The 72,089-nt window shown below is 29.4% G+C and overlaps 5 protein-coding genes and 2 pseudogenes across 5 annotated transcripts; 4 read left to right on the forward strand and 3 right to left on the reverse strand.

Moving 5' to 3' along the window:
- Positions 1-4,643: 4,643 nt before the first annotated feature.
- On the reverse strand, positions 4,644-6,839 carry LOC132946248 (E3 SUMO-protein ligase ZBED1-like). Its single transcript, XM_061016135.1, has 2 exons — positions 6,652-6,839; positions 4,644-6,357 (listed from the first exon to the last, which is right to left on the reverse strand). The coding sequence occupies exons 1-2, from the start codon at positions 6,837-6,839 to the stop codon at positions 4,644-4,646; spliced, it is 1,902 nt and encodes a 633-aa protein (XP_060872118.1).
- A 5,724-nt stretch (positions 6,840-12,563) lies between these two features.
- LOC132946254 (probable serine/threonine-protein kinase cdc7) lies at positions 12,564-13,829 on the forward strand. The gene has a single exon (XM_061016151.1). It carries the CDS (start codon positions 12,564-12,566, stop codon positions 13,827-13,829), a length of 1,266 nt encoding a protein of 421 aa, XP_060872134.1.
- A 140-nt stretch (positions 13,830-13,969) lies between these two features.
- On the forward strand, positions 13,970-15,199 carry LOC132946258 (zinc finger MYM-type protein 1-like). Its single transcript, XM_061016164.1, has one exon. The coding sequence runs from the start codon at positions 13,970-13,972 to the stop codon at positions 15,197-15,199; it is 1,230 nt and encodes a 409-aa protein (XP_060872147.1).
- A 22,781-nt stretch (positions 15,200-37,980) lies between these two features.
- LOC132946267 (uncharacterized) lies at positions 37,981-38,769 on the reverse strand. Its single transcript, XM_061016175.1, has one exon. The coding sequence runs from the start codon at positions 38,767-38,769 to the stop codon at positions 37,981-37,983; it is 789 nt and encodes a 262-aa protein (XP_060872158.1).
- Positions 38,770-41,435: 2,666 nt separating this feature from the next.
- LOC132934116 (uncharacterized) lies at positions 41,436-41,878 on the forward strand (annotated as a pseudogene).
- Positions 41,879-43,678: 1,800 nt separating this feature from the next.
- LOC132946277 (uncharacterized) lies at positions 43,679-44,870 on the forward strand (annotated as a pseudogene).
- A 128-nt stretch (positions 44,871-44,998) lies between these two features.
- LOC132946284 (uncharacterized) lies at positions 44,999-45,610 on the reverse strand. Its single transcript, XM_061016197.1, has one exon. The coding sequence runs from the start codon at positions 45,608-45,610 to the stop codon at positions 44,999-45,001; it is 612 nt and encodes a 203-aa protein (XP_060872180.1).
- Positions 45,611-72,089: the final 26,479 nt, after the last annotated feature.

Here is a 72,089-nt window from a genome sequence, read left to right on the forward strand (position 1 = left end):
GTATTCAATAGTAAAACTGCTCCAAAAATGTCTACCTCTGTTCCCCATGTACCTATAAAAAACATGTATATGAAATAGGTACGCATATAATTGTAAATTTTTATATACTATTCATATATAATATATTAGTATATAGATTATATGTACATTGCTTTATTTGGAATGGGATTGTAATATTTATCTATGATAATATATTTCCAATTATTAATAGTATAATAAGTAGTATTAAGTTAGGTACTGCTTAGTTCTAAGTTACTATTAAGTCATAACTAATATTTCTACTGCAAGTAATGTATTGTAATAAAATTTTACCATTGTCTTCAATAGGATTATTTTGGAGATGAATTAGAAGTTTTTCTTTTCCACCAACATATCGTTCAATTTTTTCATTATTTTTCACTACCTGTAATCAAAAAAAAAAAAAAATAATAAGTTAAATTAAATATGTATCACATATTAATTATTAAAAAAATATAAATATATACTTCAGATATCAATTTGCGTAAAGCTAAGTGATCATTTTCGCTTCCTGTTATCCAATAACACAACGCTCGATATAAACAATTACCATCTCCTTGGATCTCCTTTGTAGCAGTTGGTTCTCCAAGATCTTTATTTTTCCTACGATACAAAGACTTTTCACAAATTGCAATTTTAATTGCTTGCTTTTTATCGTTTGCCAGGATTTTGATACTTGATTAAATACTCTATCTTTATTTAATGTAATATGTTCGGTCAATATCACATCATCTTTTGAATTAGGAACATCAATTTCATTTATTTTTAAACCATTTGTTTTAATAATATTGTCATCTTCTATTTTATTGGTTTCTTTACTCAGCTTTCTATTTATTTCTTTGTTCAGTTCTTCATCTATGTTTTCTTCCTGATTTTCAACTTCAACGTGTTCTTTAAAAGGTTTTAAATTAGTTAAATGTTGTTTTTTTTTTTAAATCTTACCCCCAGATTTTAAAATGCAATTGCTTCCATCAAGCGATTCAATTATATATGGTCCTGTCCAAGGCATATTTTGCCAACCACCTTTTCTATCATCCCTTTTTAAATTTCTAACCAACACTTTGTCGTTTACTTTATAGATTACACCTGTTCTATGTCTCTTAGCATATGAATTGCGCTGTCGTTTTTGCGCTACTTCTATATTTATTTTTGCATTGTCTTCCATGACGTCCCGCATGTCAATCATTTGATGTAATATTTTTTTAAATGACTTGATCAAATACATTTAAATCGTTTTCAGTATCAAATTCTTCATCATTTTCCGAACTGGATGAACTATCGTTATAATTAATATCAACAGGAAGGATTGCTTCTCTTTGATATATTATTTTAAACGGAGAATATCCTGTTGAAAAATGTTTGACTATTCTATGAGCAAATAAAGACATTATTTTGTAACACTTTTAACATGCAGTTTTTTATTGTGCGATTTTGGCGTTCAACTAATCCATTTGCCTGAGGATGATAGGCAGAAGTTACCCTTTGTTGAGTACCTGTAAGGCGAGAGAGGTCATTGTTTAGTCTATTCATAAACTCACGTCCTTGGTCACTGATTTGTATTTTTGGACAACCGTGCCTATAAATCACATCATCATATAAAAATCTGGCTACAGAAACAGCAGTTTTATCTTTTAATGGCTTTGCTTCTGACCATTTCGAAAAATAGTCTATGGCAACCACAACATATTTGCATCCATTGACTTCAGGTAATGTCATTAAATCAACTCCTATTTGTTTAAACACCTAAACATAAAGTTTATATGATATGATATTTTTTTTACATTTAGTTTTATGACTCACTAGGTAATAGATATACATTTTTCTTTATATTATATAATTAATAATTTTTAATCTCTATACATATATGTCATTAAAAATTATATATATATATATATATTATGATGTGTTATGACCGTTTTTATTTTTTATATTAATGATTTATATTTAGTTCTGTGGTTTCAAGTTTATATTATATAATATTATTTTTATATTTAGTTTTATAACTCACTAAAATAGACGAGATATACATTTTTCTTTATACTATATAATTGTTAATTTTTAATCCCTATAAATATATGTTATTAATAATTATACTCTTGTATTTTTTAAAAATTTTTTTAGGTATCAAGCACAATCTGTACTATTTAGCACAAAAAGTATACCTAATATGTGGTGACAGAACAAAAATACATTGAAAATTGTCAGTGAGACTTGAAAATTATATATTAGAATTTGTTTTACAGGTATATTTTTATATTTTATAATATTGTTTGACATAATACCTGTTTCGGAACTTCAACAGATTTTAACTCTGGTATAACTTTTAATGTGGCTGTATTCACTTTTTGACAAGCTTCACATTCTTGTATATAATCTATAACATCGTCTGCCATTCGTGGCCAAAAATACCTAAGTACATTTTTTAAATAATTAAAATTTTAAATTAAGTTATTAGGATTTTATAGGGTTATCTACCTTTTTTTTAATAAGTGTTGTGTTACATCTCTTCCTCGATGAGCTGATAATGCTTATGCCTCATCAGAAATAACTGACCCTCTGTGTATCATCTTCATGATTTGAACTTTCTCTATTTGGTCCAGTATAACGCGTGTATTATTTTTTTTGTAAAATAATACTTCATTTTGGATCAAAAATGGCTTACATTGTTTCCGAAAGTTTGATTTTTCATTCCGATTCTTTAAGTATGATGGATAATTACCGTATTTTAGGTATGTTGTAACATCATTTAAATCCACATGTTTATATGAGCCTAAATCTGTATATTTTTTTTTACCAGTATCTTCAGTACAAACATTTTCTTCACGATACATGAAAATATTATGATATATTGTTTATTCTATTTTACCATTTATAAAATAAAAATTATATTTTTAGTACTTACTAATTGTTTCATATGAAAGTTCTTCGTTATTTTCATCCACTTCCATATCAACTTTAAAATTTAAAGACTCAAATTGATTGTTGTCAGCTTTTGAAATGTTATCTTTCCATGGTCGATACATTTTCACGCAATAATGTGTGAATATTTTAATACTGTATTCGATTATATGTACTATATCGCACCTACTTAAACAGTTAACAGTATATTATTAATAATAAGGTTTTTTACTTGATTCGTCCAAATCACATCTATTATTTTGAGTTTGAAATTAAAAAAAAAATATTCGATCCTACCAAAACTTAATTAAAACAAGCAGTTTTTAATAACATATAGTCCTTGTCATTTTAAAATGTTTATATATTATCTGGATCATAAAAATGTAATATTAATGAAGACATACAATCAGAAACTTCATATTTAATGTCATAATAATATATTATTATTATTTTGTGGTTGCTTATAAAATTATTGTTTATGCATCTATAATGTACGGCTAATGGTCTGATCGATATTATATTAATATATTAATTTATTCATATTTATGAAATAATTGATAAATACAGCAGATGAAAATAAAATAATAGCAATACAGTTAATAAATAGTAAATTTTTGTTCAATAAAAAAAAAAATTAATGTATAAAAAAGTTATTAATAATTTTAATTGTATAATTTATTATGGTTATATTGTATTGAAAAACAGTAAACACATAAAAGAACGTGAGTTTTTTAAAGTTGTATAGTCACCAATGCACAAAACTGTGCGCAACCACATTATCTTAGCGAACGGTACCTATTATAGTACCTAGCGGTATGCAATTTTATTATAATAATACAGTTAAAATTTTAAATAATATTTTATTTACTTACCCATTACTGAGTTGTTGATTGATGTTGAATACGATGTCGTTGAAACAAACTCAAAAACTTAAAAATCATTCACAAATACACAGCACATACGTTTAGAAAAAATTCAAAACTGCGTAGCACTGTTCATTACGAAGTCTAACGCGGGAGTGAAAATAGTAATACTACAATGTTCTAAAATATTCTAAATGCTATAATGTGTTACCCTTATTATCTCCAAAACAACATCAACAATCCACTATTTTTTTTTACCAAGAATTGATCAGTTTAGTATGTGTTTAAGTTTATTAGCATTTTTGGTAGGTAAACCTATGTATAACAATGCATATAGCATTATAGCCGCATAGTTACCTTCAAGATGACATCACGGACCACCGTCAGGTCACCTTTGGTCAGTCTATACTAGTGGTAACGATTTTAGACGTGTTTTTAAAATACACGTGTACACGAAGTTCGTGTATTTTAAATACACGTATAATTGATTCGTGTATTTTAAATACACGTGTAATTGATTCGTGTATTTTAAATACACGTGTAATTGATACGTGTATTTTAAATACACGTGTAATTGGTTTGTGTAATTAATATTCCATGAATAAAAATTATATTTATTAAAAAATATTACGCTTCATAATTTATTAGTATTTATAACTATTTATACAGTACTAACAGTAATAATAACATTTGAAACAATATTAATACTAATAATAATAATTTAACAAAAAATGAAGACAGGAAAACAACAAAAAGTACCTACCTATTTAGTACCAAAAAAAAATTTAATTATAATCCAGTTAATATTAAATAATAATAAATAAATAATTTTAATATATCATACTTTAATAGATAGTTTTAATTTTAAATCATCAGCTGTTTATTCTGATGCAAAAATACAAGTAAATTTACATTTTCTGGTGATAAGGAAGCTCTTTTTCGGGTGACTATATTACCAGCAGTTGAAAAACAACGTTCAGCACTCACTGATGTTGCAGTAATTGCCATATACTTTTTAGCAAGTTTACCTATTGTCGGATATTTTGAATATCGTGTTTTCCACCACTCTAAGGGATCTAATGTAAATCTCAACTGCGGTTCTGCTAAATAGTTTTGAAATTCTTTTGTTAGATCATTTTCTTCATTGTTTATTCCAAATATATATTCAAGATAACTTATATGTTTATTTTGTTGTTCTTGAGAAGCTGTAGTTATTTCATTGGGCTCGAGATAATTATTTTGGTTGATTATTTGTTTTATTTTAGAGCGGATTGCCTCATGATTAGATAATACTTCGTGGTCTAAGTCTTTAAATCTAGGATCCAAGAATGAAGCAATTTGTTCTAATAATACAGATTCAGTTGAATCCCATTCAAGCGAAAAGCGGCGTTTAATTTCTGAAGCTAATGTTTGTTTCAATGTTTGTACAATGGTATATTCATTTTCACGACATTGCATTAAATGTTTTTCAATAATTTGTTTTAATAATGGTCTAATCATTGATATTGACGAATTATTTTCCGTACAAAAAATGTTTGTAGTGACATATATCGGTTTAAGAAATTGTATAAGTGACTCGATAAATAACCATTTATATTCTTTAATTTCGAGTTTTTGAGCCATAGATTGAGATGTTATAGTTCGATCTGCTAAAACATTGAATATTGCACATCTATTCAAAACGAGACGTTCCATCATAAGGTATATAGAATTCCACCTTGTCTTACAACTCTGAAGTAAAGTTGTTTTTGTTAAGCCAAGTAATTCTTGTTTTTCTTCAAGTGATGTTTTAGCTAATGTTGAATATTTAAAGTGCCCTACAATTTTATTGCATTGTTTTATTATATTAACTATATTTTCATTTTTTAAGACACAATTAACGGCAAGTTGTAGAGTATGTGCTGCACATTTAACACTATAAATTTCGGGACTTATCAAAGGAATGGCATTAGTTATATTTTTCGCATTATCAGTTACTATTGCTAATATTTTGTTAGTAATATTCCATTTGCCAAAAGTATTTATAAGTTGTTCTGATAAATTTTCTGCAGTATGACGCTTATCCATTTCGTGTGTAGTCAATATATATGATTTAGCACACCACTTAGAATCAATTACGTGAGCGGTCACTGTAATATACGATTCCTGTGAAATCGAGGTCCAACAGTCGGTTGTGCAACATATACTAGAAGCATCTTGCAAGTAGTTTTTAATAAGTTCTTCAATATTTGAAGATAATATTTTTAATCTAGTTTTAATTGCTTCTTCTTTGCATGGCTTGTAGTTTAGTTCTACTACAGACATGAAATCATGAAAACCATTACTTGAGCAAAATGACAATGGCAACTGATTTACAGCTATCATTTTAGCTAATGCTTTGTTAATTAATTCACACCTGTCTTTCGAACAAGAACGTGCATTATTGCCATTGTTTGTGTTTTGATAATGTATATTTGTTCGTCTCTTTCTCATTCTTGATCTTCCATTTTTTTCAAGGTTTATTTCTTTATTTGTCTCATCAATATCCATAACTTCGTCACTGTCGTTTTCCGGTTGCTGTTCATCGTGTGTCCTTGGTCTAATAATAAATATTTAAAAAAAATTCGGTTTATAGTTTATTTAATTTATTTATTATACATTATACTTGTATTTACTACTAAGAAAAGTTTTGCACTGATTTTTTATATTTTAGATTCTAAGTGAATGAAATGTATTAAGTTAAATTTAAGTTTTTCGTATGTAGGGACACAATTATTAATAACAGAAAAGATTTGAGTATACAAAATTGAAACGTTACTACCAAAGTTATGTATAATCTGCTTTAAATTTAAACATTTTAAACCAATTATAGTATATTATGTATATTACTTACTGTTCTTTATTAATCACAGCATTAACCATTAAGCCGTGAATAGTAGTTAAATGTCTTCCCAATGAGCCAGTGGTACCTCCGGGACAAGAAAACTCGTTGTTATCATCTTCATCGCATAAATTGCAGTACGCTTTATTTTCAATACGTTTAGCATACTGCCAAACCCAACTTTTTCCACGCATTGACATTTTAGTATTTTACCAATGTACAATATAACAGACATGTATCCGTGGATCGTGCAAACGAACAACAAGTAGAGTAAATTTGTATAATCCGAAAAAGCAATACAATTTAATTTAATTTGAACGCGGCACGTGGTACCGATTTAACTTTATCTTATCGAAAACTCGATAAGCGTGTAGTCAATAATGAAATATAATATACGAGTATATGTAGTAGTAAGTTACTGCTACTATTTATTTTGTAAATACACATACTGGTAACACTGTATTTTCTTTAAGATAGACAGTTGTAATGATCACGGTCTTAGATTATAAGAGTGATAAATGGACAACTTATGGACTAAAATAATTCTGTATTTCCGTATGTTACTCTATGGTGTGTTGTAGTCGGCATAGAATAGAGATTAAATCGTGATCAAATCTACAAACAGAAGCAGTCCAATAATTATTAGCTAGGTATACGTATACCCAATAATATGATCGTCTGTTATTGTATGTAGGTATTATCAGCTATCAGGTAGAAAGATAATCACCGCTATATCTTGGGTCGAACGATATCGAATTTATTACTTATAACTTCTGGTCTTTATAATTGATAATAATTATTACGACCAATGACCAGTGCCGCAATCACCTTCGTGGAGGAAAACTGTGTGACTCCCTGAAAAATCGGCATAATAAAATACATTTAGGGGCTCTAAGTACTTTATGAACTGATTTGAAAAGTGTAATATCTTTTAACCCTGGGACATAAAAATCCTAGTAGAGATAATATCTACTGACGAGGTATAACACATTTACACACAATAACTACCTCCCAAAACCACCCAACTTTGAGGAACAATATCTCATCAACGGATTAACGAAAAATGAAAATTTGAACGTAATAATTAATGAAAAAAATAGTTTTATTCAATTATGAAATTTTAAGTATAGGTTACCATTTGAAAATCAAAAGTTGATAGTGGTTTACCTAATAAATATAAGGGTGAAAAATATAAAAAAAATATTCAATTCTAGAACAGCATAAATCTACAATTTTGAAAAAAAAAATTTTTGAAAAAAGTCAATACTTTTTCAAATAATGAGTGTTGTTTGATAAAAGAATCACCCTGTATATGAGTTTACAAAAATTATATCTATAAGACCAAAAAAAATACGGTGCCACCATTTACGTGATTTCCTTTCCACATTATATAATGCCCTTAATCGATCTGCCAAATCTACTCCACCCATGAAACGATTATAATCAGCAACCGCTGTGTAGGACATGGAACTGGATGTGATGTGCCATTTCTTTCTTTCCTTGTAACAGTTGTCGTTTCAGATCCATGGAAGTTTGAAATGATATGTACCGGCTTACTGTCCTTCCACTTGAAAAATGCAGTTCCATCTGACAAATATTTTGAATCGTGGTCACCTCGATTTAGTGTTTTATCAGATGTCATATTTAGTGGTAACCCTTTTCGATTTATACGAATTTTTCCACAGCCCAGTGTTTTTTCAATTTTCAGCTTTTGAATTAACAATGTAGATGAAAAATAATTATCAAAATAAACCTCTCGGTTTTGATTCCACAAATGTTCTGTGAGTTCTAGTACAACACGTTCCTCAAGTCCATATTTTTCAAAACTAGAATTCACTAATTCTTCTTTGCTTGATAAACTTTAAAATTCATTAAATAACCTTTTTGGTCAGCTAGGCACCACAGTTTATATCCTCTTTTAATTGGTTTCATTGGGTTATACTGTTTTAGTGACGATCTACCTTTAAATTTGATCATACTTTCGTATACACTCACTTCCTTTGTTCCAAAATAATGCTGTTTGAAAACGGAATTCATTTTGTCTATCATTGGCCTTAATTTAAATAGTTTATCTTTATTGTTATCTGGCAGAGCAGTGTTGTCATTACAATGTAAATTTACTAGAATCTTATCAAATAAAGCACGGGGCATTGATTCAGCAATAAGTTTTACCCCCAAATCAGGGGAAGTAGACCAATAGTCTTTCCACGAAGGTAAGCGATTGTATCCCATAATAAAATTTATACCAATAAATGCTAGCATATTTTCATTTTTATATTCAAGTTTTTACCATTTTGTGTTCCATAAAGATTTGTCTGATATACTATGTCCTCTAAAATACAATCCATGAACACTAAAAATACATCAGTAGGAGTGTTACAGTTCAAAAATGAATTTTCATTAGCTCCTGTTGGTAGATTGTACTCAGGCCTGGACGTAGGAATGTTAAATTTTCTTTTCCACACAGGATTGAATGCATGGTCCTCATCAGCTGAATCAGAATTTACTTCCCTGAGTGTTGTAGCAGTTGAACTAACTTTTTTTTTTTTAATTTGTTTAGCCTTTTGATTTTTTTTAATTTGTGTACTCACATTTCCCAAGTCAACATCCAATATGTCTAAAAACAAATATATAATTAAATATAATGAATTTGTTTTATAATTAATTACAACATACCAATATTATTGACATTTTTTTCAGAATCTTCATTACATGTTGTTGGTATCAAAAAATCAGTTGAGCTTTCGCAGATTTCTTTATTTGTATCCAAATCTCCAAATTCATCAACACATACAATTTCTAAAAAATATATATAATATTATAATAAATCAAACTAATTTTATACTTGAAAGCATACCCATATTTTCAATATCAAAATCAACAAATGAAGTAGCATTATGTAATGGATCAAATTCATCATCATCTGAACAATCTTCAATGTCAGAATTGAATGCAGCATCATCGGGAATTTCTTCTAGCATGCATTCTATTTCTTCTATAGTAGTCGGTTTCATATTCTTTGCATGTTAGAAACAAAACAGTTTCGAAAATTAATATATTTTATTTCGACAGATCTTTTATGCAAAAATCTAAATGACCGACGGGACTTTCAAGTCCCACCAACAAAATACAATCTAATATGTATAAAAAGTTAAAATTACAAGTATAAAATGTTTTTATACATTCCTTATATATTATTACACAATAATAAGTAAAAAAAAGTGCATCATTACCTTCAAAATTAATTTATAGTTGTGATTTTCGTCAGCACTTTACCATAAACACGTGAACGCGTAATTGACATTTTCGACACTGATAAAAACACTGATAACGTATGATTGTGATGATGTTATTATTTTTTTTTGATTATATATGGGACTAATAAGTCCCGACAGGCGTTACCAACGTTATAAAATAAATGTACTATTTTATATAATTTTTTTTTTCGCCGGGACTTTAAAGTCCCGCCAGTCTACAAAGGGCTAGACTATACTCTACACCCAAGTTCAAAATGTATAAGGGTGCACACGTGCAAAAGACATGAAGTGGCTGTTATCAGTTACCTTTGACAGGTGACATCCGACAGGTCACAAATCACAATCGTACCTTTTGCGACTTTGCTGCTAGGTAGGTGTAGTAAATAATTTAGTATTATTTAACTTAATAGGTATCGTAGAGTGGAACTACTGATGAACCATTTTTTTTTAAGGTTACCATTTAATAATATAATATTATTTATTATTGAATATGAAATTGTTAATTTTACCTACTATCTAATATTGTCTAAATACAGAATAAATTTCCAAATATATTCATAAATATAATAAATTATAATTTATAGATGCATATTTTTGATCAACTGAACTACTTGAAACAATAAAAATTGCTAATTTGAAATAAATATTATAAGTAGCTAAAAGATTGTCTGATTAAAATATAATTAATAATTAATAAAAACGGCTAAAGATTCCGACATAAAAATGATACATTTTTATACACTTTAAATTAAAGTGAATCTAGTTGGTACTTTGGGGGGTAAAAAAATAAAAATAACCTATAGCTTTCAAAAGCACTGTGAAAAACAAAAGATAAATTAAGGAAAAATGGAAATTTTTACGCAAAATCTGTTTTTCAGAAAATCGATTTTGGTTTTTGGTTTAACTCTTAAACAAATGACCGTAGGTACATGCAAATTTGACTGAAATGTTTATATTAGCATTTTATATACACCATAACATTTTCCAAATATTTTGACTTATATTGAGCTGTTTACGGACATTTTCAGTTTCCATTTTTTTTTCTATACATGTCAATAAAACATTATCTGTTGTGTAAGAATGCTTGAAAATTTAATACAAGGCTCCTACCATATTGTTACAATGAAATTTTAAAAATATTAAAATCCATTAACAAAATTTTTTTTAAGCATTTAAAGTTCAAATATTGACAAAATACGTAAAAATGACGAAAATTTGAAAATTATTTTGAGTTAGAAATTCATAAAAAATTTTCTTTTTAAAACCAAAGATTTGAACATGTAATACAAGATTCATCATAAGCTTGTCTACCTTTATCAACAAAAAAATGTCTACAAGAAAGTCAAATTAAATTTGCGTTTGAAAATCATATTTTTACAACATTTGAAATTCATTCGATTTCTCATGTAACGATTATCTTATTTTATTGTAATTAAAAAACAAATGACTGTTGATACTTGAAAATTGCACTGAATGTTTATATTAGCATTTTCTATACACCATAAAATTTTCAAAAAGTTTAATTCTTTTTGAGCGGTTTGTAGACAACAGATATTTTAAATTTTTATAAGATTTTTAAAAAAAATTTTCGCTAATTCAAAAAACTTGAAAATTAAGTGCAAGGTTGGTTCCTCATAAGTTGTTTGTGGAAATTAAAAAAAAGATTTGAGCGTAAATCCACGATACTTTTTTATGAACGTCTGAAGTAAGAATTTTCAAAAAATCATGAAAATTTGCAAATTATTTTAGTTAGAAATCCATACGAAAATTTATTTATTTCAATAAAATTTGAGAATGTAATACGAAATTCCTCGATTAGATTTCTCCAAGTTTTCCTACATTAAACAAAAATAAATTACCGAAAAGTCAAATTAATTAATCGCCTGTTACGCTAGGTGAATTTTACCTCAGGCGAATATTACCCACTCCCACGGTATAAATTACAGGGGGGTAAAAATCGCCTGTTACTCTAAGCGAATTTTACCTCAGGCGATTTTTACCCCCATGGTATAAATTACAGTGGGGTAAAAATCGCCTGTTACGCTAGGTGAATTTTACCTCAGGCGATTTGGTTTCATCAGGAGGAATCGCACTCGAAGTGTAGTCTCCGTTTATTCAAGTAGGTATACCAAATGTCCATTCACCAATTTCAATTATGTGCTGTTAGTTTTGATATTAGAGCGAATTTACTTATTATCAAATTTTTAGGTAACAACATTATTATAATATTATGTGTGTTCTTTCGTTTGTTTTTTACGATATTTTTAAAAAAATTAATTAATTTTTAAGTGAGTTATGAGTATGTAAGGTATTGATATTTTAAAATGCTCATAAATCATAACTCACTAACATATATAATGTTCTTACCTAAAAGTTTTATAGGCCAATTCACTCTAATTCATACTAACAGCTCACTATTAAAACTAATGAACGAAAATTGTCTATGTCGTACGTGTGTAAGATGGTTACAACGCATGCGAGCGTTCTATTAACATACAGTTATTTCTCCGTAATTTCGAATATAATCATCATAGTCTTGTTGAACAAGAACATATTTTTAATTTTTGAAGTATAAAACTACAAAACAAATTCAAACTTTTAAATGTATTGATACAAATTATTTATAATTAAAAAACATAGGTTATTATAGCTGGTCGAGAACGAGATATGTTTAGAAAGTATGAATCGGGTAGTGCTAAAAGACAGAAAAAACGAAAGAATGAAGAGTTAATTAATAAACAACGCGGCTCCATTAATAGATTTATTTCATTGAGGAGAGATAATTCAGATGAAGATAAGTCGCTTAAAAGTGATAATAATGATGAAGAAAATAACTTAAAAAGTAACATAGAAGGCGAGTCGTCCAAAAATGAAAAAGATAATTTTGACGAAGATAAGTCGCTTAAAAGTGATAATAATAATGAAGAAAATAACTTAAAAAGTGACAAACAAGGCGAGTCGTCGAAAAATGAAAACGATAATTCAGATCTAGATGAAGATAAGTTGTTTAAAAGTGATTATAATACTGAAAAAAATAACTTAAAAAGTGACGAAGAAGGTCAGTTGACTATTTACATTTTGGATGAGTGGAAAGATCCAGGAAATTGGCCAAATAATATAAGACAAGAAGTTAAATACAAAATTGTTAAGTTAGGACCAATACATTTAAAGAATTTCGACTTTCCAACTACAATTAAAAGCGATGGATCTCAGAGAAAATTTTCTCCAAAATTATTTTACCGAATATTAGCAAATAATGAAAAAGTAGATCGTGTCTGGCTTGTATACTCTCCAATCAAAGATTGCGTATTCTGTTTTTGCTGTAAAATTTTTATAAATGAAAAATGTCACAGTGATTTGGCAACAGTAGGTATAAGTGACTGGAGACATGTGTCAGACAAGTTAATATCTCATGAAAGATCGCAATACCACGTTCAGTCTGTCAAGTCTTGGTTTGAATTAAAAACTAGAATAGAAATGGATGAAACAATCGATAAAAAACATCAAGCGTTGATCGAAAAAGAACAAAATCATTGGAGAAATGTACTTATTCGAATTTTATCAATAATTCAATTTTTAGCTTCAAATAATGATTCTTTTAGAGGTTCTTCGGACGTTCTGTATACTAAAAGTAATGGAAAATTTCTCGGTATGATAGAAATGTTGGCCAAGTTCGATCCTGTTATACTGGAACATGTAAATCGAATTAAAAATAGAGAAACCCATGTTCATTATTTAGGGCATGAAATACAAGATGAACTCATAAAAATGATGGCAGCTGAAGTAAAGAAAAAAATAATCGCTTCAATAAAGACAGCTAAATATTTTTCAATCATAATGGATACAACTCCAGATATTAGTCACAACGAACAACTTACAATTCTTATTAGGATTGTAAATATGGATGAAAAAATACGAAAAGCGTTCCAGTGATAAAAGAATATTTTTTAGATTTCATTAATGTAAAATCAACAACGGGATTGCATTTATCAGAAATACTTATTTCACAACTAAATATATATAAAATAGATCTTAAAGACTGTCGAGGTCAAGCCTATGACAACGGCTCTAACATGGTCGGACAATATAAAGGAGTACAGTCTCGAATTTTAAACATAAATTCTAGGGATTTTTTCACACCATGTACTGCTCATAGTCTTAATCTAGTTCTCTGTGATGCAGCGAAAAACTCATTAAGGGCCATCAATTTTTTTGGTATATTACGTCGCGTATATACTTTATTTTCAGCTTCTGTTGGTCGCTGGGATATATTAAAAAGTAACTGTAAACAATTTACAGTAAAACAGTGGTCCGAAACTCGATGGGAGAGTCGTTTAAATAGCGTTAAAGCATTGCGTTTTCAGCTGCCATTTATAATGAATGCTCTAGAAGAAGTTTCTAATGACACTAATGATTTGGTAGCAAGAAGTGAAGCTCTATACTTATTAAAAGAAATTTCTAGTTATGAATTTATTTTAAGTCTGATAATTTGGTACGATATTTTAATGGAAACGAATATCGTAAGTAAAAGTCTACAGAACCATAATATGGACATATGTGTTTCAACTAAATTGGTGTTTGGTGTTCTTGAATATTTGAAAAATTACAGAGAAAATGGTTATGAATCAGCCAAAATCAAATCAAATGAATTAGCAGATTTAGTTGGCACAGAATCAGTCTTCAAAAAATGTAGACTAAGAAAAAAAAAGAAATTATTTGATTATGAAGCTAATGATGAAGTTATTGAAAATCAAGAAGAACATTTTAAAATAACATATTTCTTCGTCATATTGGATCAGGCTATTAAATCATTGGATAAACGTTTTAAACAACTGGAATCATATTCAAATAATTTTGGTTTTCTATACCACATTGGTAAATTAAAAGATATGCAAGACGATGAACTAATGAAGTGCTGCAAAGACCTACACTTAGTTCTTTCGGACGAATCTTCCAAAGATATAGATGGCCAGGATTTATTTGCGGAAATCGTAATTTTTCGATCTTTAGTTGACGAAGAAGTTACACCTCTTCAAGCTTTGGCAGAGTTAAAAAAAAATGGTGGGTCATTTCCAAATATTACAATCGCAATACGAATAATGTTACCAGTAGCATCGGCTTGTGCAGAAAGAAGTTTTTCAAAACTCAAAATAATTAAGTCATATTTAAGAAATTCAATTGGACAAGACAAATTATCGGACCTTGCATTGCTCTCAATTGAACAAAAGATGTCAAAATCGATAAATTATGAAGAAGTCATCAATGCCTTTGCTCAGAGTAAATCGAGAAAAAAAATATTTTAATATAAAATTAATATGTTCTTACTTCAATTAAATTTTTATATATTGTTGTTGTATGTACCTAATTAGTTATTATTTTATTATTTGTAAATCATTTTGTGTTAACACATTATAATAAAAAAAAGAACAATAATAACCTAATATTATTATAGTGTTTAAAATTCGAAGAAAAACAGTATTTTTTTTTTAAATCCGTTTATACAAGCAAGCAATATACAATACACTATTATTATTTTAATCTGCAACTAAATTTTTTATTATTTAGTTAATTTTTTTCGCCACTGTTGTATTTTTTGACATCCAAATTTTCTACTTTTACAGTGGATTTTTCTGAAATTGTATTTTAATTATAATAATTAATATAAATAATTATAATTCTAGCGCAGAACGCAGATGCTCAAAGTTAAAACTTATATAGAAACTTATTTGAGAAGTATCACGTACCAAGAGCGTCTTTCTGGCTTGGCTTTATAAGAGCCCGCGAACATTTAAATTATGAAAAAATCATTGAAGATTTCGCGGCTTATAGGTCTAGAAAAATTAAGCTCGCAAGTAAATTTTTATGTATTTATGACTATAAAGCACTACTAAGCACTTTTACTAATACCATCTACAGTGTAGATTCTACACCGTGTCAAGATAAATGTGACGAATTTCGGTTACTGGGTCACTCTGATTAGGTAAAATATAAATATATATTATAATATATAATATTTATACTAAAAGCGCAGCACCACTGTCAGTAATCAATGTACTTATTTGGCATAGGATGGGCTGGTCTATAACAGTAAAAACGGTCTGTGACCTAAAAATGAAATATTATGTATTTCATTTTATTTTGTTGAAGTACCTACCTATTAATTAACAACTATTTTTAACAAGACGTACACTTACTTATTATTTTTGTCTTTTAGTGAATCTAATTTTGTATGATTAAAATATGTTTCCTTTTTACCCAAATAATTATTAAGTACAAATAATGTAGAACTCGATTTTATTTTAACAACAAATACTTTTATTAATACAGTGTTGACTTTGTAAATGGGTAACAATAAATTATAAATTATATTAAGTAATATTATTATCAAGGTATAAACAATGTATTAACTGTACTTTCAGGATTACATGCATTTAGGTGAATAATTATAAGATTGCAATGATAGATGATAGATGTAAGATGTAAGTTGATTTATCAATACGATGCTGGGTGGACTTGAGGACTTTCCATGTTCAGCGACCGGCGTCGACCCGTTTTGTGGCGCAGCGGAAACTTCTTACAGCTGACTCTTCGACAAAGACACTGTAATATTATTTGAAAATATTATTTCTACTTAATCGTAATATTATATTATACTAGCTGAACCGACAGACGTTGTCCTGTCTTAATTATGAATAATGAATTCGAATTGGTATAATTAATAAAAAAAATATTTAAAAAAAAAAGTGTTTATTATTCTAATCCTTTATGATATACAACAGCGGTTCTTAACCTTTGTGTAGTGGCGACCCAAGATATATACCAAATTTTTCATGCGACCTTTTTATAAATAATGTTCAATGGCGGAATAAAAAAAACCACCGGGTACTCTTAATTTAATAATTTTTCTTACTCTTATTACTTGTACTAGTAACAGGTCATAATATTATTATAGTTTATTATTATAGTTTATTTTTAATAATTGTATTGTAGATAATTTTTTAAATAATGAAGAATTTAAATATTTTTTTTAAATAATGAAGAATTTAATGACTTCCTTGGTCTTGATGTTGCTTCACCAATGAATCAATTTGAGCTTCTATGGAGTTAGTAAGTGAAATACGCATCATGGGTTCGACATCAAGCTTATTTCTTGCTTTGGTTTTGATCGTAGTTAATGTCGAAAATACGGATTCACATAAATATGTTGTTGCAAAAGGAACTAATTTCTTTAATGCTTCTTCGTAAAGATTAGGATACTCATTTCTTAAAGATATCCAAAATTGGTTTAAATTTTTAGTGTTAAAAGATTGTTCTAATAATTTATCCGACGATAATTCTAATAGTTGGATTTCATTTAATAAAGATAATTCATGATTTTCACAGGGTAAAAACGGGTTAAGAATCCACATATTGTTCGATCGAATATCAAAAGTTTATTTGGCTTTAAAGAAGCATTTGCTAGTACATTACCGCAAATAACACATTGTGGCAAATCTACTCCGTTTTCATTTATATAAATAAACTCATAACAAATATATTTATCAATGTATTTATAAGTGTAGTTCATTGATATTTTTACCTTTTGTCTAGGCATTTCGTCCTTCTCTATTTCTTGTTCATTTGCATTTGATTCCGTCTTTTCATTTTCATTATTTTTAACTACCACAGGTTTTATAAAAAAAGATGAAAGTAATGTCTGTTTACTCATTATAAATGTTTAATACACATTACAAAATTATACAAAATTATTAGTCTATTTACAAATAATATTATATTAATGCTAATGACTATTCCGCACTGGGTACAGGTAGGTTGACGTTTTGACGGGTTTGACGGGTTAGACAAACCTAACCTAACCTTTTTTTTGTACACGAATAACATACGACATACGAGTACCATACGACGTTCACAACATTGATAGTTGATTCTAAGAAAAATGCTGGTGAAAAACTTATCAAATACTATAACTTATAGCTATAATTATACTTAATCGGTTGACATTAACGGAAACGAATGTAATTTGATAAGCTTCTTTGTACCAATTATCAATACTGGGAATTTATGAAAACGGTTTCATTTATTATTTATATTATAAGGCTTAAAAATAAAAATATTATACCAACGTTTTAAATTTTAGCCGACCTATTTCAAATTATTGGCGACCCAAAATTGGGTCACGACCCTATGGTTAAGAACCGCTGATATACAACATTCTTAGTTTTTTTTTCTTGCGCGTATATAAATATTTTTGTTGGTATTCCGACACGAGAACAGGTGACATATAACTAGCCATGTGAAAAACATGGGTTTTCTAAATTGATGCCATAAACACTTAGCGACTGCCTTTGAGATTTATTTATCGACATTGCAAATGCTAGCTGATCCCGTGCTCTTCGTTGCCCGTTAAATGTACCAACTCTTTATGACTCAAACTTAGTTCAATTCGGTGTATTCAAGACTTATCTTAATTTGCCATTGCCCAGAGTAAAAATTACGATTCTTCAACTACATTAGGGGTGTACACACTGTGGAAGCAATGCAATTTTAAATGATATTACATTTTAATGTATAGCCATCTCGACCGGCGTTGTCCGTGAGATTCACAGACAGTGGCAAGGCGAGCTATTTTAACACAAGGAGCAAAGATTTTAGTCTAGGTACCCACCCAATATTTTATCAAACATACAAAAAATATGTGTACAAATCATATAAAATAAAAACAACATTTAACACTTTAACGTACACTATGTTTATTATTTACACAACATTCATTTAAATAACAATATTTTTTTCAAAACATTTGAAGTGAATGCATATTTATTTATAGCCTCTTCCAGATCTATATCAATGTCCCTCTCGCATGAAAGTAAAAGTAAGCTTTCCAAACGATTTTGCTGCATAGTGGAGCGTAAACGAGTTTTGATGAGCTTAAGCTTTGAGAATGATCGTTCACTTGAAACAGATGTGGCCGGAATAGTACATAAATACTTGTAAGCAACAAACAAATTAGGGAATGCTGCACATAACCCATATGAGCTAATTAGTTTTAAAATTTGTATTGATGTAAGATTTTTTTCAGCAATTTTTGTTAATGTATTACTAGTAGTACTACTATCAGAATCACATGCATCAGTATTTTCTTCAGTAATACTTATTTCATTTTCAGAATTAGATAATGATGTAAGATTCAAATTGGATTGCAGACTTTTAAAACTTGAAGCAAATATTAAATATTCATTTTTCAATTCTTCAAGTTGTAAATTTGGAATCCATTGGACCAGTCTTTCAAATAAAACATTGGGAATAGGTTCTCCATTACTTGTAACCATAAGACGGTCATAGGACAGAATCGAAAAGTCTTTTAATATATTTCGAGCTCCGTCAAATCTCATTAAGATAGAATTTGTAATTTGATCTAAAATAACAAAATAAACTTTTGTTCTGAATTTATCTAATGGATTTACAATTAAATGTTCTGTTGGTGCTTCACCGGCCATTATTTTTCTACGTCGGACATGTACTTCTGGCAAACAGCTTTCAGTAAGACAATTGTCACTTGCAAATGTTTTGGCTTCATCCAATAAATTTTCTGCCTCATGATTTGTCCTCAACTTTTAAATTTGCTTACTTACATTATCTACCATAGTTAAAGCCTGGATAAAATCAATTGCTGGCGATTGTGGGTAGACTGATAATGGAGTGGTATAACAAAATATTTTTTTCATTAACTTTAAATTTAGGACAAACGTGAATGAAGATATGATGATATGTAAGTTTTTAGCTGTTGAAGAGCAATCTCGATCTGGTGAATTGGTTAATTCTTCTAAAGTCATCAATAGTGCTTCATACTTATTATGAATAATTGAAATTGCTCGATCGTGGGAAGTCCATCGAGTTGTAGAAAAATGTTTAATCAGACTCTTTGATCAGGATAAACTTTTATTTGTTGTTCTTTAAATATAGCAGTACGTTTCCTTGCTCTCATAAAACTTATTACTGATTGCAATTCACCAAAGAAGTTTCTCATACTTGTGCTTTTATCACATGTATCAACAATTACAAGATTTAGTATGTGAGAAAAGCACCAAATATATATGGCTTAAGGATTTTTGTCCTGTATGTATGAACGCACTCCAGAATATTGACCTTGCATACAGGCAGCTCCATCATATGACTGAGCACATAAATTATTTTCCCAATCCAATTCGTAAAAATTACAAATCTCGCAAAATAAATCAAACAAACCTTTTCCAGATGCATCACTTGCTACTTTAACTGCGATAAGGCGTTCTTCAGGCTGATGATCATCATTAACAAAACGCAATACAAGTGAAAACTGTTCCAGGTTAGCCACATCGGTAGTTGTGTCTATAATAATAGAAAACATCCGAGCTTTTTTTACTTTTTTTAAAATTTCTAATCGAACTATTTCACCAAGTACATTTAACATTGTATTTTGACTGTCGCTGGAGAGAAATGTTATACGATTTTTTTTTGAAGCATTTATAATTTTACTTAAATGAGATTTAAGTAAAGCATTATGTTTTGACATTAATTTTAACAATTCTAAGAAATTTCCTTGGTTTTTAGAGCTCCAGCTTTCATTGTGTCCTCGAAATGCAGAGTTTTGTCAAGCTAAGTAAATTAAAACATCAAAAATTATTTTTACTATTTCTCTATTTTCTGCAACAATAGAGTTGGGGAGTCCTAATGTGGTAATATTCACTCTCTGATTACTGATATACATGGCTCTTTTAATTTCAGACTGCAAGTGATCTGTTGAACATTCGTGCACTTTAAGTTTGTAGGCAATATGTCTCCAATCATTCGATCCACATTTTGCAAGTTGGTTACACTTGGAATGAGTTGTTCCAAAAAGTTTACAAACAATACAATATACTTTGTCTTCAGAAGGAGAATAAGAAACCCAATTTCTTACTACAAAATCTCCAGAAGCAATTTTTTTATTATAATGCTGTTCGTTAGGGTGGTCCTTATTTTTTAAATTAAAAAATGTTGATGCAGGACCCTCCCATTTTTTTAAGTGTTATGAGAAAATAATTTGTGGTGAATTGGGTTATGATGACTTATATCCTTCCCGTGCCGCAAGAGGGGTGAAAAATGATCAAAGAGGGTAGTTTTACAGTTTTTCTGATTTAACTTAAAAACCATTGACTTTTTCGTAAAAATTTATAGAACATTTTTTATAGCCTTAATTACTTTCTATAAAAAAGTATACATTAAAATTTCTTGTAAACCTAGTATTTCTGCACGAAAATAGCAAAATGTAATTTATTTGAATCATTAGGTAAAATTGATTTTATTACCTTTATTTTGTTATATTTTTTAATTATTCAAGTATACAATTCAATGTCTTACATAAATATATACAATATATATAAAATATACATTAAAGTTATGGAAATTGAACCTTCATGGACTTTTTCGAACATTCTGGATACGTTTTTCTGTATTTTTGTATAACCTAAAAAAAAAATTTAAAATTGTTTATATTTTTTAAAAGTTTTGTTTATTATACTAACTTGTAGTAAACATTGTTTTTGTTTTTCATTTTTAGTGAATTTTTCGTTAAACTCTTCCGTGAGCTTCACGCCCCTTTCAGCAGTGTCGTTCACTATATGCAATCCATCAACCACTTTCTTTCCAAATTGATAATATATATTGTTCTTCCAGTCAATTGGATCAATTTCCAAAAACGATGTGTTTATTCCAAGTCTTTTAAATAATTTTGGAGACTGGTGATTTAATAAATATTCCGGGAACTTTTTTGTTAAAAAGTCCCTAACATTTTCTATTTTTAAAACTAATTTATATTGAACATTTTCTTCTTCCACTAGTTCTTCACATAGTTGATTCATGTTTTCATACTCTCTGAGTTTTATTGCAATCAGTCTTCTGTTTTCAGTGGATATTCGTTCATCAAAAATAGAAAATGCCATACACTCGTTACTGAGATACCATAAATGGTTTAAAAACTTTTTTAAGCATGATGTAGCTATATGCTCATCATCAATCGAATATTCAAATAATCTACCTATTAAATCAATATCGTTTAAAGGGGCCTCACTTACATTCGTTGCCGTAAACCATGACTTGATATAAATTTTTATAATGAACGCAGAGACTCGGCAGATTGCATTTTCTTCGGTTTTTGTCAACTTAAATTCTAATCTTAGCAAAAAGATCTTCAAACAATAAATTGCTTTAGCCATCTACCTTGCTTGATGACATGCACCAGGCTTACGAATTATTATTCCACCTGGTGGTGTTTCACCAAGTGTAATAATTACAAGTTTTAAAAATTCTTCATAGTCATCTCTTGGTTGTTTTTCTTCTAGCATTTTCAAACAAAAAGACAAAATATTTTGACGCACTGGTGACAAAATATTTTTTAATTTTTCATCTGAGCTCCATACAAAAATATTTTTGGTGTTTATTCCATTCCATGCATTATTAAAACGCTTAAAAACTGCAATATCCGGTCCGGATGATATATGTAACTTTGATTCAACTATAGCTGCTTGAAGAATCAACTCAAAAATATGATGACGACATGCTAAGTGAAGAACATCTCTTCCCAGTCGTTGTTCTAGCAGAGCACAAGCTCCATTGAGTCTCCCTGTATTTGAAGACGTCGTGTCAAATACAAATCCCTGAACTTTATCAAGTAATGACCATTTTTCAAGAGTATCGAATATAGCAGATGACATTTCTAATCCTGTACCAGATGGGATTTGGGGAACGCCAAGAAGTTGCTCAAAATTAGGACCTGTTACAATTATAGGCAAACGATCGACTTTTCCGTATCCTCCAAAAACGGGAAGTATTTTACCATCCCAGTGAACAATGGCAAAATCTACATTCAAATTTAAAAAATCTGACCGCACATTTTCCGCGTTTTCTTCTCTAACACTTTGTCGTGCATTTTTTATAGATGTTCGGTTGATTACAAAAAGAGCCGGGTCCAAAGAAACACTTTCAATAAATGCTGACAATAAATGTACAGCATCCCGATCACTAACCTTGAAAATATAAAAAAATATAAATTCAATACGTTTATCTAGAAAAATTGTTTTAAACTAATATTGAATTTGTATGTTTAACACATATGTCCCAAATACTATTTTACGGCTGACCTAACCTGACCTAATCTCAATAATATTGAATCAAAATCTTAAAATACAGTTGTTAATGTGTTGCATAATAACGTTTTTTTTAAGGTCGCGTAACCAAAACCATAAATATATAATATTAATTTACCTACATCAATATTTACTTACCTTGCACTTATCTAATGCTGCACAAAGCCGTGGTGTCATTATTGATTTATTGGCCCTTTTGGATCCAGATGGGCCAGGACAACGGTTATCTGAATGAACATCACTTTCCTCGCTAACATTTTCGGATTCATCTGAACTTGAATAATATGTTGGTATCTCAACTAAAATATTTATACTTAAATAATTTTATAAGTCATTTTTAAGGAATTTTAATTAATAATTACCTGTGGCGGATTCTGAAATTTGAGAATTGTATTTCTTTTTTTTGCAATTTCCGTTTCTATTCTTACATTTTTTCTTTTTTCTTTATTTGTTTGATTCATATCTACTCCTAACATGCAACCTGGACGACCGGGATTTCGCTGAGCAATTAAAAATGCTTTGTCGACCTCAATTTTCATTAATTTTAAAGCATTAGAATGAGCTATGTCGAATAGTTTATCCAAATCTTCTTCAAACTCTTGAACTTTTGATTTGTAACTTTCATTTTCGCGATGTTTACTCTTTTCAAGATTGCGCCATAATTCGTATTTTTTTTTTAAATTCTTCACACAATCAGCTTTATCTTTTGTTGGGATACGGGCCTTTTTCCAGAAAATTATACATTCATCGATTACCAAATTGGAACTTTCTGATAGAGTCATATTTATGAATCTCATATTATAAAATAATACTTTCAAGCAGTCCCTTAATGAAGGAAGTTTGCTACCTAATATTTGATTTTTTGTTGAACCGATTAAATGAATATTTTGTCGCCGCATTTTATGTTATTTGACACAATATCGTCCACCAAAAACTTATTGACAACTAACACACTAATAGTGATCGTCTACAAATTACATCAAATAAAACTAAGATAACAATTTATGGCATAAGCTGTGCGGCGTGCGCAGTCGATTGCCGATTGTAAACGAATTATATAGCTAATAATCGCTAGTGATTATTCGATAACAATATTCTGATTCACTGATTATTTTATATTATTAGATTATTCTTTACTATTTAGAGATAAAAATGTCTATTGGGTAATAATAATAATAACTGTAGATTGGCAATATCAAATACACGAGATCGTGACAGCGGTAATTGTTTGTTTCGTTTTAGCTTAAAATTACATACATTCAAGTATAACATTGAACTAGCTGATTCAATAAAAACTTATAAATAACATTTTTTTTAGAAAATTAAATGTTACATACATTTCTTTAAGATATTTAATGGTATACTTAAATAATTAAAAAATATAATAAAATAACCGTAATAAAATCAATTGTACCTAATGATTCAAATAAATTACATTTTGCTATTTTCGTGCAGAAATACTAGATTTACAAGAAATTTTAATTTATACTTTTTTATAGAAAGTAAATAAGGCTATAAAAAAAGCTCTATACATTTTTACGAAAAAGTCAATAGTTTTTGAGTTAAATCGGAAAAACCATAAAACTACCCTCTTTGATCATTTTTCACCCCTCTTGCGGCATGGGAAGGACATAAGTCATCATAACCCAATTCACCACAAATTATTTTCTCGTAACAATTTAAAAAATGGTAGGGTCCTGCATAAAAAAAAACAATTTTCTTCTCTTATAAGTAAGGACCACCCTACTGTTCGTGAAATGATATAATCCATTCACCCTGTTTTCGTTTTGGAAACTCTTGATTTTTTAGTTCTGCTGGTAACGGCTGGCATGGATGTAAACTGGCTAAATAAGCAAAATATTCGTTTGAATTTGTTGGCAATATTAATGCTGGATCATTAGGAAAACTTTGGAAACTACTCGAAACTGAATCAATAATTATTGCTGTTTCTGTATTAATAACTTTATCATATTGAGCTGTAATAGAATCATGATCAAGTTCAATATTAGAATCTGTATTAGCATCAGCTCCTAAAACAATTTGTTACTATAAAATATTATTAATTATTAGTTAAAAATTATACTTTAATTGCGCATGCTAGTTCTCGTAATTAATAATACAAGAGAATATGATAAATTTAACGTTAGGTAGTAAAATTTTTAAAACTTACCAGTACTCTATGATTGAAGAAACTTCAGACTCTCTTATAATTGTGTTTGAACTTGTTGGCAATATTAATGCTGGATCATTGGGAAAACGTTGGAAACTACTTGAATCTGAATCAATAATTGCTGTTTCTGAATTAATAACTTTATCATATTGAGCTGCAGTAGAATTATCATCAAGTTCAATAATACAAGAAAACATTATAAATATAACACAGGTACCTACTAAAATTTAAAAATTGTCCCCTTTAAAAAAATTGTATTATTTGTGATTAGATTAATTAGTTAACTATTAAATCTAACCCAAACTCGTACATAATTTATCATTTCATTAAAATATTAAATTATGCATGCACGTATAATAATTATAATACAAAATATATACAATATACACAATATACCTACATAATAACTAATAAATGCTATTCATATTTTGTATTTCAAATTTCAATCATTATTTTATTACAATCATCTTCGTTGAAGTATAAAAATAAGATTTTGTATGGCTTTGAAATTGGAAAACACAAAAAAATTATAAACTATTTAGTCTTGTATTATTATTACAATATTAGTTTTAGTTATTACACATTTAAACCAATACCTATATGGCTATATATTATTATATTGAACTAATAATCTATTCTATTGAGAAAAATATTTACTTACCAGAATTAGAACAATGAGGTACTAAATTAATTTTCTGCCGCTGAGTGTTCTACATTATTTACACGTTTTTTAGAAAAAAAACTAGAGACATCGTTGACTAGGTTAGATTTTTTCAATTTTGCAATATTACATGCAGTTAAATGTCTCTTCCAATTGGTGTCATTTAGTCTTAATTTGTTTTTACCACATAAACAGATATTGGTGGACATAATTTTAATTTAATATTTATTAAAAACAACACACAGTTTAACACAATGACATAAATCACATTTGTAAATACTAAATAGTAAGAAACTAAGAACACATTTACCGGTTTGCAAAAAGTATACGATAGCAGCGAGTCGCTGACGCGTTGTGGCGATTAAATAATATTGGTATTTGGTAGGTAGTTGGTGGGGTCAGTGGAAAAACAATTTCATGATTTTATTTCTATTTATAAAAATAGATTATTATCATTAATCGTTAAGGATTATAATATATAGGTATCATATATTATGTATATATAGTATAATATATATAAATATATATATTTTGTCATATTGGATATTATAAACATGGCTCTGTATCTTATTCAGTAATCAGTATTCTTAATTTAGACGCAATAATTTTATATAGGAACATTATTTTACGCCGTACGCGGTACGCCTTTAAGCGTCCCATACACGAAACGATCGGTTTGTCGATTTGTCGACAAAAAAGTTGTTGGATATATCGACAATCCACGCTACTCCACAGACAGTACAATTTGTCTGTCGATATGTTAGTTGGAGGCTGGTAGTCTAACCGTAGAATAGTCTGTATTCGACAGTATTCGGTGTTGTGTTGTATTGAGTTTGCGTTTCGTTGTGTTACAATTTTTATGATTTAAACTTTAAAGTTAAGTTAAGTTTTTAAATATGTCAATGTTGGAAAAAAAACGAAAAGCTTTAATTGCTGTGGCACTTGTTTGGTGCGTAGATGATGAAGAAAAAAGAAAGAAAAGAAAATGGTCAAAACAGTGGTTATTGGAAAGGAGGAAATATTCGCATATAAACTTACTACGGCATTTAGAAACAAATGAACCATCTGACTTCAAAAATTACTTGAGAATGGAAAATCATTTATTCCATCAACAATTAAATTTAGTTAGGCCATATATTGAAAAACAAAATACCGTCATGCGAGAATCAATTTCTGCCGAAGAACGACTTGTTGCTACTCTGCGTTTCTTAGCTACTGGACGGAGCTATGAAGATTTGAAATTTTCGTCAGCTATTTCAGCTCAAGCTTTAGGAAAGATTATTCCAGAAACTTGTTGGGCCATATACAAAGTTCTACGAAATGAGTATTTACAGGTAAGTCAACATTTTTTAATATTAAATTTTTATGCAAATATACACCAATATGTAAATAAAAAAATTTAGTGCGGAAAAAAATCCCCAGACTAAAGTATTGGCTGAACAAATATTTTTTAAACGTTAATTAGTATCTATAATTACTATCTCATTATTAATATTTAATTACAAATACGTATATTACATTATATTATATATTTATATATTATATCATTCAAAAAATGAATAACAAAATATTATTTATGATACAATTATTTACATTATCATTAATATTCTATTATCATTTATCACTATATTATATTAATTTTTTAAATGATAATATAATATACCTACGTATTTGTAATTAAATGCTCAGATTTTCTACTTTAGTAGCTTTCCCAGTAGTTTTCAAAAGCACCGGTAAAAACAAAACAAAAAAATGGTTGGTAAGTAGGTGTCGTTCTGCTGTACAGTACGTTAAACCATACAGTTATTGGCAGGGGTATAGTTATCGGCATACCAAACTTATTTTATTGATAAATAGTGCTGTGTTGGGTTTTAAAAAGATTTTTTATTTTTAAACAATTAGTCACACTGTTATATTTATATTTGCGCCAAAATTAATCATTATCTTGTGACTGATAAGATATAACATTTTGTTCAAGAAGCGACGCTGAACAGCATGTCAAAAAAGGTAAGATTTTTCTTTAAATCGTAACAAGTACTGCTATGAAATTAAGCTTTTACTCATACACAAATTGTCGCAAACAGTTATATTCGGTTGATTCTGAATCTTAAGAACATTTACAGTTTAAAAATATAATTTAAAATGCACTCAAATTATTCATTTAAATAATAAAATAGGTGCCAATAACTATATTGAATATTTCAGATATTTTAGTTATTGGTATGAGGTGCCAATAATAGAATTTGTGTACATTTTTATGTAATATAATTATTGGCATGTATATATTTTTTAAGTATTTAAATACATTTTCATTAATTAAGCGGTTATTCACAATGTTGGTAATTATTTTAAATGATTTATAGACAAAATGCCAAAAAAATCGAGCAATTTTGACAACATTGATGCAGCTATAAAGGCTATTCAGGATGATGGCATTTCACAAAAATCAGCTGCCAAAAAATTTGGTGTTGCTCGTTCTACCCTACAGTTCAGATTAAAAAACCCAGATAAACAAAACATTTCATGTGGACCTTCAACAGTCTTAACTACCAATGAAGAAGAGACACTAGTAAAATGGTTACTCGAATGTTCAAAGAAAGGATTTCCTAGGAGGCGTGAAGACTTACAAGACAGTGTCAAAAAATTTTTAGATGAACAAGAGAGGCCAAGTCCATTTAAAAATAACTTACCTGGTAATATGTATTAATTTAATACTTAGAATTGTAATATTGTTAAATAAAAACTTTTTTAATTTAGGGATTGGTTGGTATAAAGCTTTTTTAAGAAGACATCCAATATTATCAATAAGGACTAGCGAACATGTTACCAATGCAAGTGCCAATGTAAGTGAACATGATATCAAAAAATGGTTCAATGATATTCATAGTTATCTGACAGAGGAAAATTTAGTTGACATTTTGAATGACGGCCGTAGAGTATTCAATGGGGATGAAACCGGGTTTTCACTTTGTCCCAAAACTAAATGTGTATTGGGTCCAAAAGGGTCCAAAGACATTTATGAAGTAGCAAAAGGAAACGATAAAGAAAATATCACTGTAATGTTTTCATTTAATGCTGTTGGAGAGATGTGTCACCCTATGGTAATATTTAAATATAAAAGAGTTCCACAAAATATCTTGGATTCAATTCCTCCCAATTGGGGAGTTGGCCGGTCCGACACAGGATGGATGAAGTCTGAAATATTTTATGAGTATATATCAAACATCTTTTATCCATTTGTTGTTGAAAGTGGTATTCAATTGCCTGTAATCCTTTTTGCTGATGGGCATAAAAGTAATTTAACCTATCATTTAAGTAAATTATGTTTGCAATTAAACATAATATTAATTGCTTTATATCCTAATGCAACGAGAATTTTGCAGCCAGCAGATGTTGCAGCATTTAGACCAATTAAAGCTAGCTGGAAAAAAGGTGTTTTTGAATGGCGCAATGAACATCCAGGTAACGCAGTAACTAAGAATGATTTTTCTCCAATTTTGGATAAAGTTTTGAAAAATTCAGTAAGATCTGAAGTTTTAATAAACGGTTTTAGAGCTTGTGGACTTTTCCCTTGGAACGTAAACAATATTGACTTTAAAAAGTGTTTGGGAAAAAATCCAAATACTGAAATAACTGCAGTAGTTAATAATGAAACTGATACTGGTATGCTAGATTACAAGCAATTTTCAGATATTGTTGGCACCGAAACAATTGACAAATTTAAGGATATAAAAAATGTAATTACAAATGAAAGTTTACCTGAAGAGTTTTTTGTTTTGTATAGATTACATGAAAAGTTAAAAATAACGAGGGCACTATACATCAAGTTAGTAATAATGCTGAGCAATTATTTTCTGATAATAGCATGCCACCATCTAATGAAATCATTAGTACTACTTCCGACCAGATTCAACCACAAGAAAAATCTAAGAGTGACCCTACGCCAATCAATAATTTAGAACTTAGAAAAATTACAGAAAATCTAGTTGAAGTAAAAAAGTTAAGTATATCACCAATTGAATCTGTTCTTGTATGGCCACTAACACCAAAGCGTAAGGGTACAAAAATTACTGAAAGAGTGCCTTTTGTAATATCATCGCATAAATGGCAAACATTATATGAAGAAAAAGATAAAAAAAAAAGAACAGCCGAAGAGGAGAAGAACGATAGAAAAAAGAAAAGACTTGAAAATATACAAGCAAAAAAATCAAAAGTGCCTAAAAACAACCTTAAAAAGTCAAATATTGTGAGAGATATTTTCCAAGCCTCTACATCAAAAAATATACAGCCTGAAAGACATTTAAGTGAAATGTTAGCCCAGCCGTTAACTATAATTGAATCTTCAGACCAAGAGGATGGTACTGTTAATGAAATCAACGAGTCAAGTTTGAGACCAGATGTTTTGTATAAAACTACGGGTCTTTGCTTTGCATGTGCTAATAATTGTAATGACATAGACAATGGTCTGGAATGTATGTTTTGCAACAAATTATATCATCTAAAATGTTTAGATCCAAAAGAGTACTGCTGCTTGGGATCTGATGATGTTCTATACATTTGTTTTAAGTGCCAAACAAATTTTAATAAATGATCTATAAATTTTAAGACTGATTTCTAATTAAAATTACCAAGGATAGGAACCTTTTAAGTTTTTAAATTGTAAATAAAGTTTTTAAATTGTTATTAAAGTTTTTTAAGTATAACTTTGTGTTGTATCACTAAAGCAATACAAATTTAAATTTTAGTCTTGATGTTTTATTTTTATTTTGTGAAGTAGGCTTATTTCATGTGTATTGGGTACTATTATTTTTTTATTTGTAGTACCTGTTGTTAATTTTTTTTAAAAAAGTGTTTATTCCTATTTATAATAATTTTAATATTCTAATGTTTATAAATGTTGTTTTTTCTTTTATAAGGGAATGTTACTTATTTTTATTTAATAGAAGTTATGAAAATTTATTTTACTACTGTGAATTAAAAAGATAAACTAATAAAGTTTTTAAAGTATAACTTTGTATTGTATCACTAAAGCTATACAATTTTAAATTTAAGTCTTGATGTTTTGTTTTTATTTTGTGAAGTAGGCTTATTTCATGTGTATTGGGTACTAATATATTTTTATTTGTAGTACCTGTTGTTGATTTTTTTTAAAAAAGTGTTTATTCCTATTTATAATAATTTTAATATTCTAATGTTTATAAATGTTGTTTTTTCTTTTATAAGTTTTATTTAATATTACTTATTTTTATTTAATAGAAGTTATGAAAATTTATTTTACTACTGTGAATTAAAAAGATAAATGTTATAATAAATTGTTTCAAGTTAGGAACATGAAATGGTAATTTTGTATACCTATTTATTAAAATTTTTCCTACAATTATGTGTAAATTAGTAGTACTTTTGCAATTTAGGTTACATTAATATATTAAAAAAATGATTATTTAGGTACCTACCTACTTAGGGAAGTATGAGGTCACTAATTTTGTAAGCGAAAAAAAAAGGTGCCAATAACTGTATTTTTACACAATTTTTAAAAAGAACAATAATTTAAAAATAAGTATTAAACCTACACAAATTGTGATAGCAAAATTGGAAAGATAACAACATTTTCTATTGGTAGCAACTGATGAAAGATGTTCAACCATGGTACCAGATTAAATACACTGATTAAAACCTGTATTTTTTCTTAAGGTGCCAATAACTGTACCCTTTACCCTATGTTACAAGTGAGTCACTGTAAAGGATTGTGTTAAATTTGAATCCAATGATATAACATTATTGTATAAGAAAAACGATTCTGTGCGAAGTATATTTGAAGATATTATTGTGAATAAAGTTATTTTCCGTTTTTTTTTAATATTTTATTCTATAAAATATGTCAATAAAATCTTATTCACTGGGTCAAAAAACTAAACAATTTAATACAAAGCTCCTAATATATTGCCACAATAGTAGTTAAAACATATTAAAAATACATGGTCACAATTTTTTTAATAAGCATCAAAAGTTCGTATTTTGACAAAATACGTAAAAATCACGAAAATTTGCAATTTATTTTGAGTTAGAAATTCATAAAAATTTATCTTTTTATGTATAAGATTTGAAAATTCAATGCTTGATTCTTCATGAGTTAGTCTATTTTAATAAAAAAAAAAAATGTCTACCGAAAAGTCAAATTAAGTTTTTATGAGCATTTGAATTACACTATTATTGGATATTCACTCAATGTATTATTTATATGATTATGGGGAATAATGAATAAAACATATAGTAAATAAAAATCACCCAATAATGAATAACGAATAATAATAATAATTAAAATAATGAATAAAAGTAAAAATCAATAAAGAATAATTTTTTATTCGAATAATCCCCTATACTATTTTGGCACCGAGTGCCTTAAATTTGAAATAGTCATTTTTGATTAATTACAATTAATAATATAAAATAAAGTAATATAGTATATTAAGTATTAGTGATGGACAACGATATAATTTATATTATATATTTAAATATCAACTTATTAGTACTTATTAGTTGTTACTTATAATAATTAACAATTAAAGGTAGGTAGGTATAAATATTGAAATAATAATTATTATTTATTATAATTCAAAAATAGGTAGGTACTTACTAAAATCGAATCATCATCATTTAAACTGGACACACCAACCCTGCCACTTTCATGTTCACTGGTAAATAACAATAAGTTATAATACCATAAGCTTGGTTCATAAATATTGTCCGGAGAAGTTCCTGTATGTTTGGATTTTTTTACTTTGGACAATTCTCTCCGAAAAGTTGTTCTTAAATTGTTTATTTTTTTTCGAACAAATTCTCGGTCGGCTTCAGGATATTTTTCTTTGCATTTCTCAACTAATTCATCTAGTCCGGCATTTCTCAAATGTTTGTTTTTATTTATGTCACTTTTGATTTTCCATAATGCTGGATGCTTTTGATAAAGTTCAATGAATTCAGAAATGAACTTTTTGTCTGATTCAAAAGACATTACAAGATTTTATAAATTCAAAAAAATAATAATAGTTTTCAAAGTTTACAACGGTGTATACTATAATCACGCTGCGACTGCGTGGAAATCGCTGCAAATCGTTTGCCAACCGTCGACAACCCCATACATGAATCGACATGTTCGTCGATTGTACAGCCGATCGACGAGTTGACACTCACGGAGCGTCAACTTGGAAATCTTCGATCGATTGATAAACATCTCCATTCACGTATCAATTTATCTGTCAACCAGAAGTTTGTCGACAAATCGACAAACCGATCGTTTCGTGTATGGGACGCTTTAGAGTGTATACCATAATCCATGATTACCACGAATATAGAACATACAATAATAATTGAGGGGTGACAATCCAAAACGTACTATTAGCATTTTTGACGTAATTGAGTTATACACGAAATCATATTGTATAAATAGCGGGAAATCGATTGGTGGGATAAAAAAAAAGAAAAATTGATTATTTTCGGTATAAATCACTACGTGAAAAATAGCAATTAGATAAAAACGTATTATTTACAGCGATTAAATCTTACAATTTATACATTCTCCAAAACGTACTATTGACTATGTTAAACCATAGATATCATTATAAAAGTTAGAGCAAAATTAACTATTTGCCATATTTTTTCTAAAAATTACTATTTCCACTGTACATCAAAACGCATTATTTCCCATGTTAATATTATACTGCCAACAATGTTTCATTAAGCCAAAACGTACTATTTCCTAATTTCATACTTGGCAATATTTAATATTTAATTTACGTAAGTAGTGTTAATTAAATAATATTCAAAAGTTAGTGGAAAATTCTCAACAATTGAAATGACATAATTTTTGTTATTATCAATATAAAATTATTTATTCTATGTATTTATTGATGGTAGCAAATCGTTTTTGAACTTGGTTATTACTACCTACTATAGTATATAAATAACTTATAAATAACTATTATTACAATGTAATCATGATAATCCAGTGTCAAATTATTCTGCAATGGCAATCCACTAGAGAATACAGTGTAGAAGACTAACCAATTTTCATTAGTTCTAAATTTGAATTTTTTTAACTCCATCTTATTTACATTTGCAATGATAAATAAAAGAAAGTGATGCGAAAAGATGTTGGAAAAAGCAACTGGAAAACAGGTAATTATATTTATTTTTAAGTTATAAAATTTAGGTAGGTACTGTTTTTAAATCTTAACACAAAACTCAGCTAAGAATCATTTAAAACCAAAAACAAAATTTTTTTATATTATAAATATAATTAATGTGTGAACATTATAATATATCATCTATATGATTGAATTATACTTAAATAGGTGATAAAAATATGTAATCGTCCAAAGATCGCCAATGTCACGAATGTGTTCCAGACAAATGCTGCATTCAATTAAGTTAAACGTTGGCTAAAAGTATGTAGGTACCTACTACTTACTTTGAATAATATATATATTTATATAAATACCTATTAAATATTCCCATGAATGTAGGTATATTTTATTGTTTTTGATATGGTAAAAATCTAATAAAATCAAAAATACTCTAACTAAATTTATTATTTTCATTAAATAGGTAAATTTGATTTAGATTATTGTGTATTTGTGTACAAACATATTATTAAAACTAACTAATAATTAGTGGTTATTAGACTAATCAAAAATATTATTTTAGTTTACTATGTATGCAATGGCTAATATTTAAAAAGGTGATGATAGACACAAAAATAAAAAAAAAACACAAATCATTGTAAAATCAATACATTCATCGCTTCGCTCAGAATCTAAAAGACAGTGCTATAATTTATATTTTATTATTTTTCCTAAGAAAATGTGTGTTCATACATCATAATATATTTATAATAAAAGTACTCTTTTGTGTAATTATAATGTAACATAAAATGTAACCTATTACCTAAATAAATATTTATAATAACCTTATACTTATAAAATTAATACTATAATAAGTAAAATTTTGATCAAATTAAATGAGTTTTCATAAACTAAAAAATGATTTTTGGTAATAGTACGTTTTAGAAAATAAATTACCATTATTTTTCCAAAACGAACTATGTTAACTAATTTATTCAAAGTGTACTATTGGTAGGAAATAGTGCATTTTGACGTAAGTTTATCTTTAATATAGTTGATTTATTGGCTTTATAAGAATTTTAAAAATTGATTTACTCCATAGGCAACCATAAAATATTTTATTGAATTTATTGATGGTTCATTATTAAATATATGACATTCTAGAGCTTCAAAACACAAAATTGGCCATACTGAAAAATATGAGAAATGCCAATAGTACGTTTTGGATTGTCACCCCTCAATTTGAATAGTTCGAGATACAGGGCCCGTATAACAATAGTTAAATCAAGATCAAACCGCCGAATTCGGCTGGTAAATAATCTTAGAGTAAAATCACCCATTACAAAAAAAGATAGAGAATAATATATTAATATACTTCTTCAACGATATATTTTTGAATATCGATATCGTTATGTTTTGTGCGATATCGAAAAAGAAATTTAGGTATCGATACTTCGATATATTTTTAAATTTTTCTATTTTTCTATTTTTTTTTATCTTTTTTGTAATGGGTGATTTTACACTAAGGGCCAGTTGTATCGTCTATGATTAAAGTTAATCAGAGTTTAACCGGCCGAATTGGCACGAGTAGTATAAAAAAGAGAGTACTGATGGCTGATCCTTATGATCCTTATGATCCTTATGATCCTTCTGATCACCGGCGGCACCTCGCTCACGTGTGCGACATGAATTTTCCCCCCACCACCTTCCCCCCTCTTCCGCCGTCGTGTACATATAAAATGCCATTAGGATTATTCGATATGTTAATTTCCAAATGATCCTTATGATCCTTATGATCCTTCTGATCACCGGTGGCACCTCGCTCACGTGTGCGACATGAATTTTCCCCCCACCACCTTCCCCCCTCTTCCGCCGACGTGTACATATAAAATGCCATTAGGATTATTCGATATGTTAATTTCCAAATGATCCTTATGATCCTTATGATCCTTCTGATCACCGGCGGCACCTCGCTCACGTGTGCGACATGAATTTTCCCCCCACCACCTTCCCCCCTCTTCCGCCGTCGTGTACGTACGCGACTTTACGTACTACACGAAACCTAACCACTGCGCCACCCCGTTACATATACTTATCATTAATAACTAGCCTTATTTAACTTGTAATAAAATATGTCGCCAACGTGCATGACTTATATCTGCGTTATCATATCTGCGTTATCATATCTGCGTTATCATATCTACGTTATCACATATACCCTTATTTTGTAATAAAATATACCGCGAACGAGTGTATAACAGTTATCATATCTGTGTTATCATATCTACGTCATAGCATTACTTTAATGTATATGTAATATTGTTCTTCCCCATTAAATACAAGACAGCCCCTTTTATTTTCCCTTTAAAAAAAAAAAAATATATATAAAATATTCTGATGTACCTACATTTGTATCATACATACACATACATACACACAACACACACATACATACATACATACACACACATATATTCATTTACATACGTACATACATACATATTTAAAAATATTATACAATTTTCAGATTATAATCCCATTCGAATAAACATCCCGCTAAAGCATGCGTTATACATCGGAATATATCTCAAACAAACCCACATTCAAATATATTATAATATAGTTTACATGTATACATACTTACATATTATATCCATTATGATCCTTATGATCCTTATGATCCTTCTGATCACCGGCGGCACCTCGCTCACGTGTGCGACATGAATTTTCCCCCACCACCTTCCCCCCTCTTCCGCCGTCATGTACGTACGCGACTTTACGTACTACTTTACGTACGACTCTACGGAACTTTATTATTGTTATTTTCACCTATTTAACTTTATAAATAAATTTAAAAATATTTAAACCGCAGTATACTGGTCATATTATAATATCATTAGGATACTTATAACTTGCAGCTGCGTACACAAATAATATCGATGAATACACCATATAGGAGACATTAAGTAGGCATTAGTGAATAACCGTTATTAAGTCTAATAATTGTCGCAGGTATTGACACGTCAATCAAATAAATACAACAATATATTGCCATTAGATAAAATGCCATTAGGATTATTCGATATGTTAATTTCGAAATTCGCACGACTCGTGTCGCCAGGATGTGATATACTTATTGATATTAAAATAAACATTTATTACACTAAAGGTTTTATTTAATGAATGTTAAGATATTAATATATATTATTCACCGGCTCCGTTCTTAATAGCCGCCTCTCACCATTGTCACCACTAAGCGGTAGACATTAGTGTCAACTATATAGCCACCATATGATGTCTATACAATATACATCCGTTCACTAACAAGTATCTTAATAATCGTATACTCTTAATATACCCATTAGATGATATCCGTAATTAAAGAAGAATACATTAGTGAATAACTGATATTAAGTCTAATAATTATCGCAGGTATTGACACGTCAATCAAATAAATACAACAATATATTGCCATTAGAATTATATATTTCCTTATTCAAATAACAAATATCTGAATAGTCATCACAGGAGACATTAAGTAGGTATTAGTGAATAACCGATATACTTTTTGTATATAAAATGCCATTAGGATTATTCGATATGTTAATTTCCAAATTCAAATACCTAGGTATATGATTGTGATAAAATTATATGGATAACTACTATAAAAATGATTATAATGTAGTCTATTGATGAGTTAAGAAGTATACTAGTAGAGAATTATTTACTAAACTAGTTCTGGTATTTTAAGTAAGCTATTGAGTAGTTAAAAATATTAAGTATTTAATAGAATTAGAAATATAATAATATATTCAAACAAATAATAAAAAACAAATTTAAATATTTAATTATAATGATAATTTTTATTGACAGATTGTAGGTATCCCAAAATATATTTGCTTAATGCTTATAGATTATACTAAATACAAAATTAATTTTAAATTAACATAATAGTTAAGTGAAAGTGTAAAACTTATATGACATCATCTTGCCATGAAACTGATCCAGCAGTAGAATTAAAAAATTCTTTGAAAAGTTCTCTCACCTGAAAGGCTGGTTGACTTGCATTTCCACCCTGTATTGGAATATTTTGTAATGTCAAATCTACTGCTGGATTGATATTTTCTTCTCTATTGTATGTTATCCTTCCTTCATTTATTTTAATGAAATTATGCAAAACACAAGTTGCTAAAATTATATTGTCAGCATTTTCAGGTTTTGCTTGGATTCTTCGGTTGAATATTCTAAATTTTTGTGTCAAAATACCAAACGTATTTTCAACAACTCTCCTTCCTCTGCAATGACGATAATTATATACTCTTTTTGAACTATCGTCGAGCTGTTTTCCAGGGTAGGGTCTCATAAGATATGTTTTTAAAGGGAATGCCTCGTCTCCTAAAATCACAAATGGTGCCAAATTTCCAGTTCCGGGAAGTTCAGTATCTGAAGGTACATTCAGTTGTTTACTATCTAAGCTTTTTCCTAGTTTCGAATTCATTAGAATACCTCCATCACTATTCCTACCATACGCGCCTACATCTACCACAATAAAATTATAATGAGCATCGACGAGAGCCATAAGTACCACTGAAAAGGTCTTTTTGTAGTTAAAATATAGTGACCCACTATTTGGCGGTGCTTGGATTACTACATGCTTGCCGTCCAATGATCCAATACAGTTTGGAAAGTTCCAACATTTCCAAAACTCATCTGCGATTTCTCTCCATTTTTGGCTAGTGGGTATTGGCATTACTTCAGGCATTAAAGTTTTGACTAAGGCTTCGCAAGTATTTGTCACTATTTCATATACTGTCGAATGCCCCAAACGATAACTATATGAGATCGTTTTAAACGAATCACCCGTTGCTAAAAATCTGAAATATTAGTGGATATTAATATATATAATAATTAGACCTCATATTTTAAAGCATAGGTACCTACTCTTCTTTTTTTTATAATATATGAGATATAAATCTAATTTTTATACATAATTAAGTTTCATGTCATTATCTGGTTCAATTATTTTTTTGTTTTTTTATTGTTTTCTCTGCAATTATTCTAGCTGTGACTGAATGTTTATATGAGCAGTTTCTACACACCATAACGTTTTCAAAATATTTTGACTTATTTTGCTTTACTTTACTTACGGACATTTTCAGTTTCCAATCTTTTTAGTATTTTTTTTTTTCTATAAATATCAATAAAATTGTATTTAAAATTATTTAATTTTATTATAAGAATTTTAAAAATTCTTGAAAATTTAATAAAAGGCTCCTAATATATTGTTAGTTGTTACAAAGGTAGATGAAAAATATTAAAAATCTGTAGTCACAATTTTTTTTCTAAGCGTTTAAAGTTGAAATTTAGACAAAATACGTAATTGACAAAAATTTGCAAATTATTTTGAGATAGAAATTCATAAAAATTTTTCTTTTTAAATCTAAGATTTTAAAATGTTATACAAGATTTAACATAAGTTTTTCTACATTTACCAAAAATAAAATATCTAAAAACAAGTCAAAATAATTTTTTATGAGCGTTTGAAGTTCATAATTTTAGAACATCTGATATTCACTTGATTTCTCATGTAGCGATTTTCTTTTTTGTTTGTAATTCAAAAACGAATAGTTTTAAATTTCACTGAATGTTTATATTCTTATTTTATATACACCATAAAATTTTGAAAATATTTTGATTTGTTTTGAGCTGTTTACATTTTCAGTTTTCTATTTTTTAAGTTTTTTTTTTTTATAATTATTGTCAATACAATTTTATTTTGTGGGCCAAAAAGTCTGAAAAATTAAGGTTCCTGATACATTGATAGAATAGCAGTTGAAAAATATTGAAAATACATAGGCATGATTTTTTTCATAAGCATTTAAAGTTCAAATTTTGACAAAATTACATATTTAAACCAAGAATAACAATTTTAATTATTTTGTTATAATTTAAAAATATTACTTGTTGGTATATGAAACTTTTAGAATACACTGTTATATTTTACATAAACGCAATGGCATTTTAAATATAATTTTTTTGGGAAAAATGAAAGTAACCTACTCTACAGCAGAGCGATATCCAATTTTTTTGTAAGTTTATTATGGTATATTAATGAAAAAAAATGTAATTCAATTACTAAGAAATGTAAAATAACGGAATACTTCTATAGATAACGGACTACTAGATAAGTTGATTTTTGGTCATTCTTTTTTCAAAAATTAAATATGTTTTTTTTTTGATTTTTTCAAACAATTTTATATTTTTTTTGCTATTAATTGTGCTTTAAAATCTGAGCCCTAATAATAATATAATAATTAATATACCTATGTTAAATTATATGAAGGTTCCTCCGAGGAAATCGATTTTGGTTTTTGTTGTAACTCTAAAATGAGAGTAGATACATGCAATTTCGATAGTAGTTTAAAAATATTGAAAACACTAAGGCACAATTTTTTTTAATAACCATTTAAATTTCAAATTTTGATACAATTTGATAATATCATTGAGTATCTAAAATATAACAAAAATATAAAAAAAATACTCTAAAATAAATATAAATGTAAACAAAACAAAACTAAAAAAATTTAAACTTGAAATTGTATGTTAAAAGCTCAAAATGAACGAAAATATTTTCAAAATTGTATACTGTATAGTGAACATAGACAATGAGAAAAAAACATTCAGTGAAATATATATATACCCAATTTTATAAAAATATGAACTCCAAACGCTCTTAAAAATTTATTTTGACTTGCTTTCATAATTTTTTTTTTTTTTTTTTTTGATAAAGGGAGAAAGATGAAGAAAGGTAGAAAAAAATATGATAAATCTTAGATTTAAAAAGATAAATTTTTATGAATTTCTAATTCAAAGTAATTTGTATATTTCCGTCGTTTTTACGTATTTTGTCAATATTTCAACTTTAAATGCTTTAAAAAAACTGTGACTGCGGATTTTTAAGATTATTTTTTTAAATTTTAATATTCATTTTGATCATCATAATTAATTTTTTTGAATTTTAATAGTTATTTTGAATATTTAAAACATTTTTGATGAGTTTTATCGATATTTAAGATTACTTTTAAGCCCGGTTTTAGATTAAATTGAGTGTTAATTTTTAATATTTCATTGTTAATTTAATTCTCAGCTAACACATGTAAAGCAAGATGGAGCAACATAAGAGACCAGTATAAAAAAACCTTAAACAAACAAAAAACTACAAGTGGTCAAGCATCTAAGAAATTGCTGAAATACAAATATGAAGACCAAGTGAATTTTTTGAAACAATACTTCCAAGAAAGACCGACTATTTCAAATATTGAAGGAAGTGATTCTGGAGAAGATAATACGTATGAATTTCCTGATACAAATGTGGCTGCAGATACTATAAACAATTCTGATCACGAAGACACTGCAAATACAACAGCTATGTCTATGCCAACACATCAGCCTATTCAATTTGGGTCTAGTACTAGTACTAATGTAAGGAAAAAAAAAAGGAAAAAGAAACGGCATCATCGACATTGATGAAGTACTTATTAGAAAATAGGCAACGCTCAGAAACTACGACTTCAAAAGATCCCATAGATGCATTTTTAATGGGAATTGCAGCTACGATGAAAACATTAGATCCTTTTTACGCTAATTTAGCGAAATCGAAAGTTTTCACAGCAGTTCAGGAAGTCGAAAAGCTACAGATCACGCATAACCAATATCTTATGTACAACCCTCCTTCAGAAAGTAATTGGAATTGGACTCCTCCGCCTCTTTCTAATGTTCAAAGTATTCAAAATAACCTTCCAAACAACTCTGAAACCTGCCAACTGGTTTCAGAAACAATATCGTCTGATAATATGATAACACGTTTATAAGTTTTCGTTAGCAGTTTTATCAAGTATTATTTTTTTATAACTACAGCAGACAACAGTGATGTCTTAATTTTTATTTTTCTGAATTAAAAAGTTCATTGTTATTTATTTTTCGATATTTAATGGTAAAAATATTTTATGTGCAATAAGTTATCTAAAGTTTAGTAAGTTATTCATATTATTTGAATTTGTTATGAGATGCAATAAATGTTTTTATTATACTCGTATCTTTTTATTTAAATTGTTATTAAATGTTTAATTATTAACATAATTTCCTAAATTTTAAAATTAAATTTTGACATAGGATAAAGAAATAATTTTGATTCCTTGGTTGATCACACAATGTACTTCTCTATTTAATTTTATAGTCAAATCTAGTTTCACATTCATTTTTATAAATAAAATAAGAACATTTTAATGTAGTTAATCAAATGTTTATTTTATCATTATATCACAATACTTACTATTTTTTCAATATAGTTCCTAATTTCCTATAAGCTACTTAAGTATTTATTATTACTTATACACTATAGTTATATTTATTAGTGGTAATATTTCATTAAACATGTTTTTAATCACCCAGTATTTTATACTATACTATACATACTTTATAGTATAGTTTATTATTTTGATTTTGATTATTATCATTATTATATTTTTAAAATTGTGTACTAGAAAATAATAAGACAAAGTTGAACTTAAGTTCATACCTATAAAAAAAACAATATGTTTATTTATTATTTATTTCTTTACCTTAAACATACAGCCAAACGATGCCTAGGTGGTATGCATTTTCTAAAATTGGTGTCCTGTTTTTGTAAGTCATTTTCAACTGCTTTAAGTAAAATATCGAACGTATTCATTGACATCCCGAAGTATCCATGGAATTTGGTTTCGTCGTCAATAAGTTCTTTGTATAAAGTTTGAAATTCACCTTCAGTTTCACGCTTATTCCATGCTGGGTGAACCCAATACTTACGGTGTGCTTGATTTTTTTTTTCTTCGTCGGCATCGAGCAGTAGAGCTATTACAGCAAGTTCTTCAGTTGAAAAATCCATTTCTATTGACTAAGAAGTTCAATTTAAATTAACTAAAAATTGTCACACAGGGTTGTGTTAAGGGGGGAATGGGGCATTTGCCCCCGAGCGCTACAGTATTTTAAAACTAATATTAGTAACGTTAACTTATTACTTACTTGAAGGTTTGAAATTAGGTTTTTACTTGTTTTTTAAACAAAATGTTTAGGTTAGTTTCACTTAACAATACCTAAACAACTAGCACGTGGTTACTAACTTCGATGCCCGACTTCAACTGATGATAAAATATTTTATTAACACGGACGGGGCCCTGAATAGTGTGAATACTTAACCGGGCCGATCCGGACGTGCCGAAAACCGACACGGATCCGGCCCGGACACGTCCCGGAGCAGTGGGAATGGACCTTTAGTAGGTATTAGTGAATAACCGATATACTTTTTGTATATAAAATGCCATTAGGATTATTCGATATGTTAATTTCCAAATTCACACGACTCGTGTCGCCAGGATGTGATATACTTATTGATATTAAAATACCTATTTTAGTGAAAAACACATTATTGTCCGATATTAGTACCTTCTGCCGGACGTAGTCTAATATCAATTAAGTATCAATACCCCTACTACCTATTCAAATTCGTCTTTATATATTCTGAAAGAGCCAACAGTTCTTCAGTAGGTACGTTTTTAACCGTTGTACACGTATACGCTCCGTCTTCGAATATTTTCCAGTGTTTAGTTTTTAAATATTATTTCGTTTTAATCATGGCTGGTTCAATTGGAAACATGGCTGTAGTGTACAAGAAGAAAAAATTCACATATGTACCACCAACACCGCCTGCAGAGCTCATCGACTGTAATAATTTCATACTAGACTTTCCCGATCGTAAGTTTTTAAATGTTGGACTTGATTCGGAAGATAACTTCAATATTGCTATTCATATAATAACACCGTCGCGTTATGTAAGCATATACGATGGTTTTCTAAGACGTACATTCTCAATGATGGGGAATATACTGTCATTCATATTAGATGTCCCACAAAAATGTAGAAAACAGATTTTTCTGGAGGATGAATTTACCGTCATATCGAACATGGTGTATCAAGGGAAAAATGTGCTAGTCATAGAGTCTAAGAAAAAGGAAGGATGTCGTGTATTGCTCGATAGAAAAAATTTGTTGAAATTACAATATCTAGAGGAGAGTATTTTTGAAACGGTCACACGAAAAACCAATATCATATGACCAATTGTTTTAAATCAATTTGCGATGATCGGTAATTATATTGATCGAGAATTCACTTAAGTTGAAAAACCACCAAAAACAAACGAAGAAATGGTAATTTTTATTAAAAACCTCCGGAATGATCTAATCACGACGAATCTCGACTTAAACTATGTTAGCCAGCTGAAAATGTTTGGAACAAGTCAATTAGCTGAACAATGGGCACAACGATGGAGTGGGGAAATGTCACCCGAGGTAATTTAACTTATCATTTATATCGCTTGTAAAAATATTTAATGTATAATTATTATTTTATAGTTATTCGTTGAGCCCGAGGTTCAAGTTAAGCCGACAAGATACTCGAGTATGTCTCCGTGTCATAATGATCTTTCGCAGTCACCGATTTCACCAAACATATTCGACATGCATAAAGAATTAACGTCAATCGCTACACTCAGACCATCAGATGTAATTTATATAAACATATTTTTAAATAAAAACATTATTTAATTGTAATTTTTTTCAGCCATTCGAAAATATTGATGTTCCAATGAAGCCCATATCACCCTTGTCGCCGCCTCAATACTCAAGTATAACTCCAATGTATGATGATAACGATTTCGACGATTTCAACAACTCGCCATCTATTCTAGGCTTTACAGGCGACAAGTCCACGAAAAATCGGGGCAAGACCACGAAAAAAAAAAATGGAACTCAAACTCTGTTTAAATAATTTTGTGTAAAATAAAAAAACAAGCGTGATACTTTAATCAAGTTTTTTCATTTATTAGAAAATAAGATACAAAATAAGGTATAAAATATTTACATGGTATAAAAATAATTATAAGATATTTACAAGGTTTACAATTTTCTAACATCTCCACTAAACGGATTGTAAGTTATAATCTGATCATGTAGTATTAAACAATAAGCCGATGTCTTTTCTGGAATAACTGTGTCCGTTTCAAAGTCTATTCGTAGGTCCACGGTCGATGATTTAACGTTATCATTCTGATACGACAAATCGACAACGACGATTGGCACATAGTTTTGAAAAATATGTTTTGATAACAACGGTTCACAATAATCTCTTTCGTAATACGATTTTTGAAAGTCTGTATAAGCTTTGTAGAGTATGCTGGTGGTATTATTTTTAAAATCAGCTCGAAAGTCTTCATATGGATACACTTCAGAGTTTAAGTGTACCTTAAGATTTTTCAGTTGACAATGATCAAAACGACCAGCATCGTTTTCGATATTGTTTTTTCTACTTGTTTGTAATCCAAACAAAACAAATCTTGGTTTTTCCAGTAAGCTGCTAGACTTAACAGTCCACGAATGAGAAGTGTTTCTAGGAAGCACGGGATACTCGCATAGATCCCAGGTTCTGAACGCACAAGATAGTGTTTTACGAGAATCTAATACTTTCAATAACTTTCCTTTTTCTTTATCGCTCACTCTGATAATTGGCATTTTCCAAGCCACCTTTGTCAGTTAGATTCACTGGTGTATCTTATCGAAACCGAAGATTTTTATGATGATGTGAGGAATAATCCTATCTTGTTGGATAGACTGGACACGTCAGACTTACACCCTAACCATCCGTGTCATACGACTCTACGGAAAAAGGTACCAGGATTTTTTTCCGACGAGACAAAGGGGTATATAATGACGGAGTTTTGTGCCTTGAGTATTTAATACCTGAATTCTTAAACATATATTAATTATTATATATTTACAGTAGATACATGAAATATATCACAACGTCGCTATGCATACTAATACTACAATTAAATGCAATATAATAGTATAATACCTACAAAATCACATTTAAATTCCATGGTATTCCATGTTCGATATGACGGTAAATTCATCCTCCAGAAAAATCTGTTTTCTACATTTTTGTGGGACATCTAATATGAATGACAGTATATTCCCCATCATTGAGAATGTACGTCTTAGAAAACCATCGTATATGCTTATATAACGCGACGGTGTTATTATATGAATAGCAATATTGAAGTTATCTTCCGAATCAAGTCCAACATTTAAAAACTTACGATCGGGAAAGTCTAGTATGAAATTATTACAGTCGATAAGCTCTGCAGGCGGTGTTGGTGGTACATATGTGAATTTTTTCTTCTTGTACACTACAGCCATGTTTCCAATTGAACCAGCCATGATTAAAACGAAATAATATTTAAAAACTAAACACTGGAAAATATTCGAAGACGGAGCGTATACGTGTACAACGGTTTAAAACGAAAAGAAAAATAATAAAATGTTTAAACACTTGTAAAAATTTTAAACTCACTAAAATTTTTAGAGACGGAGCGTATACGTGTACAACGGTTAAAATCGTACCTACTGAAGAACTGTTGGCTCTTTCAGAATATATAAAGACGAATTTGAATAGGTAGTAGGGGTATTGATACTTAATTGATATTAGACTACGTCCGGCAGAAGGTACTAATATCGGACAATAATGTGTTTTTCACTAAAATAGGTATTTTAATATCAATAAGTATATCACATCCTGGCGACACGAGTCGTGTGAATTTGGAAATTAACATATCGAATAATCCTAATGGCATTTTATATACAAAAAGTATATCGGTTATTCACTAATACCTACTTAATGTCTCCTGTGATGACTATTCAGATATTTGTTATTTGAATAAGGAAATATAAGTTGTGAACTACCACTTATTCAAGTAGCATGACCCACAAGAGTTGCAGAAAATAACAGAGAGTTATTGTGTAGTTATTTTATATCAAATGAAGGTCGGGTACCTTGGCAAGAAAATTTTTCTTAATGCACATTTGATATAGGAAAATAATAAATAACTTTTAAATGTTAATTAAACAGTTTAAAATAAATACTATGTTCTATGAGATATCTTATTGATTTTTTACTAAACTCAAACTAGCTTCAGGATTATTGTATGTATAATAATATGATGAACCTATATTAATTTATAATGTAGTTGTCACTTAAAATCTTGGTATAAATATTTTAATATTAATAATATTATTTTAATTAAATTATAAGACTGGGCTTCTTATAATAAATATAAAACATTGGTATTTGTTTAATACATTTTTATAAAGTCTATAACCTATATAACTAGGAAGTAACATTTATTGCCATAAGTCATTAATATTAGTAATAATATTTAAAAGAATAAAAATAAATAAGTGAACAATCACATTTACTTGCCTCCTTGACAATATTATTAAAAATTAGAGGGCAGTATTGGGCAAAAAAATTACTTACAAACTTTAATTATCAATTAATCATAGAAAATGTTTGCTCAATACTGAGGGCACAAACTAGAACAGTGTAAGAAATTTAGTAGCTGGTGAACAAAAATTGTGAATAATTGTAAATTATTCAACATATTATATGCATTCATCACACAATACATGTTTCTGTTTCATATTTATTATAAGAAGGTAATTTAATTAAAATTATGTTATTTACCTGATAAATTAATTTCCTTTGCAATTTCATGTCATGCTGCTGTCTTGACTGTGTCGTTAAAGGGAAACGACCTTTTTTAAATTTGGTCCAAAAGTGAATCGGCCGAAAGGAAAGAATACGTTTTTGGTCGAAAACAGCCATGCCCGGTAAATTGTTGTGTGAAGTGAGGAATTTTTACAGGTATAAAATATGAATTACATTGAGCTGGAGACCAAGACGTCACGCGGCTGTTTTACATTTCTTAATAACTTTTAAAGTAATAACTTTTTTTACATTGGATTTTTACCAAATCATTTCATTTAGCCATAGCTACAATAATTTAACATTTAAAAAAAATTAAAGAACATTTTTTTTATGTTGTGGGCTTCTTTAACTTTAAAAATTTGAGTTGTAAGTAATAGTCAGTTATTTTATTGCCGCTGTACGTGAAGTATATCATTCTATTTCTATTGTATTATTACATATGTGTTTGATTCTTTATTGGAAGATCATAATTCATTATAAGGTAAGTTTATATAGTTTATTATAATATAAGAATTAGAACAAATTGTTATAAATTGTAATTGCTGAACCTACTAAAATGCTTTTAAAATTAGCATTTGAAAAAAAATGTAGTTGTTAGTTTTATTGATATTTAACCCCTCAAGGTTCCACAATTTTTACCAAAGGTTTGTGTACAGTTTTATTGGTTTCTTCATATCTTTTGCCAATTTACCGCTCGCCATAATTTATTATCCATTTTGCGGTGTGTGCAATACCAAAAGAAAATGTAGAGGCAGTGTCGTATTACAATTTTTAAATACCCCTCCCCCCCTTGGTTGAACTCCAGCTACGCTACTGTGTAGAGCAGTGGTTTTCAACCGGTGTGCCGCGAAAATTCTATTAATAGAGTTAATTTTGTATTTTCCAGTATTATTATCGATATTCGATGAAAACTTATAACAAACAAATATAAAGACAGGCTAATCATTAATCGAATACGTATAAATGTATAATAGTATTTAATACATATTAGTTTGTCCGTCGCAGCCGTACCGATAACTACGTGGCGTCGCGGAATATTGTGTTTTTAATGACTTGTCCTACATGGTATATTTTAAATAGTACTTATTTTTTTTTATAATGGATGCATTTATAATTCGTTTAACTGACAGCACTTCAGTGAGTGAACAACCAAAAAAAAAAAATCAAATTAAATATCAGACGTCAATATCATGAAGATTATTTAAACATAGGATTTTCTTGGTCCGGAAATGTAGACGATCCTCGTCCATGGTGTCTTGTATGTGGCGAAAAACTATCAAATGAATCAATGGTTCCAAGTAAACTAAAACGTCATTTTTCCACCAAGCATTCTCATTTGGTTGATAAAAATGCTTCATATTTTCAACATTTACTAAAATCAGAAACACGACAATCTGAAAAAATGACAAAAATAGTGACCATTTCTGATAAAGCTCAAGAAGCTAGTTATCTAGTAGCAGAGCTTGTAGCAATGTAGCTAAACAAATGAAACCACACACTATAGCAGAAAAACTTAATATTTTACCTGCTTGCCGTGAAATCGTAAAAGTACTTTTTGGCGAAGAAGCTTAAAAAGAAGTATTACAAATTCCCATATCTGACAATACCATTAGTAGGCGTATAGAACACATGTCTGAAGATATTGAAGAACAAGTATTGCAACAATCTCGTGACTCTCCATTATTTGCATTACAACTAGACGAGTCAACTGACATATGTGAACAAGCACAACTTTTGGTATTTATACGCATAGTTGCCAATGAAGACATTGTGTAAAATTTTTTTTGTTGTAAAACACTTCCTCCCACATAGCATTTACCAATGTTAAAACTTTGATAAACGTTGAGATTTAATTGAATTTTAAAGGTTCGAAAAATAAGCTTTAATAAAACTAGATAAAGTGTTAATTTTTAAACATTTAAATTAGAATAAATTTTAAATGCTTTAAGTATAAGCACTTAATTTAGTTTAAATTATAAGTATTAAAAAGTTAATTTCTATACAATGCTGAATAAACGTACAATGAATAACATTTAAATATAATAACCAATGCTAATTAAACCTTAATCCGTACATATTTACTATAGGTTACCAAGTTAAGACTGTATACACATTAAATTAAAATTGCGCTGTAAGTATTAAGTGTTAAATAACAACTTAAGATACTTAATAAAACTTTATTCGCATTATTTTCAGTGAAGCTATTTATATAATTATAAATGTATTTATAATGTATTTATATGTATTCTAAAAATATATTTATCTACAGTTATCTGTAGTCCGTGGTGCCGGACGGTTGTGTTGTGCTCTTTAGTGTCCGTTATCGTGGTGCCTTTTGTCTTATCATTAGTTTTCAACGCTAATTATGTCGGTTTCTTCGCCGTCTGTTAGTAATGATGATAAATTTAATAAACTTATTGATATGTTCAACGATTTAAAAACCTCGTAGAATAAAATCATAGTATCACTTAATTCGTGCCGTGAGTCTATTAAGTCGCAAGACAAAAAACTGTCTTCTTTTGATTCCAAGTTTGACTTATTTTCCAATCAAATTACTTCGGTAATGGAAGAAAATAAGTCATTGAAATCTAGAATTGAGCAACTTGAATCTAAGCTATCATCCGTCGAACAATCTCAAAGCAATACCCATTCTGCCAATCAAGAAAAATTTTTCTCAGAATTTATGGACCGTCAATCCAGATCTCGTAACATTATATTGTTTAACTTGCCAGATCTCTCAACATCTAATGATGTCCATAACAACGACGTTTCACTTGTTAACGAGATGTTTAATATTATCGGCATATCTACCAAACCTCTGTCTGTTCATCGTCTGGGTAAGCCTTCGAGTAAGCCTCGTCCTATTCGGATTGTTATGCCGTCACCGCCTGATGTTTTTCAAATTTTAAAAGTTAAACGGCAGCTATTAAATGTTGATAAATTTAAAACTGTTCGGGTTTCATCTGACCAAACATTACAACAGCGTAAATTATACTCCTCGGTTGCCTCTGAACTTAAAACACGCAAAGATGCTGGTGAGACCGATATATTTATTGACAGTCAATAATTTCCCGACCATTTCAAAAAACGGTCAACGAGCTCAACATTAGTCAATAAAATTTCCATCTACTATCAGAACATTCGAGGTATTAATACTAAATTGGATATGTTTACTCGTAATGTCTCTCTATGCAATTATGATATTATTATAATTACTGAAACCTGGTTATCTGACAATGTATTCAACGCGGAACTTGGACTTTGTCCCCGTTACACTATTTTTCGATGTGATCGTTGCAGTACTCGTGATGTTACTACAAGAGGTGGTGGAGTGCTGATTGCAGTCAAGAACCAGTTTTCGTGCCGTCGTCTTCCTACCTTGGACAACTCAGTTGAGCAATTATTTATACAAATTAGTGAAAAATCTTTATCTTTAGTTATAGGTGCTGTTTATATCCCTCCCGCTTCTGATATTAATGTTTACGACGTACACTTTAATGCAATTGATGTTTTGTTAAATAATAACTGTAATTCGAAATTTTTAATTTTTGGTGATTATAATCTACCAAATATTAGTTGGCAACCTGTAAATGGTTCAATTGTCGCTTCAGGTGCTCGTGCCGGTTCTCTTGAATCTAATGTGTTAGCACAATTGTCTTATCTAAATTTAATGCAATTTAATTTAATATATAATCGCTCTGGATCGTTACTTGATCTTATTTTTTCTAACATGTTTGATATTAATGTAAGTAACGAGAATCAAACGTTATTACCATTAGATTCAATGTACCACCCAGCACTATCTGTTGAATTACCTATTTTGCCTTTTAAGTACTTAGAATACAATGAACAAATATACGATTTTGTCAACTGTGATTATAATAGTATTAGATCTAATCTTGCTTCATTGGACTGGAATGGCATATTCAAGGGTCTAGATATTAATGATACAGTAAATATATTTTATGAAAACGTTTTTAAAATAATTAATGCCTATTGCCCGGTTAAAACTGTATATTTATCAAAGCACCCTCACTGGTTCAGCAGCTCTTTAAAGAAATTAATTTTTGATAAAAAAATTGCTCATAAAATATATAAACAATCGCCTAATTCATATAATTACAACAAATTTTCTAATTTACGTACATGCTGTAAGGCTCAAAATAAAATTGATTATAATATTTTTATCCAAAAAACTCAAAATTCTATTACTAATAATCCTAAGTTATTTTGGAAATATGTTAATAGCAAACGTTCTACTCTGTCACTCCCAAACTCTATGTATTACAATAATGAAAATATTTCCGGTGGTAATGACATTACCTACTAATTGCTTTGCTCAGCATTTTTCCAGTGTCTTAAATATGCCGTCTGTTACTGAAAGTATTGTTGATTATTACAATAATAGTATTCCTTCTGTCGATTTATATTCATGCACTCTGGTTATTAGCGATGTTTATAATGAGCTCAATGAAATCAATTATAGTACTTGTTCTGGTCCAGATAATATTTCTAACACATTTTTTATGCAATGTAAATTTGTTTTATCAACTCCCTTATTGATGATATTCAATCGGTCTCTTGCTATTGGTGTCTTTCCGGACCAATGGAAAATATCATATGTCTCTCCGATTTATAAAAGTGGAGATATTAACCATGTAATTAACTATAGACCTGTCTCCATTATATCCATTATTCCTAAAATATTCGAGGGTATCGTATTCAAGAAGATTAGTCCGCTCTTTAAAAATTTTATTATAAACGAGCAGCATGGTTTTATGTCAAATAGATCCACTACTACTAATCTCTTGGTTTTGCAACATTTTATTTTAAATGCATTTAAATCAAATTGCCAAGTTGATGTAATATACACTGATTTTGCTAAGGCTTTTGACAAGATAGATCATACTATTCTCATTAATAAATTATTCCAATCCGGTCTCCGCAATCCATTCTATTCTTGGCTAGTCTCTTTCTTATCTGGTCGTAAGCAGTACGTTAAATTTAAAAATTATAATTCTTATATTTACAATGTCACCTCTGGAGTTCCTCAGGGATCTCATTTGGCTCCTCTTCTTTTTAATATTTATATTAATGATATTAGTAATATAAACTCAAATATACTGCTATTTGCCGATGACGCTAAACTCTTCCGTATTATAAAAACTCCACTAGACTCTAAACTGCTTCAATATGATCTTGATAACATAAGTAATTGGTGTGATATTAATAAATTATACTTGAATATTTCAAAATGTAAAATTATTACTTTCACTAGAAAGCGTGTGTCTATATTAAACAAATACTTTTTAAATGGTATTGAACTTGAACGAGTTAATCAAGTTAAAGATTTAGGTGTATTTCTTGACTCTTCTTTTTCATTTAATGATCACCATGTCCATATTCAGAATAGAGCGTCATCAATGCTTGGCTTTATAATGCGTAGTTGTAAAAACTTCGATAATCCTTAAGCACTAAAATCACTTTACTGCGCTTTAGTTAGATCTATTTTTGATAATAATTCAATAATTTGGTCTCCATACACACTAGGTCCAATTTATTCTATTGAGGCGATTCAAAATCGTTTCTTGAGACACATATCCATCAAGTGTAATATTAAACGTTTACCTCACACTTCATATGAACCATTGTTACTATATCTAAAGATTGATACTCTTCAAAACAGAAGGATTAATAACGATATTAGCTTTATATTTAAACTATTAAATGGATATATTTACTGTCCTGATCTTTTGTCAAATATATCTTTTCTAGTTCCTGGTCATTCAACCAGACAGACAGACACCTTTTATATTCCATTCCAGCGCACTTTATATGGCAAGAATGCCCCTTTAATTAGATGTATGCAACATGTAAATAATTTTAATGTCGATCTTTTTATTTGTTATTCTGTGAGTTCATTTAATTTATATCTTAGAAATTTATTCACTTAAAATATTTTTATACCTCCACACCAACCATTATATATATATTTTATACTAATTTATATTCTACGACTACCATTATGTACATACTATTTTATATTCCACATACTATTGTAATTGGGCTCGCCCGTTTAATTGATAAATAAATAAATAAATAAATAATATAATATACATATAATTGTTATATATTTTATATACGGCGAAACCTGTATATATAACGGACAGTCACGGGACCAAAATAATTGTCCGTTATAGACAGGTGTCGGTTGTAGACAGGTTACAATACCCATTATAGGTATGTTGTTTGCCACTATTGTTTCTATATATACAGTAATAGTTCTACACTAGATTTATATATTATTTATTATTATTTATTATTTATTAATTAAGTATTATAATAATATAATATATTTATAATAATTACAATTACAGTGGTCGAATGGTAAAAAATTATATAGGTACTGTAGTCGTACAGAATACAAATATATATTATAATGTATATATAGTTTGAATAAAAACAATAATAAATACTTATTTAAATAAAATATAATTATTTAAAGGCGCAGGAATTATAGTAGGCGTATATATTTATATAAATTTATTTGACGAAGTGTGTATTATTGGAAAACCTATTTTTTGATCTTGGATTTTTAAAATCATATATTTGCATTCAATATCTAAAACGTTCGTAGAAAAATTCGTATGTTATTTTGGAATTCCTACAAATATTTTAAGTGACCAAGGTTCAAATTTTTTATCGTCCTTATTTAAACAAATGTGCAAATTATTAAAAATTAATAAAATGCAAACAACAGCTTATTCGCCGATGACAAACGGTTCTTTAGAGGCTTAGAGCGTAGTCATAAGACTTTAAAAGAGTACTTAAGGAACTTTGGTGATGAAAAAACGGAAAATTGGTGCGAAATGTTGAGTTATGCTATGTACATGTATAACACGACACCTCACACAGCGCATAAGTTTACACCATATGAGTTAGTGTTTGGTATTCAGCCAGTTGTTCCTTCTAGTTTTTTGAAACCACCTTCGACAGGGTACAGTTATTGTGATTACGTAAGTGATTTGAGGACACGGATGCAGGAAGCGAGACAGATGGCGAAAAAACATTTAATTGAAGCAAAAATAAAATCGAAATCTATTTATGACAAACATATTAATCCAATTGAATTAGAGATAGGCGATAAGGTACTTATGAAAAATATGAAAAAGAAAAATAAGTTAGAACCAAATTGGATAGGTCCGTATGAAGTAGTAGAAGTACATGAACCCGTAAATGTGTCTATTATGAAAAATAATAAAGTTATACGCGTTCATATGAATCATTTACAGTTATTTAAAGAAATAATTGATTAAATGCTTAGAAAAAAAAAAATTAATATTAAATAACGAGCTATTAAGTAGGTAAATAAATATATAAACAATTTAGAAATTAGAATAAGTGTAATTTAATAATTGACATCGAAATCAAAGTACTAATCTAGTTATAAATTGTTTTAGGGTTATCATACGTCTGTCTGTTACGCACTATACAATGTTACACACGTGAGCAATCACTCGGGACTTTATTTTGAAAATAAAGGATCCGTCAGGATCATAAACACACAATGGACACTTTTGACTTATGTTAATTTAACAATTTATAATGAACGAGAGAACATTTTTGACACATATTTAGACACTACGAAACAATATTGCATTGAAAACGAATTAATTCCATCAAAATCTAATATTATTTGTCAAAATTGTAGAACCGTATTTACCGATTTTACCAACGGAATTTTGAAAAAAAGGGCTAACATTTTAGAAACATTGGGACATCCTTCTAAAAGGGGGAGGAGAGGATTAATTAATGGAGTAGGTAATTTAGCAAATATTTTGTTCGGAATTTGTGATGATAATTGCATAGAAACAAAGACGAATAATGTATTACAGTTACAACAATCTGAAAAAAATGAGTTAAATATTATAAAATCTCAGACGAGAGTCATTAAAGCAGTAGTTAAACAATCTGTACAGAGTTATAGGCAGTGGTGTAGTGGGGCGTATACGCGGGTATACGGCGTATAACGACTTCTCCAGTTTTTGGTTGATGCGTATACTTGTAATATAATTTGTGATACGCAGGTATACGGGTATACTATTTAGCTATAATATAAACAGTTTTAACGAATAACCAATAATACCAAACATATTTCCTTGTTATCACGTTCAGAAACGGTTATTATTTTTACATTTTACACATCTATTTTTAACTTCATTGCATGGATCTATATTTATTATATACAGAGTGTTTCAAAATGATTCATCCGATTCAGGTTAGGATGTAATGTAAATCGGATGAATCATTTTGAAACACCCTGTATAATATATATTATACATCTAAAATTATAAGCTTATCGATAACGATCGCCGACGCCGAGATGCACGGTCACATGCATTAACGAAAATAATTTTGTCAATAAATATTATTTCGTGTACACTGATACACTGTGTCACTGTACAGTAAACAGTTTACCACAATAATAAAACATTAATAACCTTTGTAGTTTATACTTTGTATATTTTCAATTTTGTTAATATTTATACCGTATATTAACCGTAATATTAACAAATACAAATATATCGGTAAAAATTATACCGAACTCGCTTTGAAGAAAAGGTTTTTATTCTTAAATTGTTAATTTGTTAATTGGTTATTAGGTATTTACTACTTATTACTCGTTATTAGTTATTAATTTATTATTATTTATTTCGTTTCACTAACTCATTTAAAACAAATACAATGGACAAATTTATTATTCGAATTACAAAGGTAAGTCAATAAAATATAGAATACATATGTACAGTAATACTAATATAATATTTTAATGTCAGATACATATTTAATTTACAAAATTAGTAAGTAATTAGTATATTTATTAACTTTTTTCTTAATATAGGGAAAAACTCAACTTCATTCAAATTGTAATCCAGATGGACCGGCTCCTATTGCTGAAAATGAGTTCTCTCCCCCGACAAAAAAATTAAAATTGGTATGTAATTCTTTTTTTATGGTATATAATATAGTATAAGACGTGGCATAATTGAATATGGGGGTATATTTGAATTAATTAAATACAAGTAGGTATACAACTAATTGTTGTGATAAATTAAGTTCAAATAGGTAAAACACAAATGGTTAGTCATATTACTCATATTGTAGTGAACATAATAATGATGTATTTATCAGGAAGTTAATATTTTTACTATGAAAAATAAAAATGTACTTTGGATATTTCTTTAAGAGATTGAAAACAAGCATGATATACTCAATTAAAATATTGTTTTTTTTCAAATGAGATACTATTGATATTTTATTTTATGATATTTTATTTCACACTACAGTTATTGAAAAATATATTGAAATCGGTATTTTGTGGTACAAATAAATATTTCACACTGGGTCTATTTTAATTGGTTTTTCATATCATAACAAACTCAATAAATGTTGTGTTTTATATTTTATATTTTCAATCTACAATAAACTTGTTTAATTATTTTAGAAAATGTCTTCTATTGGATCAACTGACTTAAATCAAAATCTAAAAAATTCTGCTCCTGATGATACATTAATCCAGGTAAAGCTAATCACATTTTAAACTTATATAATTTAATTTAAATAATAATTTATAGTATCACTATATTTAAGGTACCCACCTCTAAAATTTAAGATAAATAGTTTTGATTTAGAAAAAAAATATAAAAATTTATGAATAACAATTAAGGCATTCCTAACTGTTAACATTTAATGGTTTTTATGTAAACTAATTTTAATAAATAATGTTGTTAATTTGTTTTTTTTATACCTCCAAGTATTCAAATAAATAGGTTATAGGACTTGTAATGTGAAGCAGTTTTTATGGTAATTAAGTTATTTTTACTTATTATGCACATTACATATTAGTATATTACATACCTAATAGGTATTACCTATTTATTATACTACAATGTTATTAATGCTCTAAATTAAAATTTTTTTTTTAATATTGCGTATTATTAGCAATTGCTATTGCCTTCTATAATATTGCTTATTTGCACAAATATTTTATTTAAACACACACAAGTATTTTCATGAGTTTACGCATTTTAACAAAATTGTTGTAGCATGAGAACTGCATTATTGATGTATTTTAAATTCAATCCTTATTGCTTACCGATCATTTTTTCTATTACGAATAAAAAGTTCTAATAAGAAAAAAACTATTTCATTTTTAGACAAAAGAACAGTGGCCATCAGTTTGGTCATTTGATCAGTGGATGGAAAAGAAAGGAAAATATCCATGGCTGTTCTGTTCAATGCACAAAATTGGTTGTATTTATTGTAAAGAAGTTGGAACTTTGAAAACGTTCAAGAAACAAGGAGTCGAAATATCAAAAGAATGGAGTACTTGTAATGTTGACTGTGGCATCCACCCAAATAAAAAAAATAAATTATCAAATTTAAGAAATAAAATTAAAAGACATGTCGAATCTCAAGCTCATGAATATGCATTAACAATAAAAAAAGATAAAAAATCACAGAGATTAGTTAAAAACATGGAAGCTGAATGTTTTAAAAATGAGAAATCTACTGAACATGTATTTCGAACTGCATACTTTATCGCTAAATACAATAGGCCTTATGATGATCATCAAAAGCTTATTGAGCTTCAAAAGGTTAATGGCGTACATTTAGGATCTACACTTCATTCGAGATATTCAAGTACTAGTATTGTAAGCCATATTGCCTCTAAAATGAGAGAACGAATAGTGAAAAACATAATAGAAAGCGGGTCGAAGTTAGCTGTGTTAATTGATGAATCTACTACTCTAAGTTCAGCAACTAGTATGATTGTTTACATAAAAACATCTATTTCTAATGAAGAACCTATATTTATATTTTTGGATCTCATTGAACTTTTTACTCAGAATGCAGAAAACATTGTAAATCAATTATTGAAATGTCTTCATGAATGTGGATTTAATGACAATTTTCTAAAAGAAAATTGGATTTCCTTTGTTAGTGATGGTGCTAGTGTATTGCTTGGGAAAAAAATGGTGTTGCAAAACGTTTGAAAGATATTTACCCTCTTATATTCACCTGGCATTGTCTAAATCATAGGCTAGAATTAGCTGTTAATGATTCTGTCAATGATATCACATCAATAAATCATTTTAAAGCATTTTTAGATAGCTTATATGCATTGTACAACAGATCTCCCAAGAATCAAAATGAATTGAAAAAGGAATGTGCAGAATTAGATGTTTTGTTTTTAAAAATAGGTCGAGTATTAACTGTTCGCTGGGTTGCCAGTAGTTTCCGAGCAGTCCAAGTTATTTGGAAAACTTATCCGGCTTTATATCAACATTTAAGCACAGCTTCAAAAGATGATTCTAGAGATACAAAGTCAAGGTCCAAGTATTTAGGATTATGTAAACGTTTAGAAAGTATTGAATTTGTGTTGGATTTAGCATTGATGTGTGATGTCCTATTGGAGCTATCAAACTTGTCTAAAGAATTACAAAGTCATAGAGCAACAATGGTGTTTGCTGATCAAACTATCAAAAGAACTATACGAGTTATAGAATCATTCAAAACAAAGGACGGAGAGTATACATCTGAAGCTAAAAAAGCAAAAACAAATATGGTTTTTAAAAACATAACATTATTTGATAACCAAAAACTAAGACAAATCAACCAAAATCAATTTTTAAGTAGTGTTTGTAATAATCTTCAAATGCGTTTACTTGAATATAATAATGAAGATTCAAAAATAATATGTGATATACAAATATTAAATAAATGTACTTGGCCCAAAGATGTTGATATAAGATTTGGCGAAGAAAAAATAAAATATTTGACTCAGCGATTTTTGATTAATACAGATACTGCTATTCGGGGCATGAGAAAATTTGTTGATAACAATACCATTGTGATAAATGAAGAATTAAAAGAATTAGATGTCCTTATAAAAACTTTACCAGTATCTACTGCTGAGTGTGAGAGAGGTTTTAGTCTGATGAATTTAATATGTTCTGATCTCAGATCTAGGTTAACTATACAGAATATTTCTAACCTTATGTTTATAAATGTTAATGGACCACCGCTTTCTCAGTGGAATCCAACAGATTATGTGAAATCATGGCTATTCAAACATAGGTCTGCAGATGATAATAGATCAAGAAAAGTGGCCCTTCCAAATCTGGAGAAAAAGGATTCTCTATGGAAAATTTTGTAATTGGTACAGATTTAAAGACATTAAAATTTAAAATATAAATATAACAATTATATTTAACAAATATTATAACAAATATATTTAAGGAGTATGGTTTCTGATTTTTTTTTTTTTTTTTTTTATTGATCCTTAAGCTCGGAATCTATGGCCATTAGCTGTTAGTAGGTTGTAAGGTGGTGATGGTAGGGTTTTTGTTGGTAGGGGTTTACACGTGAGTGTTTGTGTTTTTGGCAGAATTTCGAATAGGGCACCTGTAGGTTTCTGCCATGTCCCGGAGTGGGGGATGGCGACACTTGTTCTCCGGACACCGTGACTTGCCCGGAGAAAAATGCCACCCAGTGGTCGAGGATCGAACCCGAACCGGCCGTGCCGCAGCCGACGCGTTAGACCGCTCGGCCACCTCGTCCCCCGATTTCTGATTGTAAACTATAGAGGCTCAATAATTGTGGTAAGGTAGTAATAAAGTGTATGTAATTATAAATATAAAATTAATAATAACGTAGTATATATGGGGGGTGTGGGGGGCGAAGCCCCCCACGTTTACATATCAAGCACATTAAAGCGTATACTCAGTAAAAAAAATTACGACTACACCACTGGTTATAGGGATACTACGTTCTTACGAGATAAAATCAACGAGTTTATGGCAGATATAAGAAATTTATCAGATCAAGTAATTAATAAAACAAGTGAGTTAGATCACAAAACACGAATACATGATTCGTATTTGTTGTTAAATTTACTACTAAGTCAGTATGCATTTGAGACCAATTATATTTCAGAAATGATAAATTTGGCACGGGCAGGTCAAATACACTCGGGAGTGTTATCAATTGAGGCATTACGGGAAAGTATGAAGGAGATTAAATTATTATTACCCAAAGGTACATCATTACCGATTGATTTAGACAATATTGAACCTTATAATTTATATCAATTATCGGAAGTCAGTGTAGTATATAAAAATCAATTATTGATGTTTAATATAAAGATACCGTTAATAGATCAACAAAATTTCAATTTGTATAATATAATTCCGATGCCGATTAAAATTAAAAACAAACAGTTCGCGTACGTACAAAACACTTATGATTATATCGCGATAAGTCCTTCGAATGAATATTTTACGACCTTTACACCACAACAATTAAACACTTGTAAACGAATACTTAATTACTTTATTTGTTATGCCATACAACCCGTACATTCTAAGAATTCTAATACTAACTGTGAAATGGCGTTATTTACGAAACAAAAGGAGAAAACACAAATGTGTAAATATTTATATTTTGAATTACATGGAAGTATATTCCATAAATTAGAGTTTAAGAACACGTGGCTATATACAGTAGGAAAAGAGAATTTAGTATTAACGTGTGGAGTAGATGAGTTATCTGAAACTATAGAGTTAGTAGGAACAGGTTTGTTACGTATTGACGAACAATGTAAAGGTTATGCCAGTCAAAATATATTACACCCAGTTACAACGGTTCAAAACTCAAAATTAGTGGACATAATACCAGAAACTAAGATAATTACATGGGGGCAAAATTTAGAGCAGAATATTACATTTAAAATACTAACGTCTAGGAATATGGGGAAAATTGAAAAACTACATGATTTAAACTCTATATCTAGTTCGTTAGATGACATAAATAGAGATATTGATTATCAACTAACGAAACAATCAGTACGAGAAGTACATAGAAATCATAACTATATATTTTATAGCATTATAATTTTGTTTATATTCATGATAATTTGTACTTTGTTTAAAAAATATTGTATTAACACAACACCACCTCCGACACCGTTACGTGATTACGATCCCGTACATTTTGATACCATCAAAGTAACTGAGGTATGAAATAAGGTAGAATTATTAGACTTTATTACACTTTGAGTATACGTAAATTTGTGTGTCTTTATTATTATACCTCTAATTCAAATTCGAGTGCTGAAGCGGACACGTTACAACAATATGCCCGATCTTTGATATTTCGGTTTGAATATTCTTTCGATTTAATTTTCCAAAGACATGGAAATGATTTATACAAATCAAGAAACTCTAAAACGAACGTTTTATTTTTTAAGGATTTTTCTGACGACATGACTAATGTATCACGACTTGCACGGTCAAATATTGTACATGAAATAAAAATGAAAAATAGTAAGTATACACTAGTAGAGACACTATTCATACAATAGTCTGTAGTTCTTCACGAGTATACGACACGAATGTACATGTCCTCACATGCAATCTATTGTAGTCTTGCAATCTATTGTATCGTCTTAAGAAACCTGTAATATACTCGGGAGCTTGGTACCTACTATCGTAGTACTGATAGTAGATAAGTGGCTGCCAAGATATTATAGTTGCAGGTCGCAGACAATTTGCTTGATGTTGTAGTCGTGGTTGATAATAAATAAAAGACAGTTGTTGTTTTATTGTGAATTTTATTATATTGTTGATAATTTTTATAAGTCCAAAATATGCTCGTACAGAGTGGCGTGAAGGTGCTTGCACTAATGGGTGGTAGTACACGTCTGAAAACAGGCCGATTCGGGCTCCCTTTTATATGCAGTTCCCCGTACCCCTTGCCTATAGATACTGTATCTCGGCTCACGGATGTGATTGGTGTGAACATCGTTCCAGCCCACGCATATTATGACTTCCAGTATAATTCTGTGTATTAAATTTGAAATAATCTTTTTAATATAATTTTAATATTTTTATAATGACTATCGTCGCGTACAGCGTACAGCGTTGTAATCAAAATAATCATATAGTATATATTTTTATATTTGAACATCTGTCGTATACAGAGCAAATTATGGTTCAGTGAGTTCCTAATATCTACCGTCTCTTACCCAAGACATTAAAATGTAATATACAGAAAGAACCCTTACCTCCGTTTCTATTATCCGATTTATGCCGAATTACAGTATCTAAATTATAGTATAGTATAATTTATGTACCTGTGTAATTTGTTTTATTGTTAAGTAGTAACTTGCTTACTACATCTCCCCCTTTAAAAGTTGATTTTTATCGTCTAAATGAGAAAAATTAACTCAAACTTCCTCCATTAGTTCAAGCACTTTCCTATGATTACAAATTTTACATATATCAATTATTACATTACATTCAATTATTACATGTTTACATTTTATGTTTTACATTAATTACATCATTATAGTTATATGGTACATTTCACCATATTAATCATTATTGACAGAATACAGATTATGATTCACAATATTACAGTATATATTTTGCTTATTATCTAGGTTAGTATCTTATGTGATTAACAATATATTCTTTTTTTGTGTTTTTGTTTACATAAATAATCTTATCTTAGTGTTAATATAATATGTGTAATAATATTTTAATATAACATGAATTCTTAAAATCTATTACAATATATTTTTTTTCCGTGCAATATATATATATATGATAAAATAGTGGTGTTTACTATATTTTATTTTCCATTAACATGTTAATTATATTTTAAATGAGTTAGATTAATATATTTCTTATTCCATCACCATGTTAATTACGCCAATATATGCTAATATGTGCATAACTTTCTTTTTTTTTTCATTCATTCTACGTTTACGTTTGCTTCTATATATATATTTTCCATTAATCGCTATATCATTATATTTTATGTCTAGTTAATATTACTATCCCTATACTGTAATTAGATTATATCTTTTTACTACAGGCCCAGACCAACAATAAACTATTGTATTCAAGTTTTATTACATGATCAAGACTAGTATTAAATCGATTTTATTCTATTCTATTTTCGTAATGATTTCATCTTGCTAATTGAACCCGTGTCGCCAGAGTGTGCTGTAAATCAAAGCATCCTCCCGCGACACTGGCTAAACTAACAAGATTTTGTAATTTCTTACTGTGATTTATTATGGCCATTTGGTCCCTTGGTGATCCCGTTAAAAAAATCTGCTATATACACGATTTTTCCAACCAATCACCAAACGATCAAATACCAACATTTCCCTTAAGTGGTCAAACCGTTCGGTGCATAATAGTGCAGCATTTGTCAGTCTCCAATAAAATAGACAAAATATGCCCCTATTATTTACCGCCCGATTCCTAATGTTATTTCTTTCTTTTTTTTTTCTGAAATTAATGTATTTAAAATTACTATTTGTGGTGTTATATTAGTTAATTATTAATATCTAGCATTACTTTTTTTCTATATATATTTACTTTAGTGTGTTAATTAAGCTATTTTGTTATTTGCTATAATAAAAGTTATAAATTCGCAAAAATTATATTTTACAACGTGGTGCTAGGTACGTGGTATTGTCTATATAGGTTGGAATTGTTTCACCAAATTTTGGTACCCATATTCCTTAACCATTCTGTTGAATATGCATTTGGTAAATCTCACATCCGTCTTTGGGTCGTGAGCGTATGTTATTTTATGTTTTTGTGTACATACGCCGCTATGCGCTTCCGTTAAATTCAACAGCTTACCATTTTTCTGGATTCTACCTACATTAAATTCGAAAATTCTCTCAGTTATTTTTCCCCTTAATTTTTCTAATATCATGTAGAAGTCCCCATCGAAATTCAGATCATAGCATCTAATGTTTAGTACTTCTATATGTCCTAACCCTAATCTACTTAGGATATTCCTATCGTATGATCCCCCAAACAATACCACTACATTTATCTTATCTCCACGCAAAATATAATTTTTTATGAATTCTGGTGTTAAGTTATTTAATTGTGAATTCAGACTTTTGTTAAGTTGCGCTAAGCAGGTCGTCTCCACTTCCTTTTTGTTGTGAAAAATCCGCCTTATCGATTTCTCTGCCAACTGTGTTTCACGAACAGTCATAATTCTTATCTGTTCGTGGAGTGGCAAGAGAAGCGGCTTACGAATTTTACACTTGTTTAAGCTGTTCGAGATTGCTCCTGATATTAGCACAATGTCTGTTCTCCTCATATTGGTGAATTCGAAATCCATGACAACGAACTTGACTTCCCTTCTAATTTAAAGTCGATAATATATTTAATGTCATTATTAACTTACAATTAATGTGTTTTATTCTAATTTACTATTTCTAACTACTTGTGTAAATATTTTCTATAAAGTTTCTAATACTTTCTACATATATATTCTAATTATATAACAACCTAACCTAACCTAACCATATATATTCTAATAAAATATTATTTCATAGGTTATTTTATTTGAGGTGGTACATCCTCCCCTCCGAGTGTATTTTGTTCGTCTACCTTATTAAACTTTTGTTCAACTTTGATATCATCCGTACAGAGTTTACTTCTACCTAATCGTACCATTTCATATTGTGGACGTCGCAACGAAGTAAGCCTACATTTATACGTTATGTATATAAAAATGATTAACATGACCGAGAATACTATCAAGCCCAATGTTAAATAAAATAAATAATTACGCGTATCGCTTGCTTCTAACTGTCCTGATTGTGTTAATATTTCATTGTCGATTTGTTGTTGCACCTTATCTAATGATTGTGCTATTTCGTGTATTTTTTCGAGTTTATGTGAATCTTGGTTAACCATTATCTTAGGTAGGTTCATACTTTTTATTCTATCGGATACTTTAAATGATATTTTTCCCTGTCCTACACTCCTACTTCGGGTATAAAGTTAACATAGTGTTTTGATTTTATTTCTTGTGTCGGATTTAAAATAATATCGTTTCCGTACGCTCTGCATTTTGAGCTTAACCAAATTAATCCTTGCTTCCGTATTTTCGTAATGTATGGTTCCGAGTTTTCCCTACACGCAATAGTCAATGTTTCACCCTTTGTTGTGTATATCCAGGTGTTTGCATGTTTTAATTTATAAAATATGTCTTTCGATAATACTAGGACTCCCGTCTCGCATGTTTCTGGCAAGACATCCGGATTTTTGAATAAAGCTGTCTCACATGGATTTTTGTTGTTCGAGTGAACGACTGGTGAAAATTCTGGACATATTGTGAATATTTCTGTTTCCGTACAATGTAAAAGCTGAGTTTCTGTGAACGTGGTGTATTGTTCCCTATTCTTTGTAATCGCTACATATTGGAATTCTGGTTTTAAAACAATACTACGATTTTTATTCTTTATTCCGTTTATCATTGTTTCGACCGGTTGTGGTATTGGAAGTATTCTGAACAACGTGAGCTCCAATTCGGTAACCAGCGGAAGCTTTATTACGAATACTATTTGACTTTCTTTATAGAACACGGCCATCTTTGTAATTTTACTTAATTCGTAAATTTCATTCGGATTTGTGCCCATAGGCAAATTCAAATTAATTGGTAAAGTTAACTTAATTTGCGTTAAATGGTCTGCCATTTCACGCGGTGTCATTAAACTTGGGTGTATTACTCCTGTCCTAGCCGCGGTTATAATAGCACCTATCGATTGCGTTTCCATTGAATATTGCGATAATAGTCCTGTGAATATACCATGTATTTTATTTGATAAAACTAATGCTTCTAACGTGTTTGTTTTATTAATTACTTCGTTTATTATATCTTTTTTATTTACTAATTCATTGTATAATTTATTTATTTCATCAGATGTGGTACTAATCCCCTTTATAGTAGATTTAACTACCGTAGTTTGGTCTTTAAGTATGTGTAACATGCGTTCGTTAGTTCGTTCTATTTTACCTATTTCTTCTACCGATTCTTTTGCACATTCTTCATCACATACCCCGAATAGTGTTTTCATGGCCGAACCTACGAAATTTATTAGACCCCGCCTTTTCCTACTTGTGTACGTGGTTGTTTCCGGTTGTTCGGTGTACCTACCTATCGATTCGTACATTTTTTCTCGTTGTAAGGAAATTTCTTGAAACATTACTTTAAAGATATTGTCTAGCCTAGAACACATTTATAGTGTTGTTGCGCTGTTTTTACAAAGATTAGTTATTATACTTATTTCCAATTGTAATTTGTCATGCCTAAGGTCATAATTTTTTAATGGTAAATACGTGATCAGTTGCCAGGTCGCTCCTGTCAACCGAACCGTACCGTAGTTCTCATAATACATCAGTGTTTGATTTCTAAATTCTTCCACCCTATATGGAATTTGACCATGTCCTGCCGTAATCAGAGATAACCTAAAACAATATATATATACACATTAGTTTCAAACTTGTTTTATCTTGTTGAAATAATTTCTAATATATATATTATTTTCGTATCATCTCATCGGCCCGGACAAAATACGCGTACTTATCGCGCTTGAAATTGAACTAATTAATTTATAATCTATTGTCAGTGAGTTCCGGTGGTTGCTTGTTCGTTCAGAATATGGTGGCAACTCCCACCGTTCCTATACCGCCAACTATCAAAATTAATTAGTTCCATCCCATTTTTTTTTTTTTTTTTTTATTACTGACTATCATTATTATTCCTAACTATGTACCTATCTTCTACTTCATTAAAAATACTTTCTATAGCTACATTACTTCTAACATTAAGTAAATCCGTAACATCGTTTTCATAATTACTACTATGTATATTCCTATAATTGTCAATATTACTATCGCTATCGCTAAATTCGTCCAACTCGTTCATATTACTAATTGTATTATTCGGTGTTATATTTCTTAAACTACCATTATCACTATCACTATCCGACCACCACAGTCCAGCTGCTTCAGTCATATTAATATTTCTAATGCCAGGCTCCCGTGTCCTATTATTAACCATTTCCCTACTAATACTACTATTAATGCTAATATTATTATTACTAACATTATTTTCAACATTGTTACTATTCTTTAGCCTATACAGCCTATAATGATTAATATTCAAATATTGTGTCCATGTTGCCTTGTTTATTCCTTTATTCAATTCCCAAAATTCATTGATGACCCTTCTTGCCAGTGCTATATTGTTATTTAATTGTTGTTCATTTTCGTTTCCCGTGATTACAGGTGGTTCCGTGTGGTCATACATTATGCTCGCTACGCCTACTGGTTTAGCTCCGCCTCGGTTGGTCATCCGATTGATGTTCAGGTGGTAACAAAATGGTATTGTTGATATGTTACACGCGTATGGGTTCCGGAACCAATCCCATAACGTTTGACATAATTCTACGATTTCCGCTTCCGGGAACCTGCCAGGAGGGGTGTTATTCCTATTCCCGTAGTAAATGTCAATTAACGTCCTAAGATTATGTGTAATCTGTCTCATAGGCCCCTCCCCTGCATATCGGTATATCTCCATTTCACCCACGTACATATCATTTTTTTTTTAATACTATTACCATCAGGCGACCTCCCGCCTGAACGCGATCTGAATCAATGATCACCAGTGCTGTAATAATTCTGGTTCCGGTATATACTCCAGGTGTTCGATTAATTCCTGACAATATCTATTCCTGATTCTGCTTCTTGACATGTCGTAAAGATATGTTGCGATGCTTTGTTCCATTCTTCTTATTTTGTCCTCTGAGAAAGGTTTAGCCAATTGGCTGTTTGCTACCTGTATATGTTTCGTAAAACATGGTGGCATATTACTTCCGTCACCTATCGTACTTTTGTCATGTTCCCCGTTCATAATGGCGAGTTCCAGTTTGGTACAGAATAATTTGTACGTTCCCCTATAATTAGATTTTTTATTAGTTAATTATATACTACCTAACTTTGTTTTGATTTTGATTAATTTTAATTTAATTTAATTTCTATATTATGTATATATTTTTTTTAAAGTTGCGAATTTACTATATCGGCGCGGGCTCGTATTGTATCCATTTCCGTAAATTCTAACGTTCGTACTAGGTATCGATATCTCTCCTTCCTGACTAATCTATAGTGCCTCACTATAGTTGTCATTATCAACAGCATTATTATTACTATTATTCCTAGTATTCCGCATAATATATATAGGTAATTAATTACACGTTCCTCTGGAATGCACACAACTGCTTTCGCATTATTATCCATATAATAACTGTCCTTGGTTGTTTCGTAATTTATATTTTCACTTTCTGTGGTCCTCCAGTGTTGCATTGATGTTTCGTCCGTAATATTATTTAATTCGTCATTCGATATTGTACGTCCGGTTCTTGCTGCCCGTGTAGTGTGACCTACTGTGCTAGTTACATTCTTATAATCATTGTTTACTTCCGTGGCGTTGAACTCGATTGACCCAGTTGTCGTTGCTGTTATGTTTATTCGCATTACACTGTTTTTGTCTACCTTTTCCATATCTCTTATCCTAATAAAATTTACAAAATAGTCTGATTCCATTTTGAATTGTTCATAATATGTTCCATTTTTATTTTTTAATTGTATTACACATGATTTTTCCATGAGGTACTCATTTTCAAGAGGATATGGTTGAGAGGTACACCTCCTTGATATGGGGTGCTACATATAATTTGTAACGATTCCATATTACATTCATTGTACTGAAATTGTGGCATGATTATTGTGTCAGATTGATAGTAGTCTATTCCTACCAGATTTCTTCTATAATTATCTTCGTTTTTATAATTGATCTTGATTTCTGACCCCTTGCCGGAATTGCATTTTCCTGGCTTTTTACTGTTCCAATTGCTATCGTTATTAATGAAATCCACCTATAATATCCATATATTTTATTCTTCATATTACAATGCTATCGTGAGCACATCCCACGCCGACTTATCGTTTAATGTGTACCTAATTTGTGTACTATAAGTATTTCGTATCCTATACTATATCTATACTATATATATGTATATATTTTACTATGCTTTATAACTACATTTTATCCTATCCTATTATTACTTAATTATTTATAATTAAAATTTTGTTATGTGTTTATTCGACTTCTTCGTTATCCACATTATTGTCTTCGTAATATAGTTTCACATCGTTTTTGTGTACTGTCACTTTCTTGCGATTTCGTGATATAACTACATTTTCTGAATCTAATACGTCCAGTACTTCGTATGGTCCCTTCCAAAGTGGACTTAATTTATTTCTTTAAGTATGATCTTTAAGTAAAATCATATCATTGATTTTTAACTTTTCCGTATTTGTTTTCTTATCATAATATCGTTTATTTACTTCTTTATTCTTTATTAATCTGTTTCGTGCAATTTGATGAGCTTCCTGGAACTTTTGTTTAAGATCATATACGTAATCGTCATAATTGTACCTAGGTTCCGGGTTTGCTTTCAGTTTAACTGGTATATTAATATTCTTGCCATATAATAACGCGTATGGTTGGTACCTCGTGGACGTATGTTCCGTAGAATTGTATACAAACATTGCGTAAGGTAAAAGCTCATCCCAACTGTCCAAACTTTTACTTACATAGTGTCTTAAATACTCTGCCAACGTCTTATGAGAACGTTCTAACGCGCCATTGCTAGCCGGGTGGTACCCAGAAGTCTTAATCTTATTTATTTTTAACAATCTACATACGTCTTTGAAACAATTTGACATAAATTCGGTGCCCTGATCGCTTAAAATTTCATCCGGTATTCCATGTATACAGACAAAATTTATTACGAACGCTTTTGCCACCACGTTAGCGGTGTGACAAGGTATTGCTACCCCTAGGCTGAACTTTGTTAAGTCGCATTGCATCGTGAGTATATAATTGTTACCTAACCCGGTTGTAATTAAAGGCCCTACAATATCCAAAAATATTTTTTCAAATAGTTTCGTACTAGTGGTAGTAATTACCATTGGATATTGACTTTGTTTGTTAGTATTTTTATTCATCTGACATGCCGTACAATTCTTTATATATTCTTTTACGTCCTGTTTCAAATTCGGCCAGTTAAATTGTTTCTTTATTTTCTTTACGGTTTTGTTGATCCCTAGGTGTCCACCCAATACGGAATTATGTAATTGTTTGAAAATTACTAATTTTTCTTCCCCGCTAAATTCTAATTTGGTACAAATTATTATCTCTATGTTTGTATTACGAAAAATGTATCTTATCATTGATCTAACTTTTGCCCAATCTAGTCCGTCTTGTCGTCCTAATTGGTTCATTGCTAATTTGGTTAATTTATGTTTTTTGCAAAAATACTTAAGATTCAGTAAAGCAACGTGTAAATTTTGGTACGTAACTAATTGTTTCTTTTTCGTTTTTGTTATTAAAAATATTATGTACCTATCTCCACTTTTGAATTTTACGACGTCGCCTAAATCTTTATGAGATTTTAATTGTTTGTCTCTACCAAATCTCATTTTTAACTCGTAATTAACACCGGATCGGAAATTATAATATTTTTCGATTTCAGATACTATGTGGTACTCCGACGGACTATTTATTAGTTCGCCGTGTACTTCCTTAACGTCTTTATTAGATATTACTGTTGTTTCGAATTTTTGCATAAAATTATCATAACTTTCGTCCTTAATTTCCGTAATATTATACATACGCGATAACGCGTCGACATTGGTGTTTAACTTGCCCATTTTGTATACTATCTCATATTCGTATTCCTCCAATTGTAGTCTCCACCTTGCCAATCGGGATAATGGGTCTTTTAAATTAAATAGCCATGACAAAGGCCTATGGTCCGTAAGAATTGTAAATTTTCTACCATATAAATACGGTCGAAATGTTTTTACGCCGAATATAATCGCCAAACATTCCAGTTCCGTTGCCGAATAATTACATTCCGCCCTATTTAAAGTTCTAGAACTGTAAGCTATTGGTAAATCCGATCCTATTTTACCTTGAGATAATATTGCACCTAGCGCCCTACCGCTAGCGTCTGTCGTTAGTATAAATTGTTTTGTAAAATCCGGATATTGTAGAATTGGTTCTGAACATAATATTTCTTTTAATTTATCGAAAGCTTTTTGACAGTCTTCGTCCCAATTGAACTTTACGTCTTTTCTTAATAATTTCACTATTGGATTAGCAATAGCACTATAGTTTTCAATGAATTTTCTATAATACCCACTAAGTCCTAAAAAACTTTTTATTTGTTTAACATTTTTAGGAACCGGAAAATCTTTTACAGATTTAACTTTCGCTTGGTCCGGTTTGATTCCTTCGTCACTAATTACATGACCTAAAAATAAACATTCCCGTTGTAAAAAACTACATTTGTCCAGTTCTATTTTTAGATTGTGTATACGTGTCGTTTATTAATTTTTCATTGTGGTCTTGTAAATTTTTAGCATACACTATTATGTCATCCAGGTATACTAAACACTTCATTCCTATTAACCCTGATAACATGTT

The sequence above is a fragment of the Metopolophium dirhodum genome, chromosome 1, assembly GCF_019925205.1.
Source record: "Metopolophium dirhodum isolate CAU chromosome 1, ASM1992520v1, whole genome shotgun sequence".
NCBI classification, from domain to species: domain Eukaryota; kingdom Metazoa; phylum Arthropoda; class Insecta; order Hemiptera; family Aphididae; genus Metopolophium; species Metopolophium dirhodum.

Excerpts from the sequence above, each read along its gene's own strand:
- LOC132946267 (XM_061016175.1), bottom strand. The coding sequence starts at position 38,769 with ATGCCTGAAGTAATGCCAATACCCACTAGCCAAAAATGGAGAGAAATC.
- LOC132946248 (XM_061016135.1), bottom strand. The coding sequence starts at position 6,839 with ATGTCAATGCGTGGAAAAAGTTGGGTTTGGCAGTATGCTAAACGTATT. Across the intron at positions 6,358-6,651 it reads GCTGTGATTAATAAAGAACA|ACCAAGGACACACGATGAAC; the intron begins GTAAGTAATATA and ends ATTTATTATTAG.
- LOC132946284 (XM_061016197.1), bottom strand. The coding sequence starts at position 45,610 with ATGCCAATTATCAGAGTGAGCGATAAAGAAAAAGGAAAGTTATTGAAA.
- LOC132946258 (XM_061016164.1), top strand. The coding sequence starts at position 13,970 with ATGGTCGGACAATATAAAGGAGTACAGTCTCGAATTTTAAACATAAAT.
- LOC132946254 (XM_061016151.1), top strand. The coding sequence starts at position 12,564 with ATGTTTAGAAAGTATGAATCGGGTAGTGCTAAAAGACAGAAAAAACGA.